This window comes from Schistocerca cancellata, chromosome 3 (genome assembly GCF_023864275.1).
Source record: "Schistocerca cancellata isolate TAMUIC-IGC-003103 chromosome 3, iqSchCanc2.1, whole genome shotgun sequence".
Classification (NCBI taxonomy): domain Eukaryota; kingdom Metazoa; phylum Arthropoda; class Insecta; order Orthoptera; family Acrididae; genus Schistocerca; species Schistocerca cancellata.
In genome coordinates, this window is record NC_064628.1 from 94,916,631 (window position 1) to 94,988,719 (window position 72,089).

A 72,089-nucleotide genomic window follows, 5' to 3' on the forward strand; every position below is an offset into this window, starting at 1 on the left:
AAAATGATTTCTATGTTTTGAAGTGAAATATACAGGAGGTGCACATGTAGCTCTAGCAGTGGCAGGAGAAGCTATGTACGCCTTATTTCATCTACAGTGATAAGTCAAAACGTTATGGCCACTGGCCATTGCGAGGCTGGATGCCTCCTAGTGGCGTTACGGGCACGTGACGCGGTAACAAAAGTATCTAAACGGAGCAGACAGGGACGGGGGATCACTCTAGCGAACATATCGACTGCAAATGGGGAAATCCATTGAGATCAGCCAGTTTGGCAAATGGCAGATTATTATTACGCAGAGCCTGTGAACGAGTATCTCGAAAACGGCGAAGCTAGTCGAATGTTCACATGCTACTGTCGTGAGCATCTACGGAAAGAGGTAGAGAGACTACCACTAAGCGTTAAGTGGTTGGACAACCACGACTCTTCACAGAACGGGACCTTTGCACGCAGTTTTAATCTGCCAGGAAGTTTCATATCAGCGCACACTCCGCTGCAGAGTGAAAATCTCATTCTGGAAACATCCCCCAGGCTGTGGCTAAGCCATGTCTCCGCAATATCCTTTCTTTCAGGAGTGCTAGTTCTGCAAGGTTCGCAGGAGAGCTTCTGTAAAGTTTGGAAGGTAGGAGACGAGGTACTGGCAGAAGTAAAGCTGTGAGTATCGGGCGTGAGTCGTGCTTCGGTAGCTCAGATGGTAGAGCACTTGCCCGCGAAAGGCAAAGGTCCCGAGTTCGAGTTTCGGTCGGGCACGCAGTTTTAATCTGCCAGGAAGTTTCAAAAGAGCACAATGTTGGTGCACACACAAGTGTTTCGGAGCTCATCGTTCATCGTACATAGTTGAACATGAGGCTCCACTGCAAACCACCTCTGTTTGTTCACATGTTTACCTAACAAAATCATCAGTTACGATTGCAATGGACGCGGGATTATTGGGATTCGACCGCCGGTCAGTGGAAGACTGTCACATTTTTGCTACACTAGGTCTCTGGTCGCCCCTCCCCCTCCACCCCACCCCCCGTCGAGACGCCCTCATCGTCTTGAACAGCGGCTCGAAACGTGCAGCGCGCCACGGACGCGAGCTGCTAGGAGCAGTATTATGCTATGGCAGACATTCTGCTGCGCTTGCTTGGAACCTGTGGTAGTAATCGAAACAACGGTGAGAGCTACAAACCACCTGCATCCCTTCAGGCTTGATGATGTCTTCCCCGACGCCTGTGTCATCTTTCAGCAGTATAATTGTCCGTGTCTCGGAGACAGAACCGTGCTGCAGTGGTTTGAGGAGCATTGTAGTGAACTCTCATTGATGTCTCGACGGCCAAATTCACCTGATTCAAACCTATGGAACGTGACTGAGGTGCAACCATACCGTAAATTTCTGCAGATTTCAATGCTGGGCCATCAACAAGTGTCTGAGTGTGAACCATTCAATGAAGCATCGTCGGTATGGGCTTTCGGAGCCCACTTGTGTACCCTTGATGATTGCGCGACACAAAGCTTTGCGCCTGGCCTTTACGCCTCGCCTGCATTGGACTGTAAATGACTGGAAACATGCTGCGTGGTCGGACGAGTGTCGCTTCAAATTGTATCGAGGAAATGGACGTGTACGGGCGTGGACACAAGCTCGTGAATCCACGAAACCTGGATGTCAACAGGGAACTTTTCAAGCTGGTGGAGGCTCTGCAATGGTGTGGGTTCAAAATGGTTCAAATGGCTCTGAGCACTATGGGACTTAACATCTCAGGTCATCAGTCCCCTAGAACTTAGAACTATTTAAAACTAACTAACCTAACGACATCACAGACATCCATGCCCGAGGCAGGATTCCAACCTGCGACCGTAGCGGTCACGCGGTTCCAAACTGAAGCGCCTAGAACCGCACGACCACACCGGCCGGCAATGGTGTGTGTTGTGTGGAGGTGGAGTTATATGGGACCCCTGATACGTCTAGATACGACTCTGATAGCTGAGACGTACATAAGCAAGCTGTCTGATCACCTGCAGCCATTCGCGTCCATTGTGCATTCGGGCGGACTTGGACAATTCCATCAGGACAATGCGACACTCCACGCGTCCAGAACTGCTACAGAGTGGCTGCGAGTTTAAAAACTTCCGCTGGCCGTGTTAATGCCAAACATGATAATTGCTATAAAAAAGAAAATTGCTATAAACTGCCTGTAATATACGAGTAGAAATAAGATATCAGATCACCTGAAGTTTGTTCTTGTAGTAATTTATATATTTATTTATCTTGTACTCTCATGTTATCGCCATTGTGATTAAAATACTTGCCCTTATATCGACTTTAATACATGTAAAGAACAACATATTACATCTCTGTGCAAAGTAGGCCTACGCCATATCTTTCTGTCAAATCTTTGTTACAAGCAACAGTTGTAAAGCGCATGCTGGATGCTGGAAAAGTGCCGTTGTCAAAGTGTAAATTAATATAGTTTGTGTGAAAGTGTTCTGGACATCAAAATGGAGGCAGACAGATGGACACTAACCGAAAAAAGCCGCCTATACTGTCGCAGTAAGTAAAAACTAAATTTACATCCATATCGACAGATAAGCTATAATCATGGCGATACATTGAAGTGTGACCCATCTTTCTGCCATAGAGTCAGCACTCAGCATTATGCTGCTACCAGTAATGATGTAACTTCCCGAAGCCATCTGAAGATGATCCTGAAAAGGTTCGAAAACCGGTTGATGGAGTAAAACATTATTATTCAAAAAAGTGACTGGTTGCAGTTCTGTATAACTTATTTACATTCAATATACAGTCACGGTTCTAAAATATCCGTAATGGATAAACATAATAATGAAATAAATGTGTTGGATTGACCTTAATGAATTATGTGCAGTCGAAGTAAGGGACCCAGTCCTTCGTTAGCGCTTAACAGTAGCGTGTGGTTCGGGTTGTGAGCGCCGCGCTCGGACCAGAGCTGTACTCGATACTTCCTGGGGACAAATTTCACGCGCTGCACCTTACGGGGCACTAGTGGGGTGGGGGGGGGGGGGGGGTGAAGGCGAGTCGGGCGGGCGACGCGCCGCTGCTGCTGGCGGCGGGCGGCAGCTGGGCGACGCGCCGCGCGTCCGGCCAGAGTTGACCTGCGGTGGGCGGCGTCGCCCCCCGGCGCTGCTGCGGCCCGCCGCTGTCCCGTGGCTTGGTGTGGCGTTCCGACCCGCCGGCCGGCCGGCCAGAGCGGGGCGGGGCGATGACCAGAGCGGCCAACGCCCTGGCCGCAGCAGCTGACCTCGAGCCGGTAGCCGCGGGCGATGCGGCCACGCCTGTCCACCGCCGCCGCCGCCGCCGCAGACGCCGGCAGTCGGCGCACGCGCTCCCCTCCTTTTGGCCCACGCGGAATCCAGCGAGCGACCCGTCCTCAGCAGGTATCGTCACCCGGCACGAACGGCCGCGCAGTGCTGCCCTGTGACTTGCGTACTGAGCGGTGTGCGGACATTTGCCACACCGGACATTTGCCACGATTTTAGGCCGGTATTACACTATCAAATTTCTTTGTCCAATATCTTTGTCCAATATCTTTGTCAAAGATATTTGATAGTGTAATAGGCACTTTGTCAAATGTCGTCCAATATTTGATCAAATCTAGGGCCTCGCTGTATATTTGATCAAAGAAACCGCTTGTCTTCTGTTCACTGCAATGTGACATGTTACCACATGGAGCGTACTTTCGTCTGTAGTGTTTTTATAACCATTGCCGGTAAATACAATTGGTGTGTGCCGACAACTACAAAATTAATAGAGATGTCTGAAGCTGATGAGGCGCTTTACAACGTGAGGCACCCTGAATACAAAAATAGGTTAAGAAGATTGGAGACCTAACCTGATCTAACCTAACCTAACCTAACATAACCCTCTCCTGTAGCAAGGAATGGGAGTGTTATAGTGAGCCTGTCTTCTGAAGATGTACCAGTTCTTAAGTGAATATTGTGCCTTGTGATATGAGGATACACTTCATTGAGCACATACAGAAATGTATGCTCATCCATTCTTAAGTAATTGATGTACGACTTGACGTCTTCCACTGTAAGCTCACGTAACAAGTTTTGTTGAATGCTTTTATCGTGTCGTCGTAAAACCCACGGCTTCACCCAGATTAGATTAGTTTTTCGTTCCATAGATCCGTGCTGAGGAGAGCCTCGTGGATGTGGAACATGTCAATTTTTTTAAGCTGAAATAACAATACTAATAGTATGAATAAATACAATACATCATTTGTTTCTATTAAACATTTCGCCAATGGAGTAGAAGGAGTTGGCCAGTAGTAAGTCTTTCAGGCTCCTTTTAAACTGATCTTTATTTCTAACTAAATTTTTTTATGTTTCCTGGCAAATTATTGAAGATGAGTGTTCCTGAGTAGTGGACCCCTTTTTGAACTAAAGTAAGTTGGTTGGTTTGTGGGATTAAAGGAACCAGACTGCGATGGTCATCGGTCCCTTTTTCCAAATACTAAAAACACCCACAGAGAATAAAAACGAGTAACAGAATAGATCACAGACGCTTTTAAGTCCTTGTGCAGATCATTTTTGTTCCTGGTATTGTATGTATGAACTGAGTTGTTTGTTGGAAAAAGAGATATATTATTTACGACAAATTTCATTAAGAAGTAAATATACTGAGAGGCAGTAGTTAGTATACCCAGTTCTTTGAAGAGGTTTCTGCAGGAGGTCCGTGAATTTACTCCACAAATAATACGTATTACACGCTTTTGGACCTTGAAAACTTGTTTGACTTCACGATTTACCCCAAAATATTATCCCATATGACATTATGGAATGAAAGTATGCAAGCTTTTTCATTTTTATGTTTCCTATGTCTGCTAACACTCGAATTGCAAATACAGATTTGTTAAGGCCATTCTGCAGTTCTGTGGTGTGCTCCTCCCAACTGAATTTATTATCAAGTTGTAATCCCAGGACTTTTAAGACTGTCAACCTCGTATGTATGGTTCCATTTTTTCCCCCACTTCTTTTCCGCATGTGCACACAATGCAATTGGAGTACGTAGAACTGCTGCGGTTAGTAACAAGTTGTTGTCAGCCATCTTGAACTTTGACGAAAAATTTGATGACAGTGTAATACCCCCTCTAGCGCTACGTCAAAGATCTTTCTCAAATATATTGGACGGAATATTGGATCACATCTTTGATCAAATCTTTGACAAAGAAATTTGATAGTTTAATACCGGCCTTACCTGCTCCGAAGGGTTTGCGTCCCTTGTCTCCCCCTCCTCCTCCTCACCCGCGTTTAGTAACTCCACTTCAGTGGCACTGTCATCAGTAACATTACCGTCACTGTCGCGCAATAAAGGTACTTACTGAACCTTTCCGCTGGCTTCGAAATACCCTCAGACTTCAAGAAGAATATAATAATTCCAATCCCAAAGAAGGCAGGTGCTGACAGATGTGAAAATTACCGAACTATCAGTTTAATAAGTCACAGCTGCAAAATACTAGCGCGAATTCTTTACAGGCGAATGCAAAAACTGGTAGAAGCCGACCTCGGGGAAGATCAGTTTGGATTCCGTAGAAATGTTGGAACACGTGAGGCAATACTTAGAAAATAGATTAAGGAAAGGCAAACCTACGTGTCTGGCATTTGTAGACTTAGAGAAAGCTTTTGACAATGTTGACTGGAATACTCTCTTTCAAATTCTGAAGGTGGCAGGGATAAAATACAGGGAGCGAAAGGCTATTTACAATTTGTACAGAAACCAGACGGCGCTTATAAGAGTCGAGGGACATGAAAGGGAAACTGTGGTTGTGAAGGGAGTGAGACAGGGTTGTAGCCTCTCCCCGATGTTATTCAATCTGTATATTGAGCAAGCAGTAAAGGAAACAAAAGAAAAGTACGGAGTACGTATTAAAATCCACGGAGAAGAAATAAAAACTTTGAGGTTCGCCGATGACATTGTAATTCTGTCAGAGACAGAAAAGGACTTGGAAGGGCAGTTGAACGGAATGGACAGTGACTTGAAAGGAGGATATAAGATGAACATCAACAAAAGCAAAACGAGGATAATGGAATGTAGTCGAGTTAAGTCTAGTAATCCTCATGGAATTAGATTAGGAAATGAGACACTGAAAGTAGTAAAACAGTTTTGCTATTTGAGGACCAAAATAACTGATCATGGTCGAAATGCAGAGGATACAAAATGTAGACTGGCAATGGCAAGGAAACCGTTTCTGAAGAAGAGGAATTTGTAATCATCGAGTATAGATTTAAGTGTCAGGAAGTCGTTTCTGAAAGTATTTGTATGGAGTGTAGCCATGTATGGAAGTGAAACATGGACGATAAATAGTTTGGACAAGAAGAGAATAGACCCTTTCGAAATGTGATGCTGCAGAAGAATGCTGAAGATTAGATGGGTAGATCACGTAACTAATGAGGAGGTACTGAATAGAATAGGGGAGAAGAGGAGTTTGTGGCACAACTTGACAAGAAGAAGGGACCGGTTGGTAGGACATGTTCTGAGCCATCAAGGGGGAGGGCAGCGTGGAGGGTAAAATCGTAGAGGGAGACCAAGAGATGAATACACTAAGCAGATTGAGAAGGATGTAGGTTGCAGTAGGTACTGGGAGATGAAGGAGCTTGCACAGGATAGAGTAGCATGGAGAGCTGCATCAGACCAGTCTCAGGACTGAAGACCACAACAACAACAACTTGACATAGGACCAGAATCACTTTGGATTTTCCATCACAGTTCTAGAGAGAGTTTAGTTGTGGAAAGTATTAAATGCATCTCGCATTGAAATCCGCACCAAATTTCAAGCCTCAGTAAAACTTCGCCAATCTTGGAGATTTTGCGTTCGTCTAAATTATACGTGCCTTTTTCGGTGCTCCTGCAGTAGCTTTCTGTCGTGTTTTGTGTATCATGGGGAATCAATTCCGTATCTTATTAATTTATTTGGTATGAATCTCTTGAGTGCTGCTGATACTATTTCTTTTAACGTAAGTCACTTACGCTGTTCACTTACATAGTTTGGAAGAATTGGAGGCCCTCTCTTAGAAAGACGTCAACCGAATTTTTAGTTGCTTTTATAAATAGATATATTTCGCGTTTAGTTTTGGTGAATTTCTTTGTTACGGAATAGAGCCTCGCTACGACTGTAATCCCAGTATCGGTCGTGATGCTCAGAGATGAAGTATGTTTTCGTAACCATTTACAATCTGAATGGCCTCGTGAACTAATTGTTCAAAAAATTAAAAAAAAAACACATTTAGAACAATTACAGAAGTCGTTTTATATCTACAGCAGGGTCTGAAATGTATTTTTGTCAACATACGGAAGGTAGATTGAAGTCACTGCCAACTATAATTGTATGAGTAGGGTACCTATTTGTGATGACACTCATGTTTTCTTTGAATGTTCAGCTACTGTTTCATCTGAGACCGGCGGTCGGTAAAAGGAGCCAGTTATTAATTTATTGCGGCTGTCGAATATAACCTCTACCCATACTAAGTCACAGGAACTATCTGATTCAATTTCGCTTGTGAGCTGGAACTCACATTACATTATTTTTCCTTAAGTTGTCCTTCTTGTTCCTGTTGTAGTGCAGATCATTACAATTGCGGCTTTTCCCTCCAAAACCTAGGATGCTTTCTCTGTGACGCTGTAAATACCAGAGCTAAACAGTGTAGAAGAACAACGTACGTTAGAAGCATAGCATTCTGTATTACTTCATTTCCTTATTTCTAACATTTTAAAATTGTATGTCAACTTTAGATGACATGTCAATCATAGATGTTTTTATCTCTATTTAGTGACCGTATTTTCAGTCACGTTTTGAACGATTGTCCCGCTACACTTTATGAACTAAAGTTTCGCCGCAAGGGATATCGGATTTTAGAGAGTAAATTAATGTGGAGTATGTCGTTCTTCTTTTCAAACATTCACATACCCATTTCTTCTTCTCTTATTGTCTTTTGGGCATTCAGTTGTAGTAATTAAAGTAGACACAAATGCAATGATCAAAAAGGAATGATTAGCGTACATTCGCATTCTCATTACATCGTTCCTTTCTTGTTGCTCCCATGGACCGCTTCTATCGCAATCAGTAAGCGTGAAAGGAAGCTACCGTACAGACAGGGGGATCTATATTTATACTTGGCAAAACTAATTACATACAGACACAATCGTCGGTATTGCTATCGTTTCCCAACAGTTATAACTATTTCAATTTCGGTAAAGAAGCTCTGTATTTGGCCAAGATGTCGAAGAAGAAGGTCCCTTACGTACTGGTTGTATCGAGTAAGATGTGGATACGGCGGTTAGAAAGCGGAAAGAACAGGTACGAAGAAGGGCCTCCCTTACCCGAGGGATCGCTACTCAAGCTACCTGGCGAAGGGGCAAGTGTGGCAAATGTCCGGCATTCTACTGAGCTGCTGAATACTGACTGAGCCCCTCTGTGGGGAAACAGCGTACATTCAGCTAACGAGGCGGACACGTCAAGTGCCACAACCCTACTTTCCAGAAACAATAGCAGAAAAGGAGCCAAAATAAGCGAACACCTCTCTCGGCTTATCCGTAGATACTCGACCGTTTCTGAGAAAAACGACGGTCAAAGTTTTCGAAATACTTTATGCTGCCTTTCAAACTGCACCGCTTCAGGCGAAGCGGTGCAGTTTGAAAGGGAAACGATTGGGTGATTCGAGGAACGCTGCATTCATTGAGGCATTAGCAATAGAGCGTGGTCTGTTATAAGACTGCAAGTAGGCTGTTTAGGTTTTCATATTGGTAACACTACGTAGCGCTCTGTATGCAAATCACTGGCTGTGCTGTGTGCAGTAGACTTGGCCACTGTTTCTATGTTTAGATACAGTGTATCGATACCTGGAACTGTTTCAGTGTTTCGGAACGGCTATGGTTCACTGTTTCGAAACAGTGGTGTTTCATTCCGCCCTTGTCTCGAATCTCGAGCCAGACACAGAAACTGTATCGTTGTTTCAAAATAAGACTGTTTCAGTCCACCTGCGCCTGGAACGGACTAATTGTATCGAAACAGTGATGTTTCATTCCGCTCTGTGTCGGACGAGATTCGGGCTCGGCACAGGTACTGAAACACAACATATCACTTCATGAAACACTTTCAAGAGTGTCGAAATCTTTTGACAAGCAATAGCATGAAGCTCAAGATATCCGAAAATAAAGCTTCGTTTCTAGCTGACTGTCCTATTCCGAAATGGCGTAACATCTGCTTTATAAACACTAACCAAACAATAAAACAACGCATACTATTCGCATTCAAAATAATAAATAAGTGAAAATCATTCAGTTAAATTACACTTTTTTTATAACATACGCTTCTCTGTTCATGTACAGTAATCATATTAAGAAACGCAAGTAAGACTACAACATTTTAAATAAAAAAAGGCGTAGAGTGACAGTTATTAGACATGTATATAAATCTGACGTAGGTATAATTGCAAGCAATCTGTTTGACATAGGCCGTGCGGTTAAAGGCGCTGCAGTCTGGAACCGCAAGACCGCTACGGTCGCAGGTTCGAATACTGCCTCGGGCATGGATGTTTGTGATGTCCTTAGGTTAGTTAGGTTTAACTAGTTCTAAGTTCTAGGGGACTAATGACCTCAGCAGTTGAGTCCCATAGTGCTCAGAGCCATTTGAACCATTTGTTTGACATATCACTGATAGTGTACTGGTGAACGGGAAACATCGTAAATTCATAGTAACGGTTCGAAACACCTTGAAACACAATTTTTTTCTGTTATATTTTGTTATTTATTCGAATTATTTGGCGTTATTTGTGAGTCTATAGTCACTGTGTCTATTATCCACAATGATTCCCTTTGTGTGCATGGAAATTAGCAGGATGGGTATATTAGCCATACTAATGGAATGTGGGAATCCCAGTAGCATATCTGTTGTTTCTGCAGTTTGCTCCCACCTCCAGTTACGTTCGTGGTGGTTCTTCTGTCTTCAGCTAAGGCTTTCCTCAGCCAATTGAAAAGTATGAAAGTCACATGACACAAAAGCAGCGCATTTGCTGCAGGAAATACGAAACTGCCAAGACGCCTAAGTGATAGTTTCATACTTTATGCGATATGATTAGCGCTCTCGCACCTCATTTGTGTTTATATGGACGTACGTATACAGTAGACATTCAAGATGATAAAATGTGTAGGTTTATTAGATTACAAAACAAACTGTTTCACTGTTTCGAAACACCGTATCGAAACATTACATTGTACTGTTTCATTTGTTTCGAAACATTTACGTGTTTCAGTTTGCCCATCTCTAGTGTGCAGTCTGTCGCTGGTTGGCATTGTTGGAATATTCGCTATTGTAGTGTTGAGCAGTTGGATGTGAACAGCGCGTAGCGTTGCGCAGTTGGAGGTGAGCCGCCAGCAATGGTGGATGTGGGGAGAGAGATGGCGGAGTTTCGAGCGGTCGATCTGGACGTGTGTCCACCAGAAAAAGGAAATTTGTTTAACTGGATGTCACAAAATAATATATATATTATAACTTTTGAACACTATTAAGGTAAATTCATTGTTTATTCTCTATCAAAATCTTTCATTTCCTAACTATTCTTAGCAGTAGTTAGTGCTTTCAGTACTTAGCATCTTTCTTTTATTTAGCTGGCAGGATTGGCGCTCGCTGTATTGCAGTAGATCGAGTAACGAAGACTTTTGTGAGGTAAGTGATTCATGAAAGGTATAGGTTATTGTTAGTCAGGGCCATTCTTTTGTAGGGATTACTGAAAGTCAGATTGCGTTGCGCTAAAAAATATTGTGTGGCAGTTTAGTGATGATCCGAATAAGTAAAGAGAGAAATGTGTGAGTACGTTCAGTTTTGCTCAGCTGTTTGAAAATCAAATAACGTAAGTGGTTTACCAGCACAGGAATTCATAAATTTTTCTAAGGGGACGTTTCAAGACGAAGTAAATATTCCAGAATTCGAATCGAGAACAGCTGCCAACCCGAGAAACGTAGAAGTAAATATCCTCGGAGTAGTGAAGCAACTTAAATCACTTAATAAAAGCAAGTCTTCTGGTCCTGACTGTATACCAATTAGGTTCCTTTCGGAGTATGCTGATGCATTAGCTCCATACTTAACAATCCGTTCGCTCGACGAAAGATCCGTGCCCAAAGACTGAAAACTTGCACAGGTCACACCAATATTCAAGAAAGGTGGTAGAAGTAATTCACTAAATTACAGGTCCATATCATTAACGTCGATTGGCAGCAGGATTTTAGAACATGTATTGTGTTCGAACGTAACGAATTACCTCGAAGAAAACAGTCTATTGACACACAGTCAACATGGGTTTAGAAAATATCGTTCTTGTGAAACACAACTAGCTCTTTATTCACATGAAGTGCTAAGTACCATTGACAAGGGATTTCAGATCGATTCCGTATTTCTGGATTTCCGGAAGGCTTTTGACACTGTACCACACAAGCGGCTCGTAGTGAAATTGCGTGGTTACGGATTATCGTCTCAGTTATGTGACTGGATGTGTGATTTCCTGTCAGAAAGGTCACAGTTCATAGTAACTGACGGAAAGTCATCGAGTAAAACAGAAATGATTTCTGAACTTCCCCAAGGTAATGTTATAGGCCCTTTGCTGTTCCTTATCTATATTAACGATTTTGGAGACAATCTGAGCAGCCGTTTTCGTTTGTTTGCAGATTACGCAGTCGTCATCAGAGGATCAAAACAAACTGCAAAACGATTTATAAGAAATATCGAAATGGTGCCAAAAGTGGCAGTTGACCTGAAAAACGAAAAGTGTGAGGTCATCCACATGAGTGCTAAAAAGAACGCGTTAAACTTCGGTTACACGATAAATCAGTCTAATCTAAAAGCAGTAACTTCAACTAAATACCTAGGAATTACAATTACGAACAATTTAAATTGGAAGGAACACATAGAAAATTTTGTGGGGAAGGCTAACCAAAGACTGCGTTTCATTGACAGGACACTTAGAAAATGTAACAGGTCTACTAAGGAGACTGCCTACACTACGCTTGTCCGTCCTCTTTTAGAATGCTGTTGCGCTGTGTGGGATCCTTACCAGATAGGACTGACTGAGTGCATCGAAAAAGTTCATAGAAAGGCAGCACGTTTCGTATTATTGCGAAATGTGGGACAGAGTGTCACAGAAGTGATACAGGGTTTGGGATGGACATCATTAAAAGAAAGGCGTTTTTCGTTGGAACGGAACCTTCTCATGAAATTCCAATCACCCAATTTCTCCTCCGAATCCGAAAATATTTTGTTGACGCCGACCTACATAGGGAGGAATGATCACAAAGATAAAATAAGGGAAATCAGAGCTCGTACGGAAAGACATAGGTGTTTGTTCTTTCCGCGCGCTATACGAGATTGGAATAATAGAGAATTGTGAAGGTGGTTCGATGAACCCTCTGCCAGGCACTTGAATTGATTTGCAGAGTTTCCGTATAGATGTAGATGTAAGTATTTTAGACGGTATTATTCGAAATAGAAAACGTCAGTGGCAGTGGTCAACGGAACTCCAGTTACACCATTTCATGAAGAAAGATTCTTTAGGCTAAAGTAGCGCAAGCGATAAACAAATGTACAATGAAATTTTCACTCTGCAGTGGAGTGTGCGCTGATATGAAACTTCCTGGCAGACTAAAACTGTGTGTCGGACCGAGACTCGAACTCGGGACCTTTGCCTTTCGCGGACAGGTTTCATTCCGGTAACATCCCCCAGACGGTGGCAAAGCCATGTCTCCGCAATATCCTTTCTTCCTGGAGTGCTAGTTCAGCTAGTTTCGCAGGAGAGTGAAGTTGGAAAGTAGGAGGCGAGGTACTGGTGGAAGTAAAGCTGTGAGGAGGGTCGAGAGTCATGCTTTGGCTGTTCAGTTTGTAGAGCAGTTGCGTGCGAAAGGCAAAGATCCCGATTTCGAGTCGCGGTCCCGCACATACTTTTAATGTGCCAGGAAGTTTAATATACAAATCTATTTTAGTTTATGCTTTAAATCATATTTTTATTATAACATTCTGTTTAAAGCACTTACATTTGTACTCGTTTACTAATTTGAGTCACGTAAATAAAAAAATAAATAATACGAAAAAAATATAGAACCGTGTAGACTAACGCCTTGGGAGGATTTTTGAGGATATGTAGGGGCAACGCTTGAAGAGGGTTACCTTATTTCATTTTTTGCCAAGTAGACGTAGATTTGATTTTCGTTTCTTTATTTTTGGGAATTCAGCTTGATTAGACAAAGAGATAAGTCTGCGAACTCCTCCAAAAAATAAATGAATAAATAAATAAAGAGCGGTACCACAGTGCCCAGCGTCGCGTACTCACATTTTTGGGTCCTGTGTTCGACACCCTAATATTATTTTTATTTTGTTTTCCATTTATTTACCTATGTCCATAGAAGATTACTACACGAATGTTTTCCAGTGTATATTGAAATAACGTTGCCCTTATTCGTCTATTAAATGTATGTCTGGAAAGTGAATATAAAACGAAAAAAACAATAAAAGAATGGGAAAATAATTTAAAATTGTTTTTGGTGAAATTCTTGTAGTGTATCTCGATTCATAATCAATTACAAGCGCCAGTTTTCGGTGAAGTGGTCCGTTATGTGCGGTTTGCCGCGAAATTGTAGCCAACGCGCGAAATCTTCAGCAATGTTGATGACGTTTCTTTCCCGAATGAGACAGACATGAAGAAACACCATTGTCACAATCCTGCTTTGGCACGATGCTCGTGGTGCTGAGAATTTCCATTTTTCGAATGTCTGTACGATCGGTATGATCAAAGGGAATACACAACATCTTAGTGAAGAATAAACATAAGAATAAAATATAAGAATTAATAAAATAGCACATATAAGACTGAAATGTAACAACTTAAAAACGCTGTCACCCTTGAAAATACCACATATGAAGATATATAATAAATGTACGCCACTTATTGTGAACCCCAGTTGTTCAAATGGTTCAAATGGCTCTGAGCACTATGGGACTTAACATCTGTGGTCATCAGTCCCCTAGAACTTAGAACTACTTAAACCTAACTAACCTAAGGACACCACACACATCCATGCCCGAGGCAGGATTCGAACCTGCGACCGGAGCGGTCACGCGGTTCCAGATTGAAGCGCCTAGAACCGCACGGCAACACCGGCCGGCGAACCCCAGTTGTAATTTTACAATTAATGTAACGCTCTAATATCCCCTAACTTGATAAGAAATATTGATGTAGCAACCTTCTAGCGACGTGGGTAGGTAAATGAAAAAATAAAATAAAAACAACATTCGCGATTCGAATACGGGACGCAAACGTTACGGGCCGCAACGCTATCCACTGTACCACAATTTCCTCTGATTCAATCTCGCACTATAAGGCATCTAAAGTGCGTCGAAAACTTTGACCGTAGTTTTGTGGCTAACGGTAGGGTATCTATGGAGAAGCCGAGGCACGTGTGCGTTTATTTTGTGTCCTCTTCCACTGAGCGAAGTTTCTGGCAAATCGGGTTATAGCACTTGCCGTGTTCTCCTCGTAAGATAGGTATATCCGGTGCAGTCGAAAAGAAACGAGCCGGAGATCGCGAAATCAAAAGCACGGAAACTATCGTAATTTCATTGCCTGCCAATAAGAATGTAGGGGTCCAAACTCGCTGCTGTAGAGACATGGGCGCACATCCTCATGACGTCAGAGAGAGCATATGCAACCGCCGACTGTCCACTTGCAAAGCATACAGTGTATTTTCGTTTTGATACCGTTAACCCTCTTGTGTACACTATGACCTTCATTACATTTAAGGGGAGTTAGAACGGATTTTTATCTCATTATAAAATTTGCAATTTTTCGAATAAAATAATATTATAATCACTTATAAACTCACATGGGAAGTATTTTATTTTATTTTTCAAATATAATCTACACCGGTTGACAATGTTAAAATTTTTACGTGCGTTACTTCAAGATCTAATAAAATCAGTAATTTTTATATAGAAGACTGTGGATTGCTGTGTTATGAAGGTTAAATTACGTGTTTGTATTGGTAGCACTGTAAAAACAGTGTCGTATCATTTCATAGTATAAACACGCGTTGTATGTCGAAGTGCTAAGATTTTTCCGAGGAAAAGTGACGAATAGATTGGTAAATCTCTCAAAGTACGACGCCAAAACAGTTTTTAAGAAACGTGGGTTTCATGGTAAAAGATTTTTTTGGGTAAAAGGAAACATTTTATTCAATATGTGACGTGTGAGGTTACAGGCAATGAAATACAGGCCAACTCGTCAGTATATAGAGAAACAGCCATCAGTGCTTCGAAGATTAAAATAAAACGTTGTGATGCACAGATTTCTCAAAACTAAAGTGATGTAAATGGTAGGTTAGGTTATATTCTGATAGATTTACACATATATGGAGGGTCAGTTAGTTAACATGAAGATAGTGAGGTACCAAATGGAGTAGCCAGTAAACTTATCATTGATTGTGCCAGTTCTAAATATATTCATTCATTTTGGAATTCTGATAAGTGTAAAGATAATTATTTTGAAGTAAGTGCTAGGTGCTTTCATGGATTGAGAGCTATTGGCAAAGGACATACTGCAGCAGAAACAATGTGTGCCGTCGTGAATATGCCACACCCACCTTGTAAAATCGACAAGTATGCAGGATTTATTGGAGTTGCTGTTGAATCTGTTGCGTATGAGTCACTGAAGGGTGACCTCAGATGTTAAGCCCCATTTTGAACCCAAATCTGTTGTGGATGATATCGTAGGCAGAGCCGTGACTAATTTGCAGACGATGTGCCACTTCGTCAATAGTTAATCGTCTGTCCAAGAGAATCATTTCACGTGAACGCTCAATGGTTTCTTCATTTGTGGCGGTAAACGGTCGTCCGGCTCCTTCATCGTGCGTAACACTTGCGCGACCACTTCGGAATTTTACAATCCATTCGTAGGCACTCCGTTGTGGCAAAACACTGTTGCCGTGCTGTACCGAAAGCCCTCGATGAATTTCACCCCCTGATACGCCTTCCGACCACCAAAAAACGGATCACTGAACGTTGCTGTTCTTTGGTGCAAATAGACAGCGGAGCAATCACGATTAACAACACGGCAGCGATAACGAAACTAACCTAGCAGCTCGAAAATTGTAACAAAAAATAAACAAAGCATGCGTCATCAACGCAAAATGACAGCACTAACAAAATAAACAAAAATATAACCAAACTGTGTATAATAATTGACTCACCCTTGTATTAAACGATTCCGTCTGTTAGAGCAGTGATTCCCATCCTAGATTGGAATAATGTGATTTTCTGAAGCGTAAAAGAACAGGGTTCAAGTGTTTCTCGGTCATGAAACTAAATTATTTCTAATAGATCATTACTATTATCTTTATTTCGTAAGACTGTAACAGTGGTTTCATATGTTACCAATAATTATCTATTTTTATACACTAGCACTAACGCGTGACACAGTGTTGTGGATTTTGCGGCTTGTGAAACGAATGTACGAATATCTTTCCTACGTAGCCCGCCCACTACACACACGCTTTGTACTCTCCACAGAGCATCCACAACATTAACACTGAGACATATGTATCACATATGTTTGGATATCTTACGAAAATTCCTTCTCCTAGTTGTTGATATTTCCCGCAATAGATCAGAAATTGCTTCAGTACTCACTTCGCAACAATAAACGAATAAACTGACTGCAAAACACAACATGATGTAATGGCTATACACTGTTGTTGGGCCCACACAGTATTATTGTTGTTATCAGTGGCAGTGGTCAGAAATAAATCATTGGAAGCCTGAAGCCTTCCAGTTTCTGCCATTTCAGAAATAAGAAGTCCAGCAATGAATGATTTACAAACAGTAAGTATTTCAACCTGCTTGATTTTAAGTGGAGGTGCAGGTTGTGGATGGAGCAAGCGTCGCTTGGTAGAACAGTGGTACGGAGGAAGGATGCTTTGCAAATAGTCTCTACCTCCTATGAGGACAGTTAGGTTTCTTGCCTGAGAAGTTGTAGCTAGCACTAGCGATGCTCCGACAATTATATCATGCATACATATTGTAAAAATGGATGTATGTATGTATGTACTTTCTACATCTCCTCCTAAACCACTAGACCGATTTCAACCAAACACTACACGTATCAAAAACATGGTTCAAATGGCTCTGAGCACTATGGGACTTAACATCTTAGGTCATCAGTCCCCTAGAACTTAGAACTACTTAAACCTAACTAACCAAAGGACATCACACACATCCATGCCCGAAGCAGGATTCGAACCTGCGACCGTAGCGGTCGCGCGGTTCCAGACTGAAGCGCCTAGAACCGCTCGGGCACCAGAGGCCCGCTACTACACGTATCCCTTACCATAAGGCAACAATCTCTGTGGGCGGAAAAAACACCAAACGGTCATAGTTCAGAATATATGATTTCATAAACAGTGAGATGCGTGAAAACAGCATCATGCACAAAGCTTTTATACATTTATTCTTTACTATTCAGACACTCTTGGAGTCAAGTAAGCTTAAGGAAATCCCTAACATCTGCCAGCGCTTTTCACGGTTTTCAACCGCAAACAGCAAACTGTCGCGGGTGAAAACATCAGTCTTCTGTAAAGCTATAAAGAGGCGTTCCCATACAGACATTTACAAAAATCGCATTCTAAATACGCGAAGCAGCTCCGGCCTGCTTTCGAAACCTGATTCATAAATTCAAAGGTGTCTTCAGGAACACACAGAAATGTTTTACTTTTGCTGTTACACTAGAAACGCAGTTCATTTTTTTTCGTTTGTAATAAAAAATTCGTAAAATGAATACGCAGGCAATGCCGGGTTTGTAAGCTAGTCATTCCATAAAAAAAAAAGAAAAACGTTGTTAGGTATAAACAGTACCGATTGTTTCATTCGCTCATAAGCTTGTGCGTTAACAAAACACCTACAAAAACTGTACGTAGCCTGTTTATATGTTTGTATGTTGGCAACGCTATAGACTGTAATAATATCGCTGACAGCGTTCTGCGCCCTCTGTAATAGACTCTGTGGTTGGACGGACTAGCAGTTAGCAGTTAGTGAGCGGACGGCTTGAACATCTTTGTGGAGACTCAATGTTGCTAGGACATGCATTGTAAAATGATGATGAATATAGTTAGTAATGTTTGGGTAGCGGAATTATTGATGACTATATAATTTTTGGAACTGGATGTCACAGGAATAAGGTAAACTCTGCTAAATACATTGTTTGCTCTTCAACAAAATCTCTTTTTGCTAACCATATGCCTCCTAGTAGTTAGGGCCTATAGTAGTTGGTATCCTTTTATTTAGCTGGCTGTAGTTGCTGCTTGCTGTAATTGCTGTAGTTCGTGTTATGAAGATTTCCTGTGAGGTAAGTGACTTATGAAAAGTATTGGCTATTGTTAGGATTTCTTCCAATTTAGGGCCATTCATTTACGTTAGCTATAGGAAGTCATGTTGTCATTGTAGAGCAGTCAGATTGCGTTGGGCTTGTATATTGTGGCTAATAAATGAATAGGTTCAGTTGTCATTGTCAGGGAGAATTCCGTAGGTCAGTACTGAAATGATAAAAAAAGTAACGAGACAGTAGGTTCAGTTGCACTCAGCAGTTTAAGTAAGCACAAAGAAGTTTCAGGAAAGACAAAGAAGTTTCAAAACTATGTATCGTTTACCTTCCTTCCTTCCTTTTAAAAATAAGTGTGCAAAGGAAGTTCTTTGTCATTATAATGTTTAGTTAGGCGCTATTGTTGATGATGATTGAGACAGGGAGAGCGGGTGGTTGGGGTGTACTAACTAAAATATGACTGCACTCAGGGTTTATGATTGAAAACCACTGCACTGGAGGATTACTAAATACTGAAATTTAATTTTGTCTAAGCAAAGCATTACAAGAGTTATGTATGTGTCTTGTCGATGTTTTAATTTATTAATAGTAATTAAAACATCGTCTTTTAAGTGAAATTAATTATCAGGATCGTTGTAATGTAACATCGTGTTTCGATTGAAATACACTGATTACTTCAAAAGGCTTTTCTGAAAAAGTGTCAAAATTACGGCGAGCAACGTTCTTATGTTAGGTTTTGCAGGGTTAGTTACTGGAGGGAAAACCTGTAGGCCAGTGGAAATGAAAGTTGGTTTTTACTGCTAATACGTGTCAGTAAAGTTGTGGATAATTTCTAGAGGACGAAGTAAATACGAAACCTTGAACCAGAGGAAGACAGCTTATAAAGTAAATATAATCAAAAAATATCGATGTGGAAGGGGGTGGAAAATTTCAGGAAATTTTGTGTAGATGCCGGAAGTGCCTGTTAAGTAAGTTCGTACACTTCCACAGCCAGTGTTAATTTAAATAAAGAGATATTCGGTATTAGGCCACATCGTTATACACGATGCTGTCACATTAATGTGACAATCGTCTATGTTCGACGTCTACGTGGAATAACGACTCACAAGCGGCGTATGGCAGCCTAAGCAGTGGAGGGTATATAAGGTGCGTCGAGGGCTGCGGAGAACAGTGCAGTCGTTCTCGTAATGCGGAAACGGTGCGATTTATGTGACTTCTAAACGGACGTGATCATTGGCTTTTGGGCTAGGGGTGGAAGAACATCCGAAACGGCTAACAAGGGAACCTCCCCATCGCACCCCCCTCAGATTTTGTTATAAGTTGGCACAGTGGATAGGCCTTGAAAAACTGGACACAGATCAATCGAGAAAACAGGAAGAAGATGTATGGAACTACGAAAAAAATAAGCAAAATATACGGACTGAGTAGCCCATGTGCAACATAAGCAACATTAAGGATATTGTGAGCTCAGGAGCGTCGTGGCCCTGTGGTTAGCGTGAGCAGCTCCGGAGTGAGAGGTCCTTGGTTCAAATCTTCCCTTCGAATGAAAAATTTATTTATTTTCTTCATTTTCGCAAAGTTATGATCTGTCCGTTCATTCATTGACGTCTCTGTTCACTGTAATAAGTTTAGTGTCTGTGTTTTGCGACCGCACCGCAAATCCGTGCGATTAGTAGACGAAAGGACGTGCCTCTCCAATGGGAACCGAAAACATTTGCTCGCAAGGTCATAGGTCAACCGATTCCTCCACAGGACAACACGTCTGATATATTCTATACGACACTGGTGACGGCATGTGCGTCACCTGACAGGAATATGTTGTCGACCCATCTAACTTGTACACTTGGCGAATGGGTAAAAAGATTCTTCTACCTTGCCGATTTAGATTTTCTTGTGGATGTGATAATCACTCCCAAAAAAGTGATGAAAACATGTTTGTCACATGAACTGCAACAAATGGCTGCAACAGTTTCACAGTCGCACAGTTTTCCCTGTGCTCTGTCGAAACATATGTTTTTAAAGCTTTAAAATTTTTCCGTGTGTAGACCGTCAAATCCTGCATCTGTCCAAGCAAATCTGAACGTGTCCTGGAATTTTGGAGAGCGAAGTTGATTATGTTTGAGTGCCTTAACTTTGATAATAGTCTGAAAATAAAAAATTTTTTACTCGAGGCAGGTTTGAACCAAATACTTAACGTTTCGCAGCTGCTCACGCTAACCACGGGACCACAGCGCTTCAGAGGTCACTGTGCCTTTGATACTGCCTATCTTGCACATGGACTACTCAGTTTGTATATTTTGCTTATTTTTTTCATAGTTCCACACAACTTCTTCCTGTTTTCTCGATTGATCTGTGTTCAGTTTCTCAAGGCCTATCCACTGTGCCAACTAGTAATTCAATCTGAGGGGGGTGCGATGGGGAGGTTCCCTTGTAAGTATATAAACTGTTCGCGTGCCGCCGCCGTTGAGGTGCATGCCAAAATGGCGCTGTCCAAAACAGGCGCCGAGGCAACTGTACTGCACCACGGACCATAAATGACAAGTGTTAACGAAGGCTTCGGAGGTGAGTGCGGACGAAGAGTGGTGCAGCTGTTGAGCAACTGACCGCCCAGATGAACCAAGCGACTACCAACAGTGTCTCCTCAACGAACGTTCAGCGAACGTTTTTCCGTATGTGCCTCTGCACCATGTGCCTGGTTCACGCACCCATGCTGACTGATGTGCATCGGCGACGGGGGCTGGAGTTCGCACGCCAACCCTGCAACAATTGTCGGAAGGGTCGAAGCCCGAGAAGAGAGAGTCTGTGGAACATTTTCATAGCATTCCCTGACTGATCTCGTCATTCTGAAGGCACAAAGGATCAACACAAGTATGCGTCAATCCTTGGGCATCACGAAACTTCCTGCCAGATTAAAACTGTGTGCCGAACCGAGACTCGAACTCGGGACCTTCATCTTTCGCGGGCAAGTGCTTTACCAACTGAGCTACCCAAACACAACTCACGACCCGTCCTCACAGCTTCAGTTCTGCCAGTACCTCGTCTCCTACTTTCCAAACTTCACTTCCACTTTCTGGAAACATCCCCTAGGCCAGGCCCGGCCAGAAATTCTGCACGCATGCGGTGCTGCTGCACATGTGCAACTTCCGGGTTACAGCGTGCACGCCGCAGCCGTCAGCGTTCATGTAGTGCATGTTTCTACCCACAGATGTCGCTTTATCCACTTGCTGGGATACTCTGTACCGGCGCATTCTAGTGCTCTTTCCACAGCTTGCAAGCCAACCATGGGAAGGTATTTCTCGTATTAAACATTGAAAATACTGTCACACTTATTGAGACGTCTACTTTTATGTTAACAGTTTAACCCAGTAAGACGAGTAATACAGTTAACAACTGTGGGTTTTTATTAAGGCAGCTTCACTCGCGGCACGTAAATACGAGTAATGTTTTTGATCTAGTATTTAAGAAAGAGAGCACTTAGCGACTTCCAACGAACCTTATTCATGATTTCAAATAACATTAAACCAATGCAAGGTTTCCTATAACTAATTCTCGGTGCCCTCAGTTACACCCACATAATTACTGTCTCACTGACCTCTCGATGATCACCTGTTATTTCAATACCATTATTGCTACATCTTTCATCAGCTCCGTCTGAAATCTGCGTAATAACCGACAATTAGATGAATGTTACGTTTTATCGGCTTCAGCTGAGCGTAGCCCTTCACACATTAAAAAAAACCCTAAATGTAAGTACACATGGGAACAAACGGTTTAATGACCAACTTTCCAGATAATAATGTAACATGGAGCAGAATGAGGCACTAATGCACAGTTAGTAAACAATAATTTTTAATTATGAAAGGAATAAATCCAAATACGTTTATCACTGGTCGTGAGAAATGATAATCGAGTTGATGTGTCTCATCCATTTTCTTAAGGACATTTAATTTTGCTTGCCGTTCTTCACTCTTGAGTACACTACACTCGTCTTTGTGATATGTATTGTAGTGTCTTTCAATTGAAAACTTACACTGGCCGCCTATTATTCGGCGACATAGCAAACACTGTGAGTTTTCACCAACGGCTACAAGAAAGAATTGCAGTTCCTAGTCATTTTTAAACGACTGAGAACATAGATCTCCCGTCCTTTGCTTTTTCACAGTACCTGCCATTTCTCAGTAGTTCTCTGTTAAGGTTACGGTTACCAGGGGTAAACGAGACTGGGTATGTTGCGCTCTTGCTTGTACCACATAAACAGGGAAGTGGAGCCGCCGCCGTTCATTTAGGACACATGTCTAATAACAGATGTCGCTGTCGCACACGTGCGCACATGTGCAGCACTTCCGCACGTCTGCACACTGTGCAGCGTTTGGCCGGCCCTGCCCTAGGCTGAGGCTAAGCCATGTCTCCGCAATATCCTTTCTTCCAGGAGTGCTAGTTCTGCAAGGTTCGCAGGAGAGCTCCTGTGAAGTTTGGAAAGTAGGAGACGAGGTATTGACAGAATTGAAGCTGTGAGGACGGGTCGTGAGTCGTGCTTGGGTAGCTCAGTTGGCAGAGCACTTGCCCGCGAAAGGCAAAGGACCCGAGTTTCTTGTCTCGGTCCGACACACAGTTTTAATTTGCAAGGAAGTTTCACACCAGCGTACACCCCGCTGCAGAGTGAAAATTTCATTCTTGGACATCATGTCCACCCCTATATGCAGTTCATTGTCTCCTCGGCCGGCCGGAGTGGCCGAGCGGTTAAAGGCGCTACAGTCTGGAACCGCACGACCGCTACGGTCGCAGGTTCGAATCCTGCCTCGGGCATGGATGTGTGTGATGTCCTTAGGTTAGTTAGGTTTAAGTAGTTCTAAGTCCTAGGGGACTTATGACCACAGCAGTTGAGTCCCATAGTGCTCAGAGCCATTTGAACCATTTTTTGTCTCCTCGGAAGAATGGCATCAAGCAGCTGGACAACATAACGTGTCACACTGCGAGCAGTGTGCGTGCGTGGTTCGAAGAACACCAGGTCGAGATCACCGTGGTGTCCTGACCACAACATTCACCGGATTTAAACCCAGTGATCCTCCTTTAGACAACTAATTACTGCATTTTGGTGATGGTCTTCCCCTGTATAATATTTTCTTCTGGTCGCCAGTTTGTTCCCGACGTCACATTCTGGGATTCCATTGGTTAGTTTGAAGTAAAGATTGTTGTTGAGAAGCGGCTGTGTGCTAAGCTACTGCCTGTCTTGCTCTGTCGTGCGACTTGCCTAGATAGCTCAAAATCTAAATTCCTCCCGAACAGGCTATCATGGAACAACGGTACCGACCGGCTGCCATGTAAACCTGAGCCCAAGGCATCACTGGATGCGGATATGGAGGGGTAGCAACCTGCCACGAAGAGTAAATCAGCGCACACTCCGCTGCAGAGTGAAAATTCATTGTGTACGCTTTGTCGTTTTGAAGAGCACGTGCAATTGCTTTCGGGTGCAGCAGTCGTGAAGAAAACGATGTTCCGGTGGCAAACCCTGTGTCATTCTCAAGGCAATGCACGAACTGTAGGTGAGTCCTGGAGGTCCGTGATTTAAATCCACGGTATAACGGATAGACTTGAACAGAGCAGAGCAAAGAACGAACGAATAAAATAAAACGCGACTCGGAAGAAAGTACCTTCGTTATTTCCAGTCCACTGACTGCGAATACAGAGTAAGCTGCCTGTTTTTCACGGAGGCGAAGTCGTCACTCATAAAACGAGTAGGAAACCGTTCGGAACCACATCACAAAATCATCTCTGGACGAATTTTTCTGTCATTGACTCACGGCACAGTTCTCTGTCAACAAGGGGATCTTATACAGATTGGTCCTGTCCGACTTCCTTCATGCTTACCGGATATCAAGCTCAGCGCCTGGATACTGGTTTCCTAAAGCAGTACATCGCAGTTCTGACAAAAACACTATGGAATCGGCTAAAAGCTTTGCGGGCACTCGTAAGTACAAAACATTTATACATTATTAACTTAGTCGCCAGTAGCTGAACGTGTAGCGTACGACACTTGTAATGAAAAGACGCAGGTTGGGATGGCAGTAGCAGCGATTTTCTATTTTACTTTCATTAAAAGTCTATGTTCAAATGGCTCTGAGCACTATGGGACTCAACTGCTGTGGTCATAAGTCCCCTAGAACTTAGAACTACTTAAACCTAACTAACCTAAGGACATCACACACATCCATGCCCGAGGCAGGATTCGAACCTGCGACCGTAGCGGTCGTGCGGTTCCAGACTGTAGCGCCTTTAACCGCTCGGCCACTACGGCCGGCAAAAGTCTATGTTCGTTATCAAAAAGAGATATAATTTAACAAACATTGAATCATGTTTTAATAAACATAATATCTTTTATTTTTAGTTAGTAGCCGGATGAAAACACCATTATTGACAGTAAATTAAAATCTGGTGTAAAACTGTGAAACTTCAAATAGAGAATAAAATACTATCTCATTTCTAGAGACTGAACGGTATTATTGATGTATCTAATTGTGTGCGTAAAAAAAGGTATTTCCGTACCGAATTTTAACTTATTTTCACATGGCATCACCATCATCTCCTTCCAAAGATTAGGTGTTACAGTACCCTGTACAGCCTCTATCATCTATGCAGCTCTTGCGAGGTCAACCTACTTCTCTCTTTCCGCCGGCCGGGGTGGCCGAGCGGTTCTAGGCACTACAGTCTGGAACTGCGCGACAGCTACGGTCGCAGGTTCGAATCCTGCCTCGGGCATGGATGCGTGTGATGTCCTTAGGCTAGTTACTTTTAAGTAGTTCTAAGTTCAACGGGACTGATGACCTCAGAAGTTAAGTCCCATAGTGCTGAGAGCCATTTGAACGATCTCTCTTTCCAGTCATTGTCTTGTTTGGTAAGCTATTTTCTGTCATTATATCAACACAATCTTTCCATTATTTTCTATTCTCTTCTATCTTGTCATTAACTGAAATTATTTTTGAATCTCATGTTATTTTTCGATTCCTTATTTTATCTATTTTATTACAGCCTCTTACGTATCTCATTAATTTCATCTTTGTTTCCTGTGTACATGATTTTCTTTCTTTTTTTTCTTTTTTTGCTATTCACTGTGAGTTGGAACAGAATAGGTACATCCATAATTTTATAGAATTTTATTTGTTTCGTTTCCTTGCTTTTTTTTAAGTTCTTCCAACTGTTCCGCAGATAGCTTGAAATTTATTAAGCTTCTTTGCAATGTCTTTACGATAGTTGTATCTAATATCAGATCACAGATAACTGAAGGGGGATACTTTTTAAAAATTTTCTCACTTATTATTGTTTTCGTTGTGACTGGATTCCTTCCTTTGAAAGCTATTATCTTTGTCTTACTTGCAGGTGTAGTTAAATTGCAGAATATTGCGTTTTGGCTCTGTCTATACATTCCTTTTTGCTTAAATTATCTTCTGTTTCCTGTATAGTAATCTGGTCAACAGTATATAATAGACACGCCCAGTCACGTCAATTTGCTATGTTCGACGCCAACGTCCTATAGCTACTTACAGACTGCAGATGGCAGCACTAGCAGCAGGTGGTTCTTAGGGGATTCCGGGGGACGCGGACAACAATGCAGTCGTTGTCATAACGCGGAAATGGGGCGATTTGTCTGATGTCCTGAGGGGGATGATCATTGGCATTCGAGCCAAAGATGGAAGCATTTCCGAAATAGCTAAGTCGCATGCCGCCATGGATAAAGCATACTGTGCATAGAAAAATGGCGGTATGCAAAATCGTTGCTGAGACAAGTGTGGTCCACCACGAGCCGTAGATGACAGACTGAGGAGATGTGTGCGCGCGAACAGACGTGCAACTCAAGTTATCTTCCATTCAGAAGGCTTTGCACGCAGCGACTGTTATATTGTAATGCGTTGATAATAAATGATAGTGCATTGAGAATGGCAAGTTTCTAGCTGAAATCTAGATCTGTCAATAAAATTGAAAAAAGACGACAGATAACTGAAATCTATTATTTACAAGACGTGCAACTGTTGAACAATTGATGGCCCAGATGAACCAAGGGGCTACCAAAAGTGTTCCCTCAACGACCGTTGGGCGACCATTGTTGCGTACGAATCTTGGCGGCAGGCGCGTGGTTCGTGCACCAATGCTGACTGCTATTCATCGGCGATGAAGGCTGGAACTTGCACGACAATATCGCAACTGAAGGTCCACTGACGGTGGAAAGGTGGCCTTTTCATGCTCCATCGGACAGATGGCTCTTGGTGCGTACTGCCCTGCAACAAATCTCTTCAAAGTGGAGTGCACAATGAACCAACACAGGTACACATCTATCCTTGGGGATCACGTCCACCCCTAAATGTGGTTTGCATTGTCCTCAGCGCGATGCCATCTACCAGCAGGACAACGCAACGTGTCACAAATTTCGTAGTGTACGTGAGTGGGTAGAAGAGCACCAGGATGTATTCACCTTATTCCAGGTGCCATGAAACACCCCGGATTTAAACTCAGTCGAGAATCTGTGGTACGACCTTGATAGAGCTGTTCGGACCATGAATCCTCAACCTAGAAACCTAGCGCATCTGGCCACAGCACTGGAGTCGGGATGGCTCCACAACACTGTTGGTACCTTCCAGAGCCTCAGTGACCCTCTTCCAGCACGTCCGTACTGCAAAAGTGGACCGTGTAGTGTTTAATGGTATGCTAAATCCTGTTTTCTTTCCTAACTGTATTTTGTATATCCACTCTATAACTAGGTCGTCAACACACAAATCAAATCAAATATGTGATAGACTACACTCTTTTAGAACCCTTTCATATATGTAGCAATAAAAAATAAATCATTTTTATTAAATATTGCCATTCAGTTTTTGTTAATGAGCATTCCCACTCGTAACAGATACGGAGTTCTAATAAAAGTAAAAAAAGTTTCTGACGTGATTTGAACTAACGTTGTAACATTGCAAAACTTGTGTGCTAGGTGCTCACCACCTTTTTTTAAATAAAAATGACATATTCATAAACTACATACGAAAGTAATTACAATGTAAGGTGGCTATAATTTCGTACCTTACAAGCACTCATCCACACACTTTGCCGTGAACTACAACCACAATTAGGTATCATTTGATAGGTTGTACATCGTACATATGAATATATACAGAAGACTGATACTGTCACGTACGCTTTGTAAATAACTGTTAACGCTTATTGCATGAAAGGTGACGGAATGTCTTTATTAACAGAACGGCGTAATGAATGTTTGCCTACACTAGTAGAGTTTGAAACGCCAGTGAAGATGAAATGGCAGGCTGAACTCAACGTCTGGGTGGAAGGCCCGCACAGGTGTTGGTCCTGCTTAAAAACAGGAAGTAGCTAGACCAACGTCATGGCATCTGAGCTCTGGAGCGCTATAGGGTGACGGCTGGCCGCTATTGTAACAGGACCGGAAGGATAACCAGGAACGCTGCAAATCTTGGCCGGCCGAAGTGGCCGTGCGGTTAAAGGCGCTGCAGTCTGGGACCGCAAGACCGCTACGGTCGCAGGTTCGAATCCTGCCTCGGGCATGGATGTTTGTGATGTCCTTAGGTTAGTTAGGTTTAACTAGTTCTAAGTTCTAGGGGACTAATGACCTCAGCAGTTGAGTCCCATAGTGCTCAGAGCCATTTGAACCATTTGCAAATCTTGGATGCAGGTGAGAGGAACGAAGAAGCGGCACCTCAGAAACCACGCAGGCTGGATTATTTCCAAAGATTTTTACTCAGAGCGTATCATTGTACGAGTATAGGTTTTTCAGCGCAAACTTTCCGCGCTGGACGACAAAAGACTAAAATATGGTTGGTCGGCGTTCGGAAGAATCTGTAGAGAGGGAGAATATTCCGTGGTATTGGGAATATGATTCGTTTTCGGAATTACGATGGTGGGGAGCCGAACATTGCTGGGAAGCAAGCGGTGGAGAGACGAGGTCTTCCGTTGTGAGCGCCCGTGTCTGACGGTCGCTCGATATCAGCTTTGTTGGAACAGACGGATTTGTTGTCTTTTCTCTCAGGAGAGTTTATAGTTAGCACAGTGAGGAACTGTACTGTTGCGAACCTTACGATTCTGGACTTCACCTCTGGGTTGGAAGTCGTCGTTGAGTACGCAGCATTCAGTAATTGAGAGCACTTCTTCTGCCTATACTTACGTTGAGACGATATCTGAACTCCGTCCTTGTGGCTGGGAGTTCACGTTTCTCGTCTGTAGAAAACAGAGAGGAGAAGACAGTATTAGAGTGCATTAGTCAGAGGACCGCCTTCTGCCTTCCTGGTGTTTGAAAGAGTTTATTTTGTGGCTGGAGTTCTTCCACCGTCGCAGACGAGTACGAGAACCATCACTTCGATGCAGCGGACGCAGTGCATACGGTGATATCGCAAATTGCTTCGGCTTATTAGGACTATAAAAGCTAAACAGCTGTGATCACGTTAGTTTATTTCCACTGAGGTTCCACACCACCGTAGATCATCTTTCAAAGTAGTGTCTTCTAGTGTTTGGTACGTAGATGATATCAGTCAATTCGCGTTAGTGATATTAGACCGCGCAGTCATAATAAGGGGCAGAGTTGGGAAATTGATCAATAATTTTACTTAGGAAATATAGACAATTGTACTTAAAGGGTTGATTTTAATCTATAATCAATATATATTGAACAAAAAGATTTATCATTTAGTAGTATTAATGGCCTTCATCGTTCATTTATGGTTCAAATGGCTCTGAGCACTATGGGACTCAACTTCTGAGGTCATTAGTCCCCTAGAACTTAGAACTAGTTAAACCTAACTAACCTAAGGACATCACACACATCCATGCCCGAGGCAGAATTCGAACCTGCGACCGTAGCGGTCTCGCGGTTCCAGACTGCAGCGCCTAGAACCGCACGGCCACTTCGGCCGGCGTTCATTTATGTTTAAACTGTAATTTATATGTAAAAACGAGCATTAAGAGATCCTAACATCAGTTTCAGGGGGTAGTGAGACAGGGCCAAATCATCATTTTAGCGTTTATTATTTTTCGTTGCGCACATTCATTTTTACACCCGCCTGAAGTAGCATCTTGGAACAAGAACATCATTGCATAAAATAATATTAGTTCAAAATGTAGTTCTTAACTACGATACCAGCGACTAGGTTAGTAAGCTAGAAACACTGTATTTTGTATTTAACAGCGCTCGTAAATCTTCTGATCCTCAATGGTAATTTTTTTCGGGTTTTTGTGAGAATTGTGTTGTACTGCTTTAGAAAGTTCGTGTCCGGGCAGTCAGTGCAACAAGTGTGAAGGCACTCGGACAAGAGAAGTCTGTAACGTCCACTTGTAAAGGGTATTCACTGACATTTCTGACCTGTGTCTGGCCCCTGAGGTACAGCTAGGGCTCCCGGGACTCGATCTCTCACGGGCTGAGCCGAAGCTCAACGAGACAGCAAAGGAAAGACACACTTAACGTCTGACGCCTTCTAGTGAAAGTGTTCCGTTTTGTAAGCGTCGAAATTTTAATTTTCGTTGATGTTCCGTGAATTTTTTGTAATATGTTGAAAGAGCTAGGTTTCTCTCCTTTTCGAACCCGAGATAAGGCCGTACCATCACAAACGTGATATGTGAAGATAAAAGATACACACCTAAAAAGTGTGGAAAAAATCTACGATTACAATAAGAATCTGAGAAAGATCTTATTACAGGCACATACAGGAAAGTGAAGTGTATCGCTCAACTCTTAAAGGTGCAAATATTTACAGACATTTGTGTAGTTTACGTAGCAAAGAGTTTTACCAGGCTCGTAATTTAATGTCTCATGAAACGAATCAGAGAACAGTTGTACCAAGGGAATAAAAAATCCTTGAGTCGCTTCTAAGAAATACCGTTTTGATCACTTGACGTGGAACCATCAAGTCGAAATAGCGCCTCTAGAGACTGAATTTGAATTTTGCTACAAATTCAGTGATTGTAGGCAGGAAACGAAAGAAACATATTGTCGCTAAAAGTAAAAATGCGTGGACGGTTAGTACCCAGATAATGTGACATGACATTCCTTTGCATGTTATTCAGCGCATTATGTACTCGCATTTGAAAGAAAGGACTTACGCCACTTTAAAACGCAAGAGAGTAATAAAATACAAGCCGTATGTGCTGTCAGCATTGAAGAAACCGAGACTATAGATAGTAACTGTCAGATTCAATACGCAGCTAGCAGTATCAATCATCAGAACGCCATTTAGGCTAGACAGAAACAGAAAGAAACATCGTCAACAGAATTCAACTTCATTCAATAAATGACAAAATAAGAGGCACTTCATTTGCTTCCAAGTAAGAGCAAATCCATTTGGTATCAGAAAAGATTTATGTAACATTGAGCAATACAATAACTTACATTCAGATGTCACGAGACATAAAGTAGATATTATCAGTGTAGAAGTGTGGGTTAACGAGATCAGCATGAGTGATAACCACTACATGTTGTTCTACAAGTCACAACATGTAAGCAGCCTGAGGCCTTCACTCCTGACAAAAGAGTGCCTTGTTCTAATTATTATGGATATTTCTCAAGTTAAAATGCTTAAAAAAAGTATCGCAGTGACTGTATTTGCATCAACTGAACCATTGCATATAGTTTCGAATTAATTACGATTCATATGCTAGACCACGTGAGACAAGATTTTCCTTGTGCTTGTCTTACTTCAGACAGATCTGATCAAGAGAATCCATTAAGGGGCTCAGGAACGCCCTATACTTGCAATGTTAAAATAACGCTTATAAATTACATCTTTCCTCACAAAGTATTTGAGGTAGGATGTTAAACTTTTTACAGATTATTTATTGGAATATGGGCTACAACTTAACACAGGGATTTTACAAAATTTTAGTTCAGTTATTAAAGATGATTTTTTTTCAATTGTAATGAAAATTCACAACTTTTTTGCAATTTTTTATTTATATATTCAAAAATATACAGTTTTTTGGAAAAAGGCTGTGTTAAATTATGCAGAACGTACTGTGTAACATTTACTGAAAGTTTGAAACAAATATGTTTGGAAGATCCTTAGAAAACATGTAATTAGTATGAGAAAATAAAAGTTTTGGGAATCGAGCGACAAAGATTGGATTAACTTTTTAGTGCATTCCAGGTCCATAGGATGGATTATCTTCATCCTCTGCAAACTCCTCCTCCAGCTTCCTCTTGTTCCTCCTCCTGTTTACTCTTGCTTGTATTTTTAGACTCTTTACAGCCCTGTCTGCAGCCCGAAGGCGTTCCTTGTCTAAAGCAAGCATCGCTCGTACCATGTTAGAACCTATCTTCATTCCCATATTTCTAAATACCTTGCACCTTACAATGTTGCCATCATTGAAAGTCGCAACAGCATCATACACACCAAAGTGAAGTGTTTCTATTCCAACAAATACAGTCTTGGGGATTTCGACCATATAACACTATTTACACTTTCATTGGGGTTTTGAGTTTTTCCGTGAATACACTTTTTCAACAGTTCAGGTGCTGCTAAGTCTCTGAAAATAGGTTAGCCACAACATATACTTTATTTCACATCACTGAAATGTAGCTGATGAACAGGGACGTTAATAATAACACCATTTGACAGCAGTTTAACAGCGCCACAGTGGGTCACGCCCATGTAGAACACATTTCAAAAAAAAAAATTTAAAAATAGTTGTAGTCTGCGGAATTGAATAAATTATATATCTATTAAAAGGTAATAAATAGTCTGCAGATTCAGAAAACGCAAAAAAGTAAAAATTGCACTTTTCATGATTTTGAGCCTTTCCGGAGCCCCTTAAAGAACATACACATACGGTCACCGGTATGTATGCATTATTTAGCTGACTGGTTTTACAACGCTTTCAAAGGTTGAAGAAGACCATATTGTTCATGGCACAGTGGCAAGGTACAAGGAACAATTTTTTTTTTGAGTCCTCAATTTTTGACTGGTTTGATACAGCCCATCGCCAATTCCTCTGCTGTAACAACCTTTTCATCTCAGAGTAACATTTCCAACCTACGTCCTCAGTTATTTGCTGGACGCATTCCAATTTCTGTCTTCCTTCACAGATTTTACCCTCCACATCTCCCACTAATCCCTGATGTCCTAACAGATGTCCCACCACCCTGTCCCCTCTTGTCAGTGCTTTCCACTTCTTCCTTTTCTCGCCAATTCTGCGTGGCATCCTTACCTTTATCAGTCCGCCCAATTTTCAGCATTCTTCTGTAGCATCACATCTAAAATGCTTCGATTCTCTTCTGTTCCGGTTTCCCCACAGTCCGTGATTCACACACTGCTGTGCTTCAAACGTACATTCTCTGGAATTTCTTCCTCGGATTAAGGATTATGTTTGATGCTAGTAGACTTCTCTTAGCCAGGAATGCCTTTTTTGCTAGTGCTAGACTGCTTTTCATGTCCTCCTTGCTCCATCCGTCACGGGTTATTTTGGTGACTGATTGCAGAATTCATTATTTTAATCAACTTCGTGATCGCTAATTCTGATGTTAAGTTTCTCGCTGTTCTCGTTTCTGAATTACTTTCGTCTGTGTTCAGTTTACTTCCAAACTATATTCTGTAATCAATAGGCTGTTCATTCCACTGAACAGATCGCGTCTTCACTGAGAATAGCACTGTTGTCAGCGAATTTTGTTATTAATATTAGTGCGCTTCATTGGTTGAGTGGCGAGCCCATCTGACTACCATGCAGCGTGTTCGGAATCGATTCCCGGCCGTGCATTGGGTGTCGTTCTCATCGTTATCATTTCATCATCATCGACACGCAAGTCGCGCTACCTGAAAAGACTTGGAACTCGGCTGCCCAACTTCCACAGGTGGTGATTCTCCGCCATAAATACCATACGATTATAGTCAATATATTTTTTTCAGAGTTTCGAATATCTTGCTCCTTTTACATTGTCGAACGCTTTTTCCACGTCGACAAATCATATGAACGTTTCTAGCTTTTTCCTCAGTCTTGATTCTATTATCAGACGCTACGTCAGAATTGCCTCTCTGCACTTTTGCCTTTCCTAAAGGCAAACTGATCGTCATATAACCGATCGTCAATTTCCTTATCTGAACTTGTGTGTATTATTCTTGTCAGCAAGTTGGATGCATGAGCTGTTAAGTTGATCGTGTAATAATTCCCACACTTGTGTCGGCTGTTGCAGTCTTCGGAATGGTGTGGATGATGTTTTCCCGCAAGTCTGAGGATATGTCGCCAGTCTCATACATTCTACACACCAAGGTAAAAAGTTATTTCGTTGCCACTCTCCCTTCGTTCCCCTCCCCCTCCACCAACGATTTTAGAAATTCCAATGGAATTTTATCTGACCCTTCTGCCTTTTTTTATCTTAAGTCTTTCAGCGTCTTTTAAATTCTGATTCTAATACTGGATTCCCTTTCTCTTTCCTATCGATTCCTGTTTCTTCTTCTGTCATTTCATCAGACAAGTTCTTTCCCTGATACGCCCTTCAGTGTACTTTTCCCGTGCATCCACTCTCCTATCTGCATTTCACAGTGGAATTGCCGTTGTACTGTTAATGTTACCGCCATGACTTTTAATTGCATCGGAGGTTGTTTTGACTGATATGCTGAGTCAGTCCCTCCTACTACCATTCCCTTTACGTTTTTTCTTCACGTATTTCATGCAGCCATTTCTCCTTAATTAACCTGCACTTACTATTTATTTCATTCTTAACGACTTGCGTTTCTGTGTTCCTGAATTTCCCTGACATTTTTTTTACTTTCTTCTTTCGTCGATGATCTGAAGTACACTATGTGATCAGAAGTACCTGGACACCCCCAAAAACATACGTTTTTCATATTAGGCGCATTGTGCTGCCACCTACTGCCAGGTACTTCAAATCAGCTACCTCAGTAATCATTAGACATCGTGAGAGAGCAAAATTGGGCGCTCCGCGGAGCTCACGGACTTCGAATGTGGTCAGGTGATTGGGTGTCATTTGTGTCATACGTCTGTGCGCTAGATTTTCACACTGCTAAGCATACCTAGGTCCACTGTTTCCGATGTGATAGTGAAGTGGAAACGTGAACGGACACATACATTACAAAATCATACAGGCCGACCTCGTCTGTTGACTGACAGAGACCGCCGACGGTTGAAGAGGGTCGTAATGCGTAGTAGGCAGACATCTATCCAGACCATCACACAGGAATTCCATACTGCATCAGAATCCACTGCAAATACTATGACAGTTAGGCGGGAGGTGAGAAAACTTGGATTTCATGGTCGGGCGGGTGCTCGTAAAACACACATCGCGCCGGTAAATGCCAAACGACGCCTCTCTTGGTGTAACGAGCGTAAATATTAGACGATTGAACAGCGGAAAAATATTGTGTTGAGTGACGAATCACGGTACACAATGTGGCGATTCGAAGGCAGGGTGTGGGTATGGCGACTGCCCGGTGAATGTCATCTGCCAGCGTGTAGAGTGCTGACAGTAAAATTCGGAGGCGGTGGTGTTATGGTGTGGTCGTGTTTTTCATGGCTGGGGCTTGCACCCCTTGTTGTTTGGCGTGACACTATCACAGCACAGGCCTACATTCATGGTTTAAGCACCTTCTAGCTTCCCAATGTTGAAGAGCAATTCGGGGATGGCGATTACATCTTTCATCACAATCGAGCACCTGTTCATAATGCACGGCCTGCGTCGGAGTGGTTACACGACAATAAGATTCCCGTAATGGACTGATCTGCACAGTGTTCTGACCTGTATCCTACTGAACACCTTTGGGGTGTTTTGGAACTCCGATTTCGTGCCAGACCACACCGATCGACATCTATACCTCTCCTCAGTGCAGCACTCCGTGAGAAAGGGGTGCCATTCCCCAAGAAACTTTCCAGCACCTGATTGAACCTATGCCTGTGAGAGTGGAAGCTGTCATGAAGGGTAAGGGTGGGCCAACACCATATTGAATTCCAGCATTACCGATGGAGGGCGCCACGAACGTGTAAGTCAAATTCAAATGGCTCTGAGCACTATGGGACTTAATTTCTGAGGTCATCAGTCGCCTAGAACTTAGAACTACTTCAACCTAACTAACCTAAGGACATCACACACATCCATGCCCGAGGCAGGATTCCAACCTGCGACCGTATCGATCGCGCGGTTCCAGACTGAAGCGCCTAGAAACGCTCGGTCACCACGGCCGGCCGTGTAAGTCATTTTCAGCCAGGTGTCCGGACACTTTTGATCATATAGTGTACTTCCGTTACCCGTGTTTTCTTTGCAGTTACCTTCCTTGTAACTACGTTTTTCTCTCCAACTTTTGTGATTTCCCGTTTCAAAGATGATCGTTCTTCTTCACCTTTTATGCCTGCTGAGCAATTCATCATCGCAGTATGTATAGCCTCAGAGATTTTCAAGTGTATCTCTTCCTTCCTTAATACTACCGTATGCCACTTCTTTAGCACATTGATTCTTCCTGACAAGTCTCTTGAACTTTGTGAGTTCTCTACTCGATTACTAAAAAAAGCCTAACAAAATCCGGGCGTCGCAGACTTGTATTAAATTGGCCGGACACGGTCGTAAGAAGCGAACGAGTCCGGCTGAAGCCGACTACCTGGCAATACCACGGTCAGCTACATACGCGTCCTTGTGTGCCCCATCCCAGCACGTGACTCATTACTCCACAGAGCTCATTCCAAAGGACGTGGCACGTTGCACTTCTCAAAGAGTCGCGTCTGGGCGAGAACACGAGCGTTAAAACCAAGCCCTATCGCGTCTACGCGCATTGTTCTGTCGCTGGCCTTTTTCCGCGAGTTATAACGGAATTCCTCGGCGGAACCACAGGATTGCGGACATATACAAGCGGTCCAGCCGCAATATACGACGGAGTACTACTTGGGAAGAGTTTATATTTTACGACGTTGTCCCTTTCCCACCTGTCTGCCGAGGCCAGCATAAGACAACTACCTCGTTTGTGACACTGTGACTGCAAGTACGCTGAAATGTCCATTCAGTATGCGGCTCAGCACATAGGGAATTGCCGGTCATTGTGGCCGAGCGGTTCTAGCCGCTTCATTCCGGAACCGTGCTGCTGCTACGGTTGCAGGTTCGAATTCTGCCTCGGGCATGGATGTGTGTGATGTCCTTAGGTTAGTTAGGTTTAAGTAGTTCTAAGTCTAGCGGACTGATGACCTCAGATGTTAAGTCCCATAGTACTTAGAGCCATGTGAACCAATTTTTTGAACGGAGGGAATTAGTGGAAGCTAAACTACTATCTAAAGCGAGACAATTATTTTGAAACTTGTATTATATTCGCAATAAGTTCCATATCACTTTCACACCACTCAACCCTAATCATCGAGTTTTCCAGACCATAATTATTATACCTGGTTCGGTCCACTTGGTGCGGCAGATGCACGCGGATGTGAGCCTATACAGTATCTGATCAAAAGCACCCGGACACCCCAACGTAATGCGGAATTGATCACTATACACTGTTCAGCCGCAACATTATGACTACCGACCAACTACCGATATAAACCCGTCCAGGCGATAGCAGCGTCACCTGGCGAGGAATGACCCCTGGTCGGACGCACGCACGGTGCATGTACGAGGTGCATTCAAGTTCTAAGGCCTCCGATTTTTTTCCTCCGGGCTGGAAAGAGATAGAAACATGCGCATTATTGTAAAATGAGGCCGCGTTCATTGTCAATACATCCCATAGATGGCAGCACCGTACGGCAGATGGAATTTTACCGCCAGCGGCGAGAATGAGAACTGTTTTAAATACTTAAAATGGCGACGTTTTCCTTACTTGAACAGCGTGCAATCATTCGTTTTCTGAATTTGCGTGGTGTGAAACCAATTGAAATTCATCGACAGTTGAAGGAGACATGTGGTGATGGAGTTATGGATGTGTCGAAAGTGCGTTCGTGGGTGCGACAGTTTAATGAAGGCAGAACATTGTGTGACAACAAACCGAAACAACCTCGGGCTCGCACAAGCCGGTCTGACGACGTGATCGAGAAAGTGGAGAGAACTGTTTTGGGGGATCGCCGAGTGACTGTTGAACAGATCGCCTCCAGAATGCTGACAGACGACCACATGGCTGCCCGTGTGGCATGTTGCTGAGCAATGTAGACGCGCAACGACAGCACGAATGGGACTTTCTTTTCGTCGGTTGTGACAATGGATGAGACGTGGATGCCATTTTTCAATCCAGAAACAAAGCGCCAGTCAGCTCAATGGAAGCAAACAGATTCACCGCCACCAAAAAAATTTCGGGTAACCGCCAGTGTTGAAAACATGATGGTGTCCATGTTCTGGGACAGCGAGGGCGTAATCCTTACCCATTGCGTTCCAAAGGGCACTACGGTAACAGGTGCATCCTACGAAAATGTTTTGAAGAACAAATTCCTTCCTGCACTGCAACAAAAACGTCCGGGAAGGGCTGCGCGTGTGCTGTTTCACCAAGACAACGCACCCGCACATCGAGCTAACGTTACGCAACAGTTTCTTCGTGATAACAACTTTGAAGTGATTCCTCATGTTCCCTACTCACCTGACCTGGCTCCTAGTGACTTTTGGCTTTTTACAACAATGAAAGACACTCTCCGTGGCCGCACATTCACCAGCTGTGCTGCTATTGCCTCAGCGATTTTCCAGTGGTCAAAACAGACTCCTGAAGAAGCCTTCGCCGCTGCCGTGGAATCATGGCGTCAGCGTTGTGAAAAATGTGTACGTCTGCAGGGCGATTACGTCGAGAAGTAACGCCAGTTTCATCGATTTCGGGTGGGTGAGTAGTTAATAAGAAAAAAAATCGGAGGCCTTAGAATTTGAATGCACCTCGTAATAGGTCTACTTCGCCAGTGCAACCCGTACTACACGCGTCGTGAGATATGCCAGATCGAGGCAGTGGTAGTAACACTGTGACTTGACGGAGTAGCTAAGAGGCAACAAAGTAAAAATAGAAAATAGTAACCAGTGAACGTGCCTACTATAAAAAAATGAGTACGCGAGGTCGTGTAATTAAACGTGACGGAGGAAGATAATTTGACATCGCACCTTGCGTTCATTTGCGATCTGATCCCAGGGAGCTTGTTCTGTGCTGTTTGTCCTATCAGTCATCTGTATTACCTCTAACTGTCCGTTTTTTTTTTTTTTTTCATCAGTCTACTGACTGGTTTCATGCGGCCCGCCACGAATTCCTTTCCTGTGCTAACCTCTTCATCTCAGAGTAGCACTTGCAACCTACTTCCTCAATTATTTGCTTGACGTTTTCTAATCTCTGTCTTCCTCTACAGTTTTTGCCCTCTACAGCTCTCTCTAGTACCATGGAAGTCATTCCCTCATGTCTTAGCAGATGTCCTATCATCCTGTCCCTTCTCCTTATCAGTGTTTTCCACATATTCCTTTCCTCTCCGATTCTGCGTAGAACCTCCTCATTCCTTACCTTATCAGTCCACCTAATTTTCAACATTCTTCAATAGCACCATATCTCAAATGCTTCGATTCTCTTCTGTTCCGGTTTTCCCACAGTCCATGTTCCACTACCATACAATGCTGTACTCCAGACGTAAATCCTCAGAAATTTCTTCTTCAAATTAAGGCCGGTGTTTGATATTAGTAGACTTCTCTTGGCCAGAAATACCTTTTTTGCCATAGCGAGTCTGCTTTTGATGTCCTCCTTGCTCCGTCCGTCATTGGTTATTTTACTGCCTAGGTAGCAGAATTCCTTAACTTCATTGCCTTCGTGACCATCAATCCTGATGTTAAGTTTCTCGCTGTTCTCATTTCTACTACTTCTCATTACCTTCGTCTTCCTCCGATTTACTCTCAAACCATTCTGTGTACTCATTAGATTGTTCATTCCGTTCAGCAGATCATTTAATTCTTCTTCACTTTCACTCAGGATAGCATTGTCATCAGCGAATCGTATCATTGATATCCTTCCACCTTGTATTTTAATTCCACTCCTGAACCTTTCTTTTATTTCCATCATTGCTTCCTCGATGTACAGATTGAAGAGTAGGGGCCGGCCGAAGTGGCCGTGCGGTTAAAGGCGCTGCAGTCTGGAACCGCAAGACCGCTACGGTCGCAGGTTCGAATCCTGCCTCGGGCATGGATGTTTGTGTTGTCCTTAGGTTAGTTAGGTTTAACTAGTTCTAAGTTCTAGGGGACTAATGACCTCAGCAGTTGAGTCCCATAGTGCTCAGAGCCATTTGAAGAGTAGGGGCGAAAGGCTACAGCCTTGTCTTACACCCTTCTTAATACGAGCACTTCGTTCTTGATCGTCCACTCTTATTATTCCCTCTTGGTTGTTCAAAATGGTTCAAATCGCTCTGAGCACTATGGGACTTAACTGCTGAGGTCATCAGTCCCCTAGAACTTAGAACTACTTAAACCTAACTAACCTAAGGACATTACACACATCCATGCCCGAGGCAGGATTCGAACCTGCGACCGTAGCGGTCGCGCAGTTCCAGACTGTAGCGCCTAGAACCGCTCGGCCGGCCGGCAAAATTTCTCCTGGTTGTTGTACATATTGTATATGACTCGTCTCTCCCTATAGCTTACCCCTACTTTTTTCAGAATCTCTAACAGCTTGCACCATTTTATATTGTGGAACGCTTTTTCCAGGTCGACAAATCCTATGAAAGTGTCTTGATTTTTCTTTAGTCTTGCTTCCATTATTAGCCGTAACGTCAGAATTTCCTCTCTCGTCCCTTTACTTTTCCTAAAGCCAAACTGATCGTCACGTAGCGCATTCTCAATTTTCTTTTCCATTCTTCTGTATATTATTCTTGTAAGCAGCTTCGATGCTCCCATACACGGAAGATTTTGTAGCAACTTTTCAGAAAACACAAAGTATTTAATTTATTTAATACTTATCTTTGTTAAAAACGTTGTCGTCCACTGTTGCATGCTTCAGTAGCCGGAAATTTCCATTTAAAGTAAATCAAGAGGCTAAACAAACCACTATTAATTTCAAATTTATTTATTGCGCCTCTCAGAGAATTCCTGGATGCATGTAAGCGTCCTCGTAAACATTAATTAGCGCGCATAAATTATTGGTGTATCCTAATTAAATTCACAAGCACGGTCCATCATATCGAAATTAATTCCCGATTAACAGTTCTGTATCGTATCGTTAGCATCTAATGCTAAATTTATGAAGCAGAAGTGACTACTCATAAGAGGAATGTGAAACAACCCCGGTTAACAAGCTACCGAGGCGCACGGTAAGCTCCAGGTCAACTGAAGGAAGTATTTATGACACAAACCGTCAGCAATTAGGTAGGACGTGGAAACTTGATAATTAACTGGTTTTGTAGCTGACAGTAACATGGCACCCAAAAAAAACAAAGATCGTTTGTTTTACAAAGAATAGTAAAAGACCATAACCCCAGACCGAAGCCTGGAACTGGATGTAAACTGGTGTCGACACCATAAGAATCTGCCATACATTACACGAGCTGTCTTTCTAAATTCTTTTGCCACACACACACACTTTTGAGTTAGCATCGTTCTTCACAAAACGAGTAATCAGACAACCAATTTTCTCCTGAGTTATGTTTTTCTCGTTTTGAATTATTCTCTCTGTACTGTTTTGAAGTAAAAATTTGCAAACGACCCCAGCTGTCAACTTTGAGGTGAAAAACATCTCTGTTACATTGTTAGCTTGGTGGAAAAAACAAAATGTTTCTCATTCTAATTGGAAAGCTCACTGGAACCTTCCCTACGCGATGTTTGGTCATTGTGTCTCGCGTGTATCTCTTCGACGTACGTAGTGTATGCAGAGGGCAATGCTGTTTTCTTACTGATGATTGTGGAAGGAGAAGATGAATCAAGGCTCGGAAAATAAACTTACGAGTTTCTAACAGCAACAGGAAAGCTGCCGAAGTTCAGTCCAACGTAATCTGTAGCTGTAAGATACGATCTCTATTCCCTTGCCTGCAAAATTCTGGCCGTGGAAATTTCCTGCCCGACTGGGATTAGCACCAGCGACTTCAAGGTCGACTACAGATACACTAGCGTCGTCAGTAAAATCAGCCGCGGATAAGGGTTGCTCCAGTCACTATGATTTCTTCATTAAGATACATTGTATTGTATTGTATGTTAACCGGGGACCTAGAAACGACGGAGAGGCTCCGTCCCCGCCGCAGCCGCAGTGGCCCACAACCCCACGACGACTACCGCAGGCCACTTCACCCCTCCACCGCCCCACACCGAACCACTCTTTCACTCTTTCAGCGTTATTGTGTGGTTCGGTCCCCGGTGGACTACCCCCCCCCCCCCCCTCCCACGGGAACGTCTCACACCAGACGAGTGTAGCTCCTATGTTTCTATGTTTGCGTGGTAGAGTAACGGTGGTGTACGCGTACGTGGAGAACTTGTTTGCGCAGCAATCGCTGACATATTGTAGCTGAGACGGAATAAGGGGAACCAGCCCGCATTCGCCGAGGCAGATGGAGAACCGCCTAAACACCATCCACAGACTGGCCGGCTCACCGGACCTCGACACAAATCCGCCGGGCGGATTCGTGCCGGGGACCAGGCGCTCCTTCCCAATCCGGAAAGCCGCTAACCGGGCGGGCTATTAAGATACATACTTATTTCTGTTTTACTGTGCTCCTTAAACTGTCCAGCAAGTAATATTCATCGAAAAAGTTACATGCAACCATAAGGAATTAAATCTGCTGATATTACTATGTATGCGGTAGCGTTCTCGCTTCCCGCGCCCGGGTTCCCGGGTTCGATTCCCGGCGGGGTCAGGGATTTTCTCTGCCTCGTGATGACTGGGTGTTGTGTGATGTCCTTAGGTTAGTTAGGTTTAAGTAGTGCTAAGTTCCAGGGGACTGATGACCATAGATGTTAAGTCCCATAGTGCTCAGAGCCATTTGAACCATTACTATGTATGGTTCATTTCATAAACAAATCACCTAACTTATCGTTGTTCTACTATTCGTTATGTTTTTTAATTAGACAGATGACAGGAAGGAGCATTTTGATTTTAAATACGAACATTTTTGGTTAGATTTGACCGCGTCAGTTATGCATATCAAGCAGCGGAAGTAGGCGTAAATGTGTCGCCTGCAAAAAAGAAAACACATCACGAACATCAGTGATTCGCTTGCATACTGCACTAGAGCATGGTCCGCCGCGATAGCTTTGTGGTCAGCGTGTCGGACTGCCCTCCTATGGGCCCGGGTTCGAGTCCCGGCTGGGTCGGAGATTTTCTCCGCTCGGGAACTGGGATTTGTGATGCCTTCATCATCATTTCACCCCCATCCGGCGCACAGGTCGCCCAATGTGACGTCGAGTGTAATAAGGCCTGCACCAAGGCGGCCGGACCTGCCCCGCAAGGGGCCTCCCGGCCAATGACGCAAACGGTCATTTCCCCTAGAGCATGAAGAAATCAAGAAAACCAACAACTTAAAATACGTGGAAAAATGGCTGCAACCCAATATTTCCTAAAGGATAGATTACCAACTGGACTAATCAAGCTAAAACTGACCATGAGTGACTGTAACAATAAGTCTCTTTTCCGTAACACAAAAATGAATCACTGACAGACAGTAAACTGCTCCAAAGCACTATTTTGCTTCACCGTCAGGAAACGTTTCACAGACAAACTAGAAATCCAAGAGGGAAAGATAATGACGAAGATACAAGGACTGATCAGCGGAGAGAACGAATATAAAAGTTAACCGAGCAATGTACTGTACAAATAGTGTGAAAAAAATCACGCTGGGAAGCGACGTCTAACTTTGTATGGACGTTCTCAGGATGTGATGCCACACAACACTGATATATTTGAGAAATGTCATGTTACCCTCTAGAGTCACTGGTAAAAATACGTTATTTATACATCCAGTTTCAATCGTCTGACCATCACCAGGTAGTATGAATGGATGGTCTCGCAGCCATACGAATTAATAGAATCTCCTCGGGCTTCCAGCCGCCGCAGGTGGTTAAAATCCCACAAGCTTTCGACCGAGCTCTTCTCGGCCATCATCAAGTGGTAAATGACTGCCAGGGCCGCGCCATTAGGCACCCGCGCTGCTGGCGGTGACGTCATTCCTGGTCTCTTCCATTCCATTCCATTCCTGGTCTCTTCCATTCCATTGTTTTCGTCCCACGACCGTCGCACCCACTTCACCTCGCTGTGGCAGGGTCCCAGGCTGTGCTGAGCCGCCAAAGGCCGTCCTTATTGATGGCGTTCTAAGATATTTTTATTTCTACAACTTCATTTATGTAGCTACCCCTTCGTCCTCATAGTGACGGATGTTTCGTCGAAAAGATGTCGGTGTCTATTTTCTAAAGCGTGCTCTGCCATGGCTGATTTTTCAGGATAACGTAGGCGTAAACACCTCTCCTGTTTCGTTCCGCGTTGCTCCACGGTGTATATTGTTTGCCCGTCGCAGGAGCAGCCAAACTGACATGGTATTTTGTGCACTCCAGGCGTTCTAAGCCCTAAACCGCCCTTCAAAGGCCTCATGAGCTGTCATATTTTTGCTGGGAATCTGAACACTGATGAGATGTTGTGTCTCTTCAGGAACCGGCTAATCTTTCCCGACACTGTGCCACAGAAAGGCAAAAGCGCCAGTTTCTTGTTGTCTTCTATGGCAAAGCACACCGCGCCTGGCACACGAGGCGCTCGGGGACCACAGCACAGCTACGACACCTGAGGATGGGCTTATAACAGTCCGAAACCGGGCGTGTGAAAACAGAGTAGTTCTAGTGGCATATATGCAGTACCTGAGACGACTTTAGAACCGTGGACGAGGGCGTCCAGAACGCCACGTTCTTGTGTCGGGTGGTGGCGGCTAAGAGCGTGCCGATACTGATCCGTGTGTTCAGGTTTGCTGTACACGTTGTCGCTCAGGTCTCCAGTGGTTTTACGGCGAACGTGGACGTCAAGAAAGGGCAATTCACCATCCATTTCTACTTCTGTCGTAAACCTAAGGTGCTCGTGAATGCTGTTCAAGTGTTCTGAGAATTCTCCCACATTTTCATGTCAGTGGGGCCGGGTTACAAAAGTGTCGTCGATGTAACATCAACAGGTTCATAATGCTGTTCAAGACGTCAGTGCAGGTTCAAGATGCTGTGAATACTATTATGAACCTGATAACAATCAAATGTCCGAGACTGGTTGTATAAATAAAGTACACTCCTGGAAATGGAAAATAGAACACATTGACACCGGTGTGTCAGACCCACCATACTTGCTCCGGACACTGCGAGAGGGCTGTACAAGCAATGATCACACGCACGGCACAGCGGACACACCAGGAACCGCGGTGTTGGCCGTCGAATGGCGCTAGCTGCGCAGCATTTGTGCACCGCCGCCGTCAGTGTCAGCCAGTTTGCCGTGGCATACGGAGCTCCATCGCAGTCTTTAACACTGGTAGCATGCCGCGACAGCGTGGACGTGAACCGTATGTGCAGTTGACGGACTTTGAGCGAGGGCGTATAGTGGGCATGCGGGAGGCCGGGTGGACGTACCGCCGAATTGCTCAACACGTGGGGCGTGAGGTCTCCACAGTACATCGATGTTGTCGCCAGTGGTCGGCGGAAGGTGCACGTGCCCGTCGACCTGGGACCGGACCGCAGCGACGCACGGATGCACGCCAAGACCGTAGGATCCTACGCAGTGCCGTAGGGGACCGCACCGCCACTTCCCAGCAAATTAGGGACACTGTTGCTCCTGGGGTATCGGCGAGGACCATTCGCAACCGTCTCCATGAAGCTGGGCTACGGTCCCGCACACCGTTAGGCCGTCTTCCACTCGCGCCCCAACATCGTGCAGCCCGCCTCCAGTGGTGTCGCGACAGGCGTGAATGGAGGGACGAATGGAGACGTGTCGTCTTCAGCGATGAGAGTCGCTTCTGCCTTGGTGCCAATGATGGTCGTATGCGTGTTTGTCGCCGTGCAGGTGAGCGCCACAATCAGGACTGCATACGACCGAGGCACACAGGGCCAACACCCGGCATCATGGTGTGGGGAGCGATCTCCTACACTGGCCGTACACCACTGGTGATCGTCGAGGGGACACTGAATAGTGCACGGTACATCCAAACCGTCATCGAACCCATCGTTCTACCATTCCTAGACCGGCAAGGGAATTTGCTGTTCCAACAGGACAATGCACGTCCGCATGTATCCCATGCCACCCAACGTGCTCTAGAAGGTGTAAGTCAACTACCCTGGCCAGCAAGATCTCCGGATCTGTCCCCCATTGAGCATGTTTGGGACTGGATGAAGCGTCGTCTCACGCGGTCTGCACGTCCAGCACGAACGCTGGTCCAACTGAGGCGCCAGGTGGAAATGGCATGGCAAGCCGTTCCACAGGACTACATCCAGCATCTCTACGATCGTCTCCATGGGAGAATAGCAGCCTGCATTGCTGCGAAAGGTGGATATACACTGTACTAGTGCCGACATTGTGCATGCTCTGTTGCCTGTGTCTATGTGCCTGTGGTTCTGTCAGTGTGATCATGTGATGTATCTGACCCCAGGAATGTGTCAATAAAGTTTCCCCTTCCTGGGACAATGAATTCACGGTGTTCTTATTTCAATTTCCAGGAGTGTATTTTACCAGCAGCTCAAGACAGTAATATGAAATTTTTCAAATGGTATGGACATATTGCGACGCGCGCTTTCTTTTTGCCCATCACCTGCAGCTACCTGTGAACTCGTTGATACAGATCGCCGGTAAGAAAGCCGAGCAGAAACCTACCGTACTGCAACTCGCACCAGGCTGCATACAACGCAACTACTCCAAGAATCGGGAGTCTTAATTTTGAATGAGAGGAGGAAATACTGGCAACACTTCGGTATATTATGAAGTCGAGAATTACAAGTTCACTGCCAAGCCCGTCCTAATCTTAACACAGTCATGCACAAACCCTTTCATTCACGTTAGCAAGTTTATGGTAACCTATTTCTCGAAATCTGAACAGCTGCCAAGCACTGATTGTTCTTAAATGAAAATGGTCGCCATACTATTAAGTTTATCGGTGTCTAGTGCACTCAAGTTTTCAGTCACCGATCTGCTCAATATGCCACGTGGAATTACTGTCTTCTTTCATACACAAAATTACTTAAAAAATCCGTACTTTCTAAAAAAAACATACCGGAATAAATATGCCTTCACTTTAAAACAGAGGCATGTAGCTAGCACAACTAAAATCGGCAAACTTCCTTCGGAGCTCATACTACACAAGACCTCACTATTGAAAGGCTGGGCTCCGACTACTGACACATTATATATCTCCAAGAGAAAAGATGCGCGACGAATACTCTCTTCTGATTGGTCAGTTCTCTTTAAGGCCAATAGAAAAGCGTTATTCTCCCACGTTAGTCAGCGCTTTTCATGACTAACCAATCAACAAATAATACGTTTTCGAACTGTACTTTTTCCCCGAAATAAATATTTAACATTTGGATCTTTTGTTTGTACTTTATTTTATCAACTATTTTCATTTGCACTCGAATTAGCTTTCCTTTTACCATAAACTTACTTAACATATTGTGATACAAAATTCCCAATCGTACATCATTCATCAGAAGAACACAATGATCTACATATTTATTTTAGACTACATTCAAGCATCATTCACATTACGAAAAGCATATACAAAACTGTACAAACATAAACAAACAAAAAAGTCTTCAAGAAATAAGTATAACAATTAATAAAATTCTCTTGACCTGTTTCTTGAATGTCTCTGTCCGCTACTGTACTTTGGTGGATGGAAATAAACCTACGTACTCGACTGAACCGGCTTCAGACCATCTGTCACCGTGCACACATGAGTCATTCTCACGATGCACAGGCTCTAGACAGGAGCGATATAAGGCGCCACGCCTCGATGTCTACAGACAGAGAGCATCCTAGCAGATAGTCTCGTACGCTGGCAAGAGAGGAAGATTAAGTCACTGTGCTTGATGCAGGTGACGAAAGATCTGCAGGAACTGGCAGGTACAGAAAGAGGAAATACCGGACATCCCTCAGGAGAATGATTAAGTAAGTGAGACTGTATGACAAACCACCACGAAAGAAGACGGGAAGATTGAGGAGGACGCGTGCTGGGTAGTAAATTAAATTTAAATTTGTGGTAAGGTATTACGGGACCAAACTGCTGGGGTTATAGGTCCCTAAGCGTACGCACTACTGAATCTACCTAACTTACGCTAAGGACAAGACACACCCATGTCCGACGGACGACTCCAACCTCCTGCCGCGTGAACCGTGGCAAGGCGCCTCAGCCGCGCGGCGCAGCGGTAGTCTGTGCATTTGTGCGGACCCACTGCCCCAGGGTAGCAGAGTGGTTTCTGCATCTGTCTAGCGAGCAGGAGACCTCGGTTCAAATCCCAGCCTTGGTACAAAATTACTCGCCTCTTCACTCCACATATATACATCACAGAGTTTGAGGCCTCGGGAGGTCTCTGTAACCATATAGTTTCCTTTGATAATTTTTTAACAATAACTTTGTAGTATTTTTCCATGAGTAGGACGTAAATTCATTGAGGTATGTTCTGTCTATGCAACTAAATGAACAGCAGTTTTGTTTGTTTGTTTGGCTTATGCGCTTCGCTTCTTTCATTTATCAAGCAACTCCAGTGGGCTGTAATAAATGTTTCTTTTTAGGCATATAATAAATGTATTATGTGGTAGTTACAATATGGTAGTATGTTACATTTTGACATATTTTTTCTCTTGTTTCAGGTTAGAAACAATTTATGTTGCACAAATTTCGTGAGGTTAAATTATCGTTCGGTGTTACTTACGATTTCCAGTGTTGTTAGTTGATGTGTGAGGTCCTGGGGAAGTGTTCATTCGGTCCCATTGCTCCAGCTGGCTGATTTCCGGCGTAGTTTCACCCAAATTTATTACAAAACATCTCTTGCACTTCTCATTTTGTGACGTACAATTGTTTGTTTACCGTGTGTAGTGTTGCCAACTGTCACTGTGTGTTTATCTTTCATCTTTTATTTGTGTTGTGTTGTGTGTGTGTGTGTGTGTGTGTGTGTGTGTGTGTGTGTGTGTGTGTGTGTGTGTGTGCATGAATGTATGTGTGTATGTGTGTGTGGTAGGTAACATTATTAGGCAAAAATACATGCTTTTAGTATTTCAAAATTTTGTACATGGCTGCACCTCCAGAGACCGTGAATAGTTACAATTGAAAGAAAACAGCCCTCGGTCACTATTTTTAACGAATTAACCGGGTTTCAACACTGCTAGGAGTGTCTTCCTCAGAATTTAAATCAAAGAATGGTCTATAACATGGTCACAGAATTATGAGTAAAAACGTATGATACAGAATATAAGTACGGAATCATCGTGAAAGACTGGCAGTACGTATATGTCATTTATAAAATAACAAATATGCCAAAAGGGCATTAGTCACAAAGATATTAAAGATAAAAAAGCTGTGATGGCGAGCCACTAAGGGCTGCTCGTTACCTGCGCGGTTACAGGTTGCAAACGGACTGAGGTGCCTGCGTTGACAAATGCGCCATCTTCTAATTACAGGTCATTTACCTAAAGCCATCTGCGATAGCAACATTTTGAACACCAAAAAAAAAAAAAAAAAAAAAAAAGGGGCGTAGACTAGATATTCTACAAGAATTTGAGATTTTAAAACATCTTGCTCGAAAGGATAGCCTCATCCTTAACGAACAGCTACAGAAATGTAACCATAATTTTTTCAACGGTATAAAGCCGTTACTCGATATCTGACTTCGGGGCTCCTTGTGTAGGTTGCCAAAATGTTCTTTTCCTTGTAAGGTAGTCCTATGTTTTCTAATTATCAAATGTTTCTTGGCTGTATTTCACGTCAATATTGCTTTCTACAAGTTGTCATTCAGTCCTATCTACATTTTCACAATGATGTTTTCATGTTTTATCTTACTGGTATAAGCTTTGATGTAGACAAAATGTTATGTTGTATGCCACTATCAAACAAACATTGCTTTCCATTATGTACCAAATACTGTTCATTTATAATCATTTCTGGCTATATTTCAATGTGAAGTGGCCTAATTGTATGTACGGCTACTAGATGGCGCGCTCGTTGCAGTGCCATGTTCACCTGGCCGCATTTGTCAACGCGGGCACCTCAGTCCGTTTGCAGCCTGTAACCGCGCAGGTAACGAGCAGCCCTTAGTGGCTCGCCATCACAGTTTTTTCATCTTAAATATCTTTGTGACTAAAGCCCTTTTGGCATATTTATTATTTTATAAATGACATGTAAGTACTGCCAGTCTTTGACGATGATTCCGTACTTATACTCTATATCATACGTTTTTACTCATAATTCTGTGACCATGTTATAGACCATTCTTTGATTTAAATTCTGAGGAAGACACTCCTAGCAGTGCTGAAACCCGGTTACTTCGTTAAAAACAGTGACCGAGGGCTGTATTCTTTCAATTGTGTTATATTACTATTTTCTATTTTTTTTAAAATGAAGACCAAATTGGGGCCTGTTTTGGGCATTTTCGTATGACAATACACCCACTTTGTGATGTTGCACCCTGGTACGAGCACGGGGCTCACAACCCGAACCACACGCCACTGTTAAGCTCTAATGAAGGACTGGGTCCCTTGCTTCGATTGCACATAATTTATTAAGGTCTATCCAACACATTTATTTCAAATAACATAAATGAAGTTACATTTGAATCTGACATTAAACAGGAATTTAAAAAAAAAATTCATAAACTGCTGATTTAATGCGTGAAGCGCGAGTTAAGCCAATAACCAGATAAACTGAACAGTTTACCGTAATTCAAAGAAAGAGAATTGAATCAATACACCCCACTGAAAACAAAAAACTTTACAATGCTATTCAAAGAATACACTGAATTGGGGAGCAATTGTTCACCAAACACAACACTTCAAAATGAGTTCAATAACGCAGCTTCATGCCCCAGAAAACAGCAAGACAGTACATACACTTCAACTGACAAATGCTCATTAACGTTACGCCACTCCTGTTTGAATTGCAGCGTCCCAAAGAAACAGGCGGTTGTTCTGAAAGAACAATTTTTTTTATATATGTTTAAATTACAGCATTAAGGAATTCCAAATCTTTCCACTTTCTAGGCGCAGGCTGAGGCTGAGGCAGAAACACAGAATGCCACAAAAACAGTTTTGCTATGAAAACTTACAGGACACCCGGAAGCAGTTACAGACAAGGGGTCGGCACCCACAAATAACACAGGCTAAGACTCAGGCTGGGAGCTCATCCTACGAGAACTTGTTCACACTATGCTCACCACAGACTGTAGACATTCCGGCCGAACATCCGCTTGCGGTGGCTGCCAGAAGGACGAAGCAACCCACAGGCCCACGCCGTGCTTCTCACACAGGCACCTCAATTTGTACAAACAACTAGGCCAACACCAACTCTGGACTCCCCTCTCACTGCCAGGCTTGGCACATTTTATATCAAATGCCTTCCAGGCAACCAGTAACCGCCGCAGGAGTTTCCAGATTACCAAACAGGCCCAGCGTAACAGACATCACACATGTGCTTGAGAGGTGGCAGAAGCCCCCTCTCATATTTCTATCTTACTCTGAGTAATTCGATTTTCCTCTCTAATTGCATGCAGTGTAAAGTTGCTATTCCTTCACACGCGGACTTCCCACGCAGCGTCTCTCGTCACCCGGGTGGTCTGGTGACAGGCGAGTTCTGCTGAGCTTGAAAGGGTTAAGCCGACGGGTGTGAGGGAGTCGAGTGGATGCTTTCCAGACGCCGACATTGTCATAAGAGCGGGAGCGACACGCCCACAGGGGCCAGAAGGGGTGGGTGGGCTAGAGATTCCATTACTTCGCAGAAACGTAGTGAAAACACTTTCTGGCGGGCTACCAGCGAGGCGTGGGAATGACTTGTGTTCCTAGGCAGTCTTAGCGGGCAAATCCCCGCGTTTTCTGCAAAATCGTAGCTGTGATTGGCTTGCTCAGGGCATAGCTCTGTGACGTAGCAAAATCGGCGCAGAAATTGGCGCCAAGAATCTCCATTGGTGGAATGGTAGTGCTTCGGCAATTGAATGGAATTTTCCGCCTGTTTTCGAGTGGCTGATTGGAACGTTTAACCACGGCCACTGTCGTGGGGGCAGGAATGATCTGTGTTCGGTTTGTACGGGTGCTCTTGAGAGAGTCGGCTCTCGCCTTTCGGTCGGAGTAGGTTACGAGACTGACCTCTCGCTGCTCTGGACAGCCTGCCTTCTGTTGGCTGTCTAATATACTTTCATTGAATTGTAACTGTTTGACGAAGTTGCTGAAGTTTCGGCTTCAACATAACTTTCCGAGTACAGTTGGCAATTGAGCGTTCTGTGTAAAAGCGGCCTGTGTTGTCTGTCTTGAGCAGTTTTGGCTAAAGTTGACTGTATCGGAGTTACTGTGTGACTTCGCCAGTTAAAATCAATCACTGTACCGTCAGTGATTGTGTGGAGAGCCTTCTTCGTCTCCCTCAGAGGCGCATTTGTATTGCTAGGAAGTCTTTAGTCTGGAACAACCAGACCAGGATAATTTGTTTCGGGCTATACTCGCGACATTATCATCACCACGACGGGACGTCGTAGCAACCAGCCATCGCCTCCAGTACGCCAGACCGTGTCCTTGCAGTTAAGAAGACAGCTTGGTAATGTACGTCCGCAGCACCGCAAAGCAGGTAATTTTGGTAGGTGATAATCAGAGCTCAGCAGAGCGCGCCTGTTCGTGTTTTCTAACTTTGTTCTGCCTTGGGTGTTCATTGTCTGAGTTCTCACTACTGTAGCAGCAATTAATGTTGGCTTGGCTGTGTGTTTATCTTAAGATTTGAGTTGCAAGGAATTGGCTTCACATACCACTTCGTCATAAATGTCACAATCTAGTTTAGGGACAACTTCACCTTCACAGCATTTATTTGAGTATCCAATTTGATGTATTGTAAATGTTTCATGTGTTTTGTTTATTATTTTGAGTTTAGTCATAATAAATCAAATTGTTATTTTGGACAGAACTTTCATTCTGTTAATCGGCAGAGCAACCCTTTCATTTCTCACTACATTAATGAAACTTTCCTTTATTTAACTTATTTATCAAATTAAATTATTGCAGGTGCCAAACTCTTTTGTACTCCACTCACAGGGTGGATTACAGTCAGTTCGCGTTTCTTCTTAATCCATGTGCAACAGCAATAGTAGGAGTTAGAAAAGGGGGGGGGGGGATGCTTAGAGCATCTGTTCCATATGAAGATTCGAAAAGAATTTAGTGTTAGATACACTGCTAGCCCCGGCACCTCGCATGCTTACGCCCGAGCCACAACTCCGCCAGTCTCGCCGGCCGCCCCAAACCGACTGCCTCTCTCCGTCCCGCGCGCCCCAGCCGTAAACGCAAAGATCCCATGCCCGGCGACGCGCCAGAGATAACAAGCCGATCGCTGATGATCGACTAGCGGTCCGGCTCATACTGGAATGCAAATCGTTTGCTTATCGACGCATTTGGTACAGTTGGTACCAATTGGACATACGTTACGTGTCGCCTTCACGGTGTTGCAGTTTTAAAGGCGGGCAGGGTAGTTGTGGTATTAGGGCAACTACGTCGCGGTACCTAGCGCGTCCTCGCGCCACCTCAGGGACGGCCGTGGTTCCGGCTCGCTCCCCGGCGCAACGTCTGCGGCAGGGGGCGGTCGGCACCTGCTGGCGCGCGCTCCCCTCTCCTCTCCTCTCCGCTCCTCTCCTTGAACCCGGCCAGGGTGGCGGCGGCTGCCAGAGCGGCTCGGCTCGGCGGTAGCAGGTCGGCCCGCACTGTTGTGGCGCAGGGCGTGGCCGGCTCGCCTCGCCCGGCCCGGCCCGGCCTTGAACTCGCAGCGGCGCGCCACGCGCCAGCCAGAGAGCCACGCCGGCAGGCCACGCCACACCACGGCGACACCGCCTCTGCCTACTGCTCGCTCTGGCGCCACGCGCGGCGCCCCAGAGCTCGCGTCTCGTTACCGCCCAAAACGCACCCAACCGCGCCTCCTCTCTGAGTCTGGACGACATTTCCGCCACCTCACTGTACAACTTCTTATTTTCATTTTACTCTCATGACGTCTACCTTCCATTATCAACTACAGGGCCACTATACACTACTGGCCATTAAAATTGCTACACCAATACACATCTTAAACGGGTATTCATTGGACAAATCTACAGGGTTAGCCAGTGAAACGGGCAGATTGGAGACGCCCTTGACAGCTGGAATGTGAGTGGTGGGGGTAATGGTGGCCGGCTCCGTTCTACCTGCGGAGGATGCTAAGTTCACCGGACTTGGATACGATGTGACGTCATTATGACGTATACACCCTACATCGAAAACGATAGAAACCGTATATCGACTATTCGACTTTTGTGAACTTTCGAGAGGTTGTTACAGGGTAGCGCTGTGCTCTGCGCCATTCGTTTAAATGTGTTTTACGTTCCTTGCGTTTAAATCGTGTATTGTACTGTGTGTGTGTCCTGTGCGTTGTTTTTCGTTGCTCGTCTCTAAGTATGTGTTCAGCATTCGAGAGACTAATGAGAGAAAAGCTGAAAAGAGTTCAGCATCGATGACGACGGGCAATTGCGTGGTTATTGTGAATCTCAAGCAGAAATTGATGTACTTCTCACCCAGCTGAAGTGCGTCGGTTATTCGTACTCGGTGAGAAGAAGCACTCAGCAGCCAAAATCTTTAGATGCGTCAAGACACTAACCTTTGGTTAAGATTACATCCACTTCCCCTCGTATTTCATCTCCGGTCGACGATTTTTCTTCAACAATGCCTCATATTTTTCTTTTTGAGTTCGAAATTCAATCATTCTACAGACCAGTCATTACTGGACACTAAGGTACGTGTCTCTGCGGTCCGAGTGTAAAATTACTTGGAATTATGGTTGATAAAAGACTATCTTGGGATGGACATATAAATTACTTAGCTAACAAACTTGCACGAGTTCTCTTTCAGCTATATAAATTAAGAAAAAAAAAAGTCAGCAAGAGTATGCTGCTACAATCTAATATGTACTGACAAGACTAATTCGATGAAACCATACTAAAATATTGATAATAAATAAATATTATTTTCGGCATAAGCATTCAATACAACAATCACACAATCTAATCTGGTCGGGACATAAGAAGACTTCACTTTTTTACGAAACGTGTTGTCCGTGGTGTTTTCAAGGCCACGATCAGGAATATTTCTATTAATATCCAGCTCTTTTATTTTGGCGAAATACATATACGCTGCCACACTGAGCTGTTATCAGAATCGAACGTGTCAAAACAAACCACTAGCTGACGACAGTTTAGAATCTCGAACGTTCGTAAAAGTCGATAGGTGTGTTAATCGACTAAAGCGTATATACGTCATAATGACGTCACATCATATCCAGGTTGGGTGAACTTAGCATCCTCCTCTACCTGCACGTCCCACCATTTAGTTGCGATGGATCGTCGGACGGGTGAACATCGCAGCTACGCGGTTAAAGCGTATTATACGAATGGTGAGAGTTTGGTGAAAACGCGACGCCATTTCAAAATACCGCGCAACAGCTCTGTTCCCTCGGATAATGCAATTCGTTCGTGGATAAACAAGCTTGAACAAACTGGATCAACGTCTAAAAAACGAGGTGGGAGTGCAAAAACCGTTCTAAACCCTCAAAACATCGCTGCTGTTCAACAGGCAATGCTCAGAAGTCCACACCGATCTGCCAAACAATAAGCTCTACGTCTTCGAATAAGTAACACTTCGGTGAGAACGATTCTTCGTCGAAATTTACATTTTCACCCATACAAAATACAGATTGTGCAGTCTCTCAAACCGAGTGATTATCAGAAACGATTACAATTCTCTGAGGAAATACAGATTGTGCAGTCTCTCAAACCGAGTGATTATCAGAAACGATTACAATTCTCTGAGGAAATACAGATTGTGCAGTCTCTCAAACCGAGTGATTATCAGAAACGATTACAATTCTCTGAGGAAATGGCCAGAAGACGTGAAGAAAATGACGACCAAGTAAACCACTTGTGGATGAGCGATGAGGCGCATTTCCACCTCTCTGGTTTTGTTAATATACAAAACTTCAGATACTGGTCGGAGGAAACCCCCGGCGGACTTCGTGCTCAAAAAGTGACTGTCTGGTGCTCAATGTCGGCAAGAGGAATCATAGGCCCATTTTTCTTCGAGGATATCAATGGAAGTGCTGTGACTGCAAACTCTGTGCGTTACGTTGCAGTGATCCAGAACTTTCTTACGCCAGACCTCGCCCGTTTTCCAGTGAATGGACACACACTGTACCAGCAAGACGGGGCAACAAGCCACACTGCAAGAGTTGCCACGAATGCTGTGAATGCTTTGTCTCCAGGTGGCGTCATTTCCCGAAACGGGGACATCCCTTGGCCCCCTCGCTCTCCAGATTTGACAAACTGCGACTTTTTTCTACGGGATTACCTAAAAACAAGAGTTTTTCAGAACGATCCACCCAGAACTATCCCAGCCCTAAAACAACGAATTCGGGACGAAATTGAAGGAATACTACTCAATATGCGGCAAAATGTCATGGGGAACTTCCAGGCGCGGCTGCAGAAGTGCATAGATTCCAATAGAGGACATTTGGCAGAAGTTATGTTCAAAAAATAGTTTTTTCACTTATTGTACAGTAAATGGCTACCTTTGTGCTTTATATTTATAACCATTAAATTTAAAAAAATAAATTTTCTTAAAGAATTAGTTACTTATTTAAATCTTCCCGTTTCACTGGCTAACCCTGTATTATAGTAGAATTGACATGTGATTACATTTTCACGCAATTTGGGTGCATAGATTCTGAGAAATAAGTACCCAGAACAACCACCTCTGACCTAATAACGGCCTATTACGACTGGGCATTGAGTCAAATAGAGCTTGGATGGCGTGTACAGGTACAGCTGCACATGCAGCTTCAGCACGATACCACAGTTAATCAAGAGTAGTGACTGGCGTACTGTGACGAACCAGTTGCTCGGCCACCATTGACCAGACGTTTTCAATTGGTGAGAGATCTGGAGAATGTGCTGGCCAGGGCAGCAGTCGAACATTTTCTGTATCCAGAAAGGCCCGTACAGGACCTGCAACATGCCGTAGTGCATTATCCTGCTGAAATGTAGGATTTCGCAGGGATCGAATGAAGGGTAGAGCCACGGGTCGTAACACATCTGAAATGTAACGTCCACTGTTCAAAATGCCGTCAATACGAACAAGAGGTGACCGAGACGTGTAACCAATGGTAACCCATACCATCACGCCGGGTGATATGCCAGTATGGCGATCACGAATACACGCTTCCAATGTGCGTTCACCGCGATATAGCCAAACACGGATGAGATCATCATGATGCTGTAAACAGAACCTGGATTCATCCGAAAAAATGACGTTTTGCCATTCGTGCACCCTGGTTCGTCGTTGAGTACACCATCGCAGGCGCTCCTGTCTGTGATGCAGCGTCAAGGGTAACCGCAGCCATGGTCTCCGACCTGACAGTCCATGCTGCTGCAAACGTCGTCTAACTGTTCGTGCAGATGGTTGTTGTCTTTCAAACGTCCCCATCTGTTAACTCAGGGATCGAGACGTGGCTGCACGATCCGTTACAGCCATGCGGACAAGATGCCTGTCATCTCTACTGCTAGTGATACGAGGCCGTTGGGATCCAGCACGGCGTTCCGTATTACCCTCCTGAACCCACCGATTCCATATTCTGCTAACAGTCATTGGATCTCGACCAACGCGAGCAGCAATGTCGCGATACGATAAACCGCAATCGCGATAGGCTCCACTCCGACCTTTATCAAAGTCTGAAACGTGATGGTACGCATTTCTCCTCCTTACACGAGGCATCACAACAACGTTTCACCAGGCAACGCCGTTCAACTGCTGTTTGTGTATGAGAAATCGATTGGAAAATTTCCTCATGTCAGCACGTTGTAGGTGTCGCCACCGGTGCCAACCTTGTATGAATCCTCTGAAAAGCTAATCATTTGCATATCACAGCATCTTCTTCCTGACGGTTAAATTCCGCGTCTGATACGTCGTCGTGGTGTAGCAATTTTAATGGCCAGTAGAGTAATTAAAGTTAAACTTTCAAAACGCTGTAGAAATAACACCAGTGGTCAGAATGACGTCAAATTGCAACGCAATATTATCGGAGAAGGGGGAAAACGCAAGGCGGAAGAAAACAGATAGTGTGAAAAATGATGAATAGATGGCGCTGCATGTGTCAGAATATGTGAATGAAAACACCTATCATAAGCACGACCCGTTGAAATTGGTATAAACACGCCGGGTACACGGCTTTTCCTCCTTTCGCGTCTGCAACGTTCGACATGACTGTCTCAATGCAGCATCGCGCTCTGCTTGAAAAGCTGTATTACAAGAATGATGACTATGCACACGTTGCTCTGCAGAAGTTCCGGACACTGCTGGTTTGCAAAAAGGCGTTTGTCCGATGACTGCCGCGGGTCTGGAGAAAATTATTCGGAAATTCGAAAGACTGGTTCTTTTGGTGTGGAACCTGGTATAGAGAAGAAACGAACTGATTCGACGTCAGTGGAAGCAGTGGCCACAGCAGTGCAGGACGAGACGAGTGGTGGTATGTAAACGTACACCGGACATACCAGTGAGCACAGTGCGTAAAATCCTTCTTTGCTATCCATTCAAAGTTACCATGGGCAGGAGTTGTTTCTTGTTGGCCTGCCAAAAAGAGAGACCTTTGCTTTAGAATTTCTCGCTCGCATGGAAGTGGACAACGGTTGGCCGTGGAAGATTTTGTAGACAGACGAAGCCCACTTCCATCTGACAGATATATCAATACACAGAATTGTCGAATATGAGTAACGGAAAATCCACAAGTAAATCAACCATCCTGACAAGGTCGTTGTGTGGTGCCGGTTTACGGCATCATTTATCATTTTTTCGAAGAGACAGGCGCTTCCGGTCCTCTTACCTGTACCGTCACTGGTAAGCGCTATGAGCGTCTTTTGGGCAACCACGTCATTCCAGCTCTCCAACAGCCTGCAAGTGTGGATGGGATCATTTTTATGCAAGATGGCGCACCTCCGCACATTGCAAATCCAGTTAAGCAGCTGCTGAAGCGCCATTTCGGAAATGCTAGAATTATTAGCCGCCATTACCCTGCAGCCTGGCCGTCCCGATCACCTGGTCTTAATCCCGTGTGACTTATGGCTGTGGGGCTATCTGAAAGATGTCGTGTTCAGTTTTCCATTTGTAAAAAATGGCTCTGAGCACTATGGGACTCAACTGCTGAGGTCATTAGTCCCCTAGAACTTAGAAATAGTTAAACCTAACTAACCTAAGGACATCACAAACATCCATGCCCGAGGCAGGATTCGAACCTGCGACCGTAGCGGTCTTGCGGCTCCAGACTGCAGCGCCTTTAACCGCACGGCCACTTCGGCCGACTTTTCCATTTGTAAACTTAGCTGCATTGAAGGCACACATTGAGCCACACGTTCTAAATGTGAACCCGGAAACACTCCGATCAGTTGTGGAACATGCTGTTTCCCGATTTCAGCTTGCTGCACAAAACGGTGGACAGCGTATTCAACATGTTTTGCGCCAGTCATACGGAAATTAATAACCCGATTTTATTTTGGCTGATGCTTCTTACGCGATTTTTGGCCTCAGGACAATTAAAAACCGATGTGATTGACGCTTTTTATGCAGTTTTTGGTCTCAGGACAATTAAAAACAGATGTTATTAATGCTTTTTATACGGTTCTTAGCCTTAGGACAATTAAAAACCGATTTTTCCCATCCGATGTGATGTGACCTTGCCGATGGGCTTTCGTAAGTAACAGTATCACACCTGTACACCCATGCACATTGAGTAGTGCAGTTTGTTTAACGTCAAACGTACACCTTAGGTATTGTTGTATGATTCGTTTCTCACTTGTAGTCGACCACTATCAAATTATGATGCTTATAGAGCCATCTAATGCTACATTTTAGAACTACTTATTTTTCATCTGCCGTACGTTTTCGCCCCTTCTCCGATGTCATTCCGTTGCAATTTGACGTCGTTCTGAGCAGGGGAGTTATTAGTACAGCGGTTTGAAAGTTTAACTTTAAGGCTATTGTTCTGCATATACTTCTATTTTTTCATTGTTCTATTATCTGTCATTGACTATATAATAACAGATCAGGAATTCAGGAAGGCTGTGAGGGACACACGTGTATTCAGGGGATTCTTTGATGACACTGATCATATTTAATCTGCAGTGAAATTGGGATTGTAAGGCCGAAAGTGCAGGAGGTCAGGTCCATATGTAGGAGGATAAGAGTGGAGAAACTTCAGGATAAGGAAATCAGGAACAAGTACATAACAGTGATCTCAGAAAGGTACCAGTTAGTTGAATGAAGTCAATTACAGTCATTGGAAAAGGAATGGACAAGGTACAGGGACACAGTACTAGAAGTGGCTAAAGAATGTCTTGGAACAGTAGTGTGTAAAAGTAGGATGACGCAAACAGCTTGGTGGAATGATACAGTCAAGGGAGCCTGTAAAAGGAAAAAGAAGGCGTATCAAAAATGGCTACATACCAGAACCCAGGTAGACAGAGAAAGTTATGTTGAAGAAAGAAACAAAGCCAAACAGATAATTGCAGTATCCAAGAAGAAATCGTGGGAAGACTTTGGAAACAGGTTGGAGACTATGGGTCAAGCTGCTGGAAAACCATTCTGGAGTGTAATTAGCAGTCTTCGAAAGGGAGGTAAGAAGGAAATGACAAGTATTTTGGACAGGTCAGGAAAACTGCTGGTGAATTCTGTGGATGCCTTGGGCAGATGGAGGGAATATTTTGAAGAGTTGCTCAATGTAGGTGAAAATGCGATCAGTAATGTTTCAGATTTCGAAGTAGAATGGGATAGGAATGATGATGGAAATAGGATCACATTTGAGGAAGTGGAAAAAATGGTCAACAGATTGCAGTGCAATAAAGCGGCTGGGGTGGATGAAATTAAGTCGGAACTCATCAAATACAGTGGAATGTCAGGTCTTAAATATTATTTATGGATCATATGTTGAAAACAATAGACTGGCTGGGTGAGATTAAGATATGTGAACACAAAATAAGCAGTCTTGCATATGCGGATGACTTAGTTGTGATGGCAGATTCGATTGAAAGTTTGCAAAGTAATATTTCAGAGCTAGATCAGAAATGTAAGGACTATGGTATGAAGATTAGCATCTCCAAAACGAAAGTAATGTCAGTGGGAAAGAAATATAAACGGATTGAGTGCCAAATAGGAGGAACAAAGTTAGAACAGGTGGGCGGTTTCAAGTACTTAGGATGCATATTCTCACAGGATGGCAACGTAGTGAAAGAACTGGAAGCGAGGTGTAGCAAAGCTAATGCAGTGAGCGCTCAGCTACGATCTACTCTCTTCTGCAAGAAGGAAGTCAGTACCAAGACTAAGTTATCTGTGCACCGTTCAATCTTTCGACCAACTTTGTTGTATGGGAGCGAAAGCTGGGTGGATTCAGGCTACCTCATCAACAAGGTTGAGGTTACGGATATGAAAGTAGCTAGGATGATTGCAGGTACTAGTAGATGGCAACAATGGCAGGAGGGTGTCCACAATGAGGAAATCAAAGAAAAACTGGGAATGAACTCTATAGATGTAGCAGTCAGGGCGAACAGGCTTAGATGGTGGGGTCATGTTACACGCATGGGAGAAGCAAGGTTACCGAAGAGACTCATGGGTTCAGCAGTAGAGGGTAGGAGGAGTCGGGGCAGACCGAGGAGAAGGTACCTGGATTCGGTTAAGAATGATTTTGAAGTAATAGGTTTAACATCAGAAGAGGCACCAAAGTTAGCACTGAATAGGGGATCATGGAGGAACTGTATAAGGGGGGCTATGCTCCAGACTGAACTCTGAAAGGCATAATCAGTCATAAATGATGATGATGATGATGATATTATTTACTTTTACATTGTTCTGTTTAGCCATGTTGCCTTCTTCTGAGTTTGTTGAGTCACCCGAGTCAGTGGTTGTGTTGTTTTCGGAATCGTTCCATGTGGTTTGTTGCCTTGTATGGTGATTCCTTATTCTCCACCTCATGTATAGTCGTTCCTGTCTGTATCCTGTTTGAAACGCTTGTGAAATTTTCTCTGCCATGCTGTTTAGTTCTAACCTATCATCCGGCTGTCTTGTCCTTTGTCGTATGTCATTGTCGCGCTGTTGTGGTCGTATGCGTTTAAACAAGTCGCAATATAAAGTGATATGTTCCGCTGTGCCGATTTCTCCGCATGTGCATATGTCTGCATCACTTAGACCGACACGGTGGAGATGATGTAGGTACGGCCCATGCCCTGTAAGAAAGTCGACCATACCACATCTCGGATCTACATATTTGGTGCTCATTAGGTCTCAGATGTTCAGCAAGAACGTGTGTATTCTGCGTTCTTAGTCTGCTGTGTTCTAATCGGTCTGCCAGGTGTCATTTCGCCATTCATTAAGCAGTTCCTTGTCAGTTATTTCTTGGTCTGTAATTTCCTGTACTTTGTTCCGCCGTCACTTTTTCATCCAGTAAGCTGCAGCTCTGAAACGTACGGTAATGTTTACGGGGTACACACCCAGGGCGACGCATAATGCCTCTGTAGACGTTGTCGCAAACGCTCTTGACATTCTTAAAAGGATTCCGAACTTGTGTTCTCTAATGGCCTCGATGTCGACCTAAGATAAACCCTAATCTCACTGTAGGGCTCGCCGTGGACGGTTATTGTGTAAGAAGAGACCATTTAAATCTGAGAAGTCACGGGAACTTCATACAGGTGGACCAATGTGACTTAGCTGTCTTGTTTTCTGTAGACCTGTTTTATACCTCTGCCTACAACTACACTACAGGACCCGAGAAACATGATCGTATGGCCATGTAACTTCTTACACGAACACACTACCAGCGGGTACTGACCGATGACCTCGCTGTTTGGTCCTCTCCCCCCAAAACCAACCAACCAACCTGCCGGTATTTGATCAGAGAATGCTGATAAAACGGCCACCAGAGTGCATTAGTGGTGTTTGTCTGTAGTGTCACCATGTTCGGTATGCTATGTGGTGGGCATCAGATGTTGCGTGATCACTGCGAAGGACACAGAGAGACCGTGTACACATATGAGACAGCGTTATCAGCGCCTGACAGAGTCTGAAAGGGTCCTCACTGTGGTTCTCCATTTGGCCTGCTATCCAGATATGCGGGGCATTCATATGTGACTGTGTCCCAGTGTCAGACGATATCGGAACGTGGGGGCAGACATTCTCGTTGTCAAGGTTCGGTCAACCATATCTGACCACCACAAGCGAGAGCCGCCGTATTGTGCACCAACCACATCGTAACCCGTTCACATTTGCGGCTTCCATCCAAGAACAAGTAATGGACTCTCTGTAACGTTCTCTATTATCCTGCACTATTGACGAGAAACTAGCAGCAACTGGACTAGGAAATAACCTACATCTACGTCTACTTGGACACTCTGCAAATCCGTGACAGAGGGTTCTTCGAACCACCTTCACAATTCTCTAATTTTTCCAATCTCATATAGCGCGCAGAGTGAACGAACACCTGTATCTTTCCGTACAAGCTCTGATTTCCTCATTTTATCATGATGATCGTTTCTTGCTATGTAGGTCGGGGTCAACAGAATATTTTCGCATTCGGAGGAAAAAGTACGTGATTGGAATTTCGGGAGAAGATTTCGCGGTAACTAAAAACGCCTTTGTTTTAATGATGTCCACCCCAAATCCTGTATCATTTCAGAGACATTCTCTCCCCTATTTGTCGATAATACAAAACGTGCTGCACTTCTTTGAACTTTTTCGAAGTGCTCCGCCAATCCTATCTGGTAAGGCCCCAACACCGCACAGCAGTATTCTGAAAGAGGACGGACAGGTGTAGTGTAGGCAGTCTCCTTATAGATATGTTAGATTTTCTAAGTGTCCTGCCAATAAAACGCAGTCTTTGGTTAGCCTTCTCCATAACATTTTCTGTGTGTTCCTTCCAGTTTAAGTAGGCTGCCATTAACACCACAACACCAATGGCAGCCATTAGAGAGGTGCCGTGACCCTTATGCATCGACTGCTCATAGATGACGTCACATTGTGCTCAGCAATGAGTGTGGTTTCTGCACAACCCCCGATGACAATCCCCAGAGAGTATGGTGGCTACCTAGGTACACCCCCCATCCTTCCAATGTTTTGGAGAGCCACAGCTGTGTTACACCTGACGTCGTGGTTGGGGACCCATCGGTATGACTTCAGGTCAAGACTGGTAGTGATCGAGGGACCGCTGAAGGCACAGTGGTTCCTCAAGGACATTCTGCGTCCTCATACCTGATCTCTCATGCGAAATTATGGTGGTGCGATATTTCAACAGGACAAAGCTCTTGCAGACATGGTACGTGTCTCTATGGACTGTCAGCCTAATGTTGAGGCACCCCCTTGGCCGTCAAGATCCCCACATCTGTCCCCAAAAGGACATGTGTGGTACAGACACCACCTCCGTCCCAGTACCAGTATCCACGATATCAGCAGTTGTGGGCCAGCTTTCCTCAACAATTGATAACTCGGCGTTATGACGCTGCTCCCAACCGAGTGGCCACTGGCCAATGGCGTACAACTCAAACTGATAAGTGGGCTCGTAATCCCAAGCTCTCTGTATGCTTCGTTTCTTTCTGCCCTATTCATAAACTTTGAGGTGTGTGCTTTGGTAATAAGGAAGCTAATAGATTTGAAGCACGAGTCTTTACAAATCGTCTATATTAATCAAATCTGGAACTTTTTTGTACATACAAAGCAGAGACTATTTTTTTACAGCGATCGTTTAGGTTGAATTAGTTCATATTCAGATCCAAAATATGAAACTGTTGTGGACTGACAAGACAGCCAGTCCACAGTGACGGGTAACCGAAAGGCACGCGTACACACACGCCGGCTGGCGTGAAGTCTGAAACAGGATACGTTATGAATGCTATAAAGAAAAGTACGTAGCTTCTTCAATACTTAACTTTAATTCATCCTTGTGGTACATCGCTCTTGATAATACAAATGAGACTCTCAGATATGGTTAATGGCGCCTTGCTAGGTCGTAGCCATGGACTTAGTTGAAGGCTATTCTAACTGTCTCTCGGCTAATGAGAGAAAGGCTTCGTCAGTGTAGTCGCTAGCAAAGTCGTCGTACAACTGGGGCGAGTGCTAGTACGTCTCTCTAGACCTGCCGTGTGGTGGCGCTCGGTCTGCAATTACTGACACTGGCGACACGCGGGTCCGACATGTACTAATGGACCGCGGCCGATTTAAAGCTACCACCTAGCAAGTGTGGTGTCTGGCGGTGACACCACAGAAACCATTCTATTACACCCTGCCTAGTCGACAAATATGGGGTGTCTAGGAAACCTGCTTTCTCGGATCACTAGACAACATTCAAACAAATCGTATTTGATACGTGGTACTTACTAGAATTAAGGAAAACGTGGAAGGGAGGACCAATCGATATAACTTTCTTTTCACACGACCCGTTTACTTAACAATATATGAACTGTGTTTACAGGTAATCGAAGCATTTAACCATAAAATTTTCTTTAACAAAATGAAGAAATTTGCAAAATTCTTTTGACCTTAAACCTCAAGTTGAATAAGCGTTTAATCTTTGCAAAAGAAATCTGAAGTGCTGTACTGCAAAACAGTAAACAATATGACAATGATCACAAGACAGCGGGACCTGCAGCCCACCTGTTATCGGGTAAAACAGCGATATTTACTACCGTGCTGGACACAGCCTGTCTTAATAACTGCCCTTCTGCAACACATAAAAACTATACAATCGCCATCGGTGACAAGAGTGATTCAGTTACTCAACACAAGTGACTTAACTTTTAATTTGAAAAGTGTATGCCGAAAGTTCGGTGTTAAGATGCGCACCTGTGCTTAAAGGTAAACAGATTAGTAAACAATATGACATTGATAAGGCTTACTTCAAAGCAACCAACCTCTTAATTTCAATTGGCAACCAAGGTTCGACTGGACCCCAACCCGTCCCTCCTGACAATTGACTAAAGCCCTGGTGACAGTTGGCTGCTAATATTTTCAAGGTTAAACTGATTGTCAGTTATTGAGACCGCTCTGACGGAACGTCTTAGAACATCACTTGGGGTCACTTATTACGAGAGTACTCACTCGAGGGAACCACAGGATCCAACTAAAATACACCAATAATGACCCGGTCTTTCAAACACGGAAACAAACAGCTTAGTACAATAAGTTGTACAGATCATAACTAATGACTGAGAAATGCAATTACGATCAAAGAATTGAACCGGTTAACAGTTAAATCGAACCACAAGGTCCCTCTTTTGTTTAACAGCAACCTGTACCTTAGTACAGTCGTTCCGGCCCGTCCCGTCGGAGGTTCGAGTCCTCCCTCGGGCATGGATGTGTGTGTTGTTTTTAGCATAAGTTAGTTTAAGTAGTGTGTAAGTCTAGAGACCAATTACCAAAGCAGTTTGGTCCCTTAGGAATTTACACGCATACAGTTGTTCAGGCTATATTTACGACCAAAGGCTGATTAATTAGAACCTTAATGATCGGTTACAAACCAGAAACGAAAGTCAATATAACAGCGGTACAAATTTTCAAACGACAACTAGTGTGTTAGTACAATACTACTGTCTACACTCCTGGAAATTGAAATAAGAACACCGTGAATTCATTGTCCCAGGAAGGGGAAACTTTATTGACACATTCCTGGGGTCAGATACATCACATGATCACACTGACAGAACCACAGGCACATAGACACAGGCAACAGAGCATGCACAATTTCGGCACTAGTACAGTGTATATCCACCTTTCGCAGCAATGCAGGCTGCTATTCTCCCATGGAGACGATCGTAGAGATGCTGGATGTAGTCCTGTGGAACGGCTTGCCATGCCATTTCCACCTGGCACCTCAGTTGGACCAGCGTTCGTGCTGGACGTGCAGACCGCGTGAGACGACGCTTCATCCAGTCCCAAACATGCTCAATGGGGGACAGATCCGGAGATCTTGCTGGCCAGGGTAGTTGACTTACACCTTCTAGAGCACGTTGGGTGGCACGGGATACATGCGGACGTGCATTGTCCTGTTGGAACAGCAAGTTCCCTTGCCGGTCTAGGAATGGTAGAACGATGGGTTCGATGACGGTTTGGATGTACCGTGCACTATTCAGTGTCCCCTCGACGATCACCAGTGGTGTACGGCCAGTGTAGGAGATCGCTCCCCACACCATGATGCCGGGTGTTGGCCCTGTGTGCCTCGGTCGTATGCAGTCCTGATTGTGGCGCTCACCTGCACGGCGCCAAACACGCATACGACCATCATTGGCACCAAGGCAGAAGCGACTCTCATCGCTGAAGACGACACGTCTCCATTCGTCCCTCCATTCACGCCTGTCGCGACACCACTGGAGGCGGGCTGCACGATGTTGGGGCGTGAGCGGAAGACGGCCTAACGGTGTGCGGGACCGTAGCCCAGCTTCATGGAGACGGTTGCGAATGGTCCTCGCCGATACCCCAGGAGCAACAGTGTCCCTAATTTGCTGGGAACTGGCGGTGCGGTCCCCTACGGCACTGCGTAGGATCCTACGGTCTTGGCGTGCATCCGTGCGTCGCTGCGGTCCGGTCCCAGGTCGACGGGCACGTGCACCTTCCGCCGACCACTGGCGACAACATCGATGTACTGTGGAGACCTCACGCCCCACGTGTTGAGCAATTCGGCGGTACGTCCACCCGGCCTCCCGCATGCCCACTATACGCCCTCGCTCAAAGTCCGTTAACTGCACATACGGTTCACGTCCACGCTGTCGCGGCATGCTACCAGTGTTAAAGACTGCGATGGAGCTCCGTATGCCACGGCAAACTGGCTGACACTGACGGCGGCGGTGCACAAATGCTGCGCAGCTAGCGCCATTCGACGGCCAACACCGCGGTTCCTGGTGTGTCCGGTGTGCCGTGCGTGTGATCATTGCTTGTACAGCCCTCTCGCAGTGTCCGGAGCAAGTATGGTGGGTCTGACACACCGGTGTCAATGTGTTCTTTTTTCCATTTCCAGGAGTGTATATTTACGGCCAAAGAGCCGACCGAGTAAAACTCTGAGGGTTGGGTACAAACCAGAAATTAATAAGGAGGTCAGATAGACAAAAAAACAAATCACCAAGAGGATTATAGAATATTACTCCCATTTATCAGCAAGCAGTTCCATGGATCCACAGTGCGTCGCAGCGGTTTCTGAGTGGTGGCGATGAGTGCCAGGCAGAAGAGGGCAGCCAGGCCACGAGCGGTCGGCCGACGCGAATGTTGCCAACCAACCGACGGGATGTCGGCCCGCTATTTGTAATCGACGCTGACCCCGGCGAAGTCCTCCGGTATCTTCGCTCTACGCTGGCCCTCCTTTCGCAGCTCCTGGCTTCGGCCGCTCGGATCTCGTGACCACCTCTTTCGCGACGCTACCGCCAATCCCCAAAATTCGTGCCTCCCTCTCGGGATTTTTTTTTCTTTATTGTAATTTCAGAACAGAGTTGTGTGAAACAGAACAGAATTCCTGAGGATTGGAAGAAAGGAATTATAGTCCCGATCTTCAAGAAAGGGGATAAAAGGAGATGTGAGAACTACAGAGGAATCACCCTGCTATGCCACTGTGGAAAAATCTATGAAAAGATCCTGGAGAAGAGAATAAGAAGCAGTATTGAAAGTAGACTGCAAGAGGAGCAGTACGGTTTCAGACCGAGAAGATCAACAACGGACCTCATATTTGCGGTAAGGCAACTGCAGGAGAGGCACTATGAGTACGGGAAGGACTTAATCATGGCCTTTTTGGATATTGAGAAGGCGTATGACAGTATCTGTAGGGACAAGTTCTGGGATGTGCTGAACGCAAAAGGGATAGATGAAGAGATAACACGAAAAGTCAGAAAAATGTATGAGGGAAGTGAGAGTTGTGTGAAACTGGGGAGGGAACGTACTGCATGGTTCAAGCTGGAAAATGGGCTGCGACAGGGAAGTGCACTATCGCCTTTATTGTTTATTATTGTTATGGATGAAATCCTACAGCAAGTATCAGATGCAATTGGAGATCATAAAATGAAAGCAGTGCTTTTTGCCTATGACCTGATGTTATGGGGAAATTGCGAGAAGGAGGTGCAAGAGCAGTTAGATGCATGGGAGGCAACGGCAGCACAATATGGAATGCATTTCTCTGCAAAGAAAAGTGAAATAATCGTCACAACAAGGAAGAAGAATAGGCCAAATGTGGATATAACATGTGGAGGGGAAAAACCACAAGTGGTAGAGAACTTCAAGTACCTGGGAAGCGTGATTGAAAGTAAGGGGGCAAACGCAATGGAAATAAATGAAAGGTGCAGAAAAGCAGGGCAGTTCTACAAATGCATTAGGGGGCTTATTTGGAGCAAGGAGGTGCCACAGAAATCCAAGGGAATTATATACCGAACCTACTTTGTCCCCATATTGGCATACGGAAGTGAGACATGGGTAATGCACGAAAGCGACAAAAGTAGAATACAGGCTAGTGAAATGAAGTTCGAGAGGAGCAGGTTGGGTATAACAAGACGAGACAGATTGCGAAATGTGTATGTGAGGGAAAGACTAAAGGAGGAACCAGTACAGGACAGGATAGAAAAATCAAGACTGCAGTGGTATGGACACATGAAGAGAATGGATGAGGGAAGAATTCCAAAGAGGATGTTTGATCTGCAACTGGAGGGGAAGAGGCCCAGAGGAAGACCAAGGGATAGATGGGTGAAGTGAGTGAAGGAATGTGTGATGAGAAGAGGAGAGAACTGGACGAAGGTGGAAGAGGGGGAATGGTGGAAAGACAGAACACGATGGAGAGGCTTGTGTTCCCGACAGACCCAGCCAGTGGCTGGAAACTGTCCAAGATGATGATGATGATTGTAATTTCATTCCCCTGCCCCATATGGGCAGGGGAGGGCTGGCAGCGGCACAATCCACAGCTCTTCATCCAATTGGCTTGACAAAAATACAGTGCGCTGTCTGGACTGTGCTACAATACCACCTACCGACATAGTTCAGCCCTTGTGCAGATTTGGTGCGTCTTACTTCCACCAGTTTTGAGTCCAATTAAAAGGTTACGACAGTCGTAGGTACACATGTCGCAGGACTTTGAGATTTGCTCTTCAGTCACAGTCTCAGCTCTCCTGGAAAATTGAACTGGCCTAAAGTGGGACTTGTTTAAAACTGAATGCATTTTTTACGTAAAAAATACGATCTTCGACGGCCAGGATGAGAAATACCTTGTAGCTAGAGATCCATCCGGGTTAAATACACCTTCAGCCATGCTTCGGTTAAGTGTTTTGGTTCGTAGGTTAAAGTGTCACTGATGTGTTAACACTAATAATAACATAAATACTAATAAATGAAAAGCACCAGTTTGCTTTTGTTCTACAGTATCACTGTATTTTGATAACCGGTTATCGGCTTACAAGACCGTCTTCAGACATTTACTGAGTATTGTCACTCAGTAAACGTCTGAAGATGGCCTTATAAGCCGAAAATCTGTTAACACAATACAGTAATACTGTAGAACAAAAGCAAACTGGTGCTTTTGATTTCTTATAATGTTGTTCTACCCAGAACCGACGGAAGATTCTGGTAGCATAAATTCTCGTTCGTACGAGGGTGAGTCAAATGAAAACCTTAAATTTTTTAAAAATATTATTTATTGTGCAGAAGTGGTACAAAGCTGTATCACTTTTCAACAAAATCTCCCCCACGCTCAATCCAAGTCCTCCAGCGCTTACAAAGTGCATAAATTCCTTTAGAAAAAAATTCTTTCGGTAGTGCGCGGAACCACTCATGCACCGCGTGGCGTACCTCTCCATCAGAACGGAACTTCTTTCCTCCCATTGCGTCTTTGGGTGGTCCAAACATATGGACATCACTTGGGGCAAGTTCTGGGTTGCTCGCTCTCTTCGTTTCCGGTTTCGTTCTCAGTAACGATTCTTGCAAGGAAGCCATCACCTTCTCCTTCAAAGCGCCGAAAAAGTTCTTTACAAGCATCAACACGTCCTTCTCTCATTTCAGGAGTCTTGCAGACACTTTGTGAAACTGGAGCACATCATGCATAATGTGGTGTGCTCACCCGTGACTAATCTGTAAACATGTTGCAATGTCATTCAGTGTCACTCGGCGGTTTTCCTTCACTATGGCTTCAACTGCTGCAGTGTTTTGTGGAGTCACAACTCGTTGTGCCTCATCTGGACGAGGAGCATCTTCCACTGAAGTCACACCATTTGCGAACTTCCTACTCCATACGTAGACTTGCTGCTGTGGCAAACATGCATCGCCATACTCAACCTTCATTCGTCGATGAATGTCAATAGGTTTCACACCTCCACTACGCAAAAACCGAATAACAGAAGGCTGTTCTTCCCTGGTGCGAGTCGCAAATGGGGCGGCCATCTTTACACTGATACTGCAACGTATGTGTGCATCTGCACTATTCTGCCACCTACAGGCCATTCTGCACGCTGTTTGTAGCGCGCTTACCAACATACAGGATAACGGCGCGAAATTTCGATTTGTTATTACAAATTTAAGGTTTTCATTTGAGTTGCCCTCGTAAAATTTAAGAAAGTGTGATAAAAATACGCACAGTTTTACTTCTGGCAAACCTTTAGACATTATAAGAAGTTACCTCACGACGGATGTAGCCGCTGCACTGTGAACAAATGACTTTCGCCGAGCTCAGCACTAGTTAATGTTGGCCTCTAATAGCTTCTAGTAGCCTCTAATAACCATGCCGTCAACGAGACATTAAATAAAATTTGAAAAAAAGAGAGATAAATGGCGCTTCAGAGCACTTTGCGAGTTCAGTGATTGTTTGATGCTAAATAGGCAGGTGATCGTGGAGCGAGTACGAAAGTCTTTATTCGAATGTTCCTTCAATAATTGGTTTATAAAGCTGTCACAAAAGGACATAACAAATCACGGAAGGGATAATTAGTATTCGAGTGACTAGCGACCAGTAGTATTCCACTGTGATTATCTGTATGCGTTTGCAGACCTCATTGGGTAGCGTTTTCTGGCAGCAATTACCTACAACACGACAACAATGGCACCTGTGAATACAGATATTCCGAGATGGACCTCCTCGGCGGTTCTGTCGCATGTTGCATTCGAATTATTGCGGTCCTGCGCTAATTACGCATCATCTCCCACTTTTTAACCTTCAAAGCTGGCATTACATTCTGTCCACTGTGGCCCGTAACTTAACTGCCGTTCTCGAATTTTTCTATCCTTCTTTAGTTCTCCAGTAGTTTAGCGCTGTGTACTGCTGGCGGCACTCACAGCAGATGGAGATCGTAACGTTTGCTTTATGGGCGGCATGCGGTTTCGCCATTAAAAGCCACGAATGACATATTCAGATTAGTAGGACGACTGGTCGTGTTGCTGTTAGGTGTTACGACGTAAGTCGCGGATGTTATCCGGCGAGTTATGTACCTTAAGTAGAGGGGATGGCAATGTTAAGGTTGGCTGTTGACATTGCACCTCCCGCTGAAGGTTAGGGAGACTTAATGGACCATTACATAGAACAGCAAGGGTTCTTGGCACAACGGCCAGATTCAAAACAAACGAAAATAAGGCACCAGACACAAAC